The 63,529-nt window shown below is 36.4% G+C and overlaps 2 protein-coding genes across 3 annotated transcripts; one reads left to right on the top strand and one right to left on the bottom strand.

Annotated features, from left to right (window-relative positions):
* Positions 1-4,152: 4,152 nt before the first annotated feature.
* LOC149812158 (12-oxophytodienoate reductase 3-like) lies at positions 4,153-14,298 on the bottom strand. Of its 2 annotated transcripts, none has more exons than XM_089993370.1 (5): positions 14,138-14,298; positions 12,958-13,098; positions 12,430-12,560; positions 6,471-6,653; positions 4,153-5,296 (listed from the first exon to the last, which is right to left on the bottom strand). In XM_089993370.1, the coding sequence occupies exons 1-5, from the start codon at positions 14,209-14,211 to the stop codon at positions 4,584-4,586; spliced, it is 1,242 nt and encodes a 413-aa protein (XP_089849496.1). In that variant the 5' UTR covers positions 14,212-14,298; the 3' UTR covers positions 4,153-4,583. The 2 variants fall into 2 exon arrangements, with proteins under 2 accessions (XP_089849496.1, XP_089849497.1); XM_089993371.1 differs by having other exon boundaries at positions 13,174-14,270.
* A 21,516-nt stretch (positions 14,299-35,814) lies between these two features.
* Positions 35,815-37,292, top strand: LOC149812157 (growth-regulating factor 1-like). Its single transcript, XM_089992992.1, has 3 exons — positions 35,815-35,989; positions 36,205-36,592; positions 36,821-37,292. The coding sequence occupies exons 1-3, from the start codon at positions 35,815-35,817 to the stop codon at positions 37,290-37,292; spliced, it is 1,035 nt and encodes a 344-aa protein (XP_089849118.1).
* The last annotated feature ends 26,237 nt before the right edge of the window (positions 37,293-63,529 follow it).

Genomic DNA, 63,529 nt, shown 5'->3' with positions numbered 1-63,529 from the left:
GCAAGTGTATACTTTGAGTCGGATTGGAGGATTCAAAGGCTTAAGAGTCAGATTACAGAGAAGGTGATTTTGCCTCAATCATTTGCATGGGAGAAGAGAGGGTCTATGGATAAAAACAATAATTCAACTAGCATTAAGAAGCCAAATATTGAACCCTTGACATGGGCTATATGTTATGAATGTTTATAACGTGTATATTTTTTAATGAATTGAATGAATATATGCATGAGCAGATTCATTTTTGAATAATTGCAATGAATATATATGTATGAGCAAGTTCATTTTTTAATAAATGAAATATATATATATATATATATATGAGCATGTTTGTTTTTTAATGAATAGAATGAAGTTATATGAACAAGTTATTTTCATGCGGATCTCACAAGTTTTGAGAGGTTTCAGTTACACAAAGTTTGCAGATTTGGTTGTGTGACCTTCACACTATGTATGCAAAGTTAGTTTGCAAAGATATGCTTATGCAAACTTTGAACTATATATGCGAATTTAGTGAAATATTTGTGAAGTTTCTATATGTTTTAGTTACTGAAAGTTCACATATATGGTTATGCAAACTTCATATTATGTATGTAAATTTAATAAAATATTTGTGAAGTTTCGATAGGTTTGAGTTACAGAAAGTTTGCAAATATAGTTATACAAACTTCTTCAGGTCTGAAAAAAAAAATCGTATGAATCTACTTTTTAATGAAAGGGTGTGATAACAGGAGAGCATACCAATATATAGTGTGAACCTCAAAAGGTCTGCTATGTCAAGGTTAAAATGGTCCTTTTAATGTTGAACATTTGTAATTTTGGACATCGGGTGAACTTTTAAAAATTATAAGGTTTTTAGAAAATACATCATTTTTCTCGTATAATACAACCATTTTCCATTTTAACTTATCTCAGTCAAAAGAGTTGTCAACACCATATGGATTATGAGCATTCGTTTTTAATTTTCTTTGTGATTATGTGCCTCACACAAAATCCTATTTTTTTAAAATATCATGATATTTTCAAAGGGTGATATAATGTTGAGAAAAACACAAAATTTTAAAAATATTGCCTACTTTGAAAACATTGTGTTTCCAACCTGATATTAACATGATAAAAACACTCTTTGCCTAGTTTTAGATTATTATCTTTTATTTATATATTTTCTATTCATTTTCTATATTTATATAAGCCAATATTTTATTGAGATTTTTATGAGCAAAATGAGTTTTTTCAAAATATCACAAAATTCTTCCTTGTTGACATTTTTTTCATAGTGTTCTTTATCCAAGAAGGGATTTGTGGTACAAGTCAAATTAAGAGTGGATATGGATTATGGGCATCTCTTTTTTTTTTGGGTAAATATGTGCCCTAAACCAAAGTTGTCACTCGAGAAAGCGGGAGCGAGAAGTAATTCAGGAAAGCGAGGCACTTTGAAGGAAGCGAAAAACGTGGGATGACTTAGAAGCGAACCAAGAATCATCTCAAAAGCGAGGGAGATGCAAAAAAAGAGAAAAAAAGGGGGGGGGGAGCGTGTTTCCCATAAATAAGAAGTGCACTTCCCATTTTTTTTGTACGCTTCCCAGCACATTTCTAAAGCATGACGTTACACGCTTTCGAAACGTGCTTCAAGGAAGTGCACTTTCCCACTCTCTATGGCGCTTCTGGTAACTCTGCCCTAAACCAAGTCTCATGGTTGATGTTGAGGTGTGATCAGGAGCATAGTCACAAATACTGTCAACTTTTGGCAAATGTCATGATATTTTTAAAGGGCAATACTATACCAAGAAAAACACAATATTTTTAAAATATTTCCTGCTTTGAAAATAGTATTTTTAACATGATATTAACATGATAAAAATGCTATTTGCCTTCTAGATCATTTATATTTTATTTATATATTTCAATTCATTTTTTCTTGAGATCCACACGAGCAAAACAAGCTTTTTCAGACTATCATGAGATTCTTCGTTGCAAACATTGTCCCAAAAATGAGGTTTTTTTACCATGATCAAGTGTGCTCTTTATCCAAGAAGGGATTCATGGTATACGTTAAATTAGTGGTGAATATGGTCCAAATGTGGTCTAGATACGTGTATTTGTCTTATAACTTTTTTTTTAATGATTGTCTCATTAAAATGCTCTTATTTTTTTTAATGAATAATACGCTGTTTCTGATGAAAAGACTAAATCACCCTTAGCAAGTTGCTCCTGTCAAAGTGCTCTTATTTTTTTAAAGGCAAAAAAGTGCTCCTTTTTACCTTTTATATGTGAATAATAGGGTCCATGTTTGTTGGTTTTCTTTTCTTTTCTTTTTTAACCCCTTTTTAATATAAACTGTTTCATCAACTAAACATGATTCCATTATTTTTACATCCCTTCCTACAAGTCAATGGCTGTTGTTTGACTATTCAGAGCTGTAAAAGGGTCAGAGATCCAGATTTCGATCCAAACTCCACGGATGATTTTGGATCCTGTGAGATCCATTGTAGTGGGATCCAGATCCAATACGAACCAAGGAGGTCCCAAGTTCAACATAATCTGGTAAAGCGTGCTACTTTCCCAATAGTGTAAACATGATTAAAGTTTTAAGTATGATGTGCTTGAGACTTTTTCTTTTTCCATATTTTGGTTGAGGAAACTGAGTTTGGGATTGGAGACATCGCCGGCGTCGCCGTTTCGACATCGCCATTTCGGTGGCATAAAACACCAGGGCTAGGACCCTCACCCCAAGGGCATATGCGAGGCTTCTGCTTACCCAGGGGGGATAGCACCTGCGGATTAATTGAACCTGGACTGCCTGTCTGATAACCGAGGCTGGCTCCAACTATGCTAACCCCTTTGGGGTGATGTGCTCACCAGTTAAGGCGGACCAAGTTGATCCATGTGAAATTGGGTCTGGATCCGACCCGCCATCTCCTTGATGGGGAATATTCCATATGCAGTCCCTCAATGGAGAGCCAGCTATTTGGTGAGCCCCGCCAAGGTACGAATGGCTAACCCCTTGCGCTGAATTCCGTACATCATCTCCCCTATCTTTTGCCTCACTAAACGGTACGTCCCGACTCCCAACGTTGGACAATGAACTGACCTCACGCCACCCTCCATTTTGAAAGCCCCTGACTTTTTGATCAGCAAGTACGATCTCCCATCAATGCTCAGTACGCAAGCATGTTCGGAGTTGGGACCCACCGGTTTTGATCCCCGCTTGCCAACTCTCTGGTTCGTAAGACCTGAGTTCTCGTAGAAACGCCAGTTCCCAAACACTGTCGCAAAAGTTTAAAACGGTGATTTATTGGCATTGAATTTCTTTTCTTGTGATATTTTAAAGTCACGTTCTTTTATGAGAATTTGTTTTTAAAACAATAATAAAAAATATAAAATCTAAAATGCACACAATCTTAGAAATGGCATCTAGGGATGCAGCTCAGTAAAGCTCGGCTAGTCCCGTAAATGAGCCCAGCTTGAACTGAGTTTTGAGGCTCGGCCGAGAGCAAACGAGCCGAGTTTGATTGGCCTACCGAGCTCGATAAAATGCAGTAGGCTTGATAAGGTGTGGCTTGTCATATAAAATATATATTAAATATAACTTGATTCCCCCCCTCCCAGACTCAGGCCCTGCCCCAACCTCGGTTCCTGTCCTCCTCTCTGCTCTCACATCTCTCCCACAGTGGGCAGGGGGCTTGAGGTAGGGGTGGGTCTCTCTCTCTCTCTCTCTCTCTCTCTCTCTCTCTCTCTCTCTCTCTCTCTCTCTCTCACACACACACACACACATCTCCCGTTACTCTTTCGAGTTCGTTTGCAGTGATAGCTTGCAATTGTGGCATTGATTAACAATTTTTTGCATTCTTGATTCCTGAATTATTTGGGAATGTTCATTTTGAAATCGAGCTTAACGAACCAAGCCAAGCTCGGCCCAGGCTCGACACAAGCCGAGCCTGAGCACCAGTGGTTCAGGCTCTGGCCGAGCTCGATCCAAGCTTGAGCACATTTTTACATGAGCAAGCCGAGCTTGAACATGCCAAGCTGGGCTTGTGTGCATCCCTAATGGCATCTCATCATTTCAATTATCTTAATAAATAATAGCATTTTTAAGCTCATACTGAAATTAATTTGCAGGAACCAAGGGCTAACCAAACGTCCAGCTCTCTGTGCTGATTCAAACACTTTCTAAGCTCATATTAAAATTAAAAACAAGCCAATTAAGTTCAACAGCTCATGTCAACTGCAACGTTTAGAGTGTCAACATGCCAAATCACCCGGCAAGATTCTTATTCAACTAGACTACAACTCAACCATCACAATACACGCACTTGTCTAAACTCATAGAAGTTGGGCCCAGGTCCAAGACCCAGAACACCCAGCACTCTTATGGTCCGAGGATCTGTGGCACCATCCGAAACCTCCCAACCCGCAACCTCTTCCGTCAAAAAAGTTCCTGGATCCAGTCAAGATTGTGGTCTGGTTTGGCACCAAAAGCGGGATAGGACCCCCAATTGGACCAATATAATGGACCATCTAGCACCATCATATTCAACCCCATACTCCCATATATTTGAGTACAACTTGGGCCACTCTGGTCCCGCTCACAACTTTGACAATACCCAACCAAAGGACCCAACCCGGCCCTCGGATTCCCGCTCTGTTTTGGACTCCTTGACATCCTGGGCCCCTCCTTGCTGAAGAAAGGGATAGTCAGTGTAGCCCACAACGGGGTCATATGTGTAGAATGTGGCCCTCACGTACTTGTTCACGCGGGCGTTGACCGCGAACCTATACGGCAGGTCCGGGTTTGATATAAAGAGCCGACCATAGGAGACCAGGTCCGTCTCCCCGTCGGCGATCGCACTCATCCCGGTCTCCCTAGTGAACCCACCACTACATATCATGGTGCCACTGTAACCCTCCCTCAAAACTTTCATCAAGTGCTCCTCCTGCTTCTCGCGCGCTAGGTTCGACCCGGTCTTCATATAGGCTGTGTACCGCGGCTGGGTCACATGCAAGTAAGCGAGCCGCCCACCCATGACCCGTTCAAGCCTGTTGAGTTCTCCGATCACAAGCCGGCCTAGGCTGATCGGGTCCAAGTCTGTGGCATCGAGGTGGTCGATCGCAGGTGAGATACGGACCCCAACCCGATCCAGTCCTACAATGGTTGCGACGGATTGGGTCACTTGGGAGAGGAACTTGACCCGATTGGTTGGGGAGCCACCGTACTCGTCGGATCGGTCGTTGATGCCGTCCTTGAGGAATTGGTCAATGAGGTAGCCATGTGCGGCGTGGATTTCCACTCCATCGAACCCTGCAATTCCAAACAGCAAAGGAAGAAGATCAAAGAACGAAGAGAGAGAGAAGGGAGAGGGGGGTGAAAAGATAAACTTTATAAAAGCAGCATCTTTTTTGGATATATAATTTTTTCTTTTCACTCTTTGCTGCTTTGTATGATTGTGCGCGTGACAGTCATAAAGGAAAGGCTAGCCTGTCATAAAGACACACACACATATATATATATATATATATATATATATATATATAGAGAGAGAGAGAGAGAGAGAGAGAGAGAGAGAGAGAGAGAGTTCGTAACTTTTGGCTTTCTTGGTTCAGTAGCAACTAGCAAGATATGCCGTTTAGCGACTCTCTTGAATATCAATAAATGAGAAGTACCAAAAAAGTAAAGAATTTGAGTTTTCAGAAAAAATACCAATGTGACCCAGCCATTAAGTTTTGATTGAAACCACTTGCCACGTGTAAAATTAGCCATTTTTTCCCTCAAGCTTTCTGCTTTTGTTTATTTTTCTTGTTTTTTGTTTTTTAATACAGAATTAGGGTACATTCTTTTTTCTGAAAGTCAAGATGGGGTTAAGCAGTCCCATACCAGTTATACAACTATACCATTGGGTTTTGAACCTGCAACGTCCCAACTGTTGGTGGAATTAGGGTACATTCTTCTTCAACTGAGAACATGGATTTACCAATTATTTTTACAACTGCCAACGCACAAAGGCCGTTTAGAATGACAAATCACACCAACTTTGAAAGAGGTAAGAAATTTCCGAACGAATCACACTCCTTTGTATCCATAGGAGTCCATTGATGAAAAGGAGCCGAAGAAAGCTTAAACCCAGATGGATATAAGCTCAATCGAAATTGCTGGAGATTTAAAATTGGTGTATTGATAAGACTGGTCACTATTTCTTGAAGCTCGAGCTCTCTCCCGGATGAACCATGTAGCCAAAAGAAACCATAAACTTGCCCCCCACATGAGTAAATAAATCTAAGCTATGAGTTGCACTATAGTGTGGCAGCAAAAAAGGCATTCTTGGCAATTTCTTCACAGCCTAAGATACTACCAGAATATATTTCTAACCACAAGTTGCAATGGCCTCATATGCGCTTCTACATGCGTGCATGCATGCATGTGTGCAGACAGATTGGCATGGTAGGAAACATAAAGAATCAACTTTTTTTCTTCTTACCAGCTTGCATGGCATTCACTGCGGCCTGTTGATACTGCATGACAACCTCCAGGATCTCTTGTTTGGAGAGAGGGGTAGGTTTGGCATAGTTTCCATAACTGCCGTCAGGCATCAAAATCTTCCACCGCTCTGAAATGGCTCTGCTTGTAGATGAGACTGGAGGAGCTCCACCAGGCTGATAAACTGAAAAAAACACACTTGGATCAGAAAGGATCCGACAAAAAAAATGGATGGCACCATGAGTACCATCAAGTAATCAAGCCTACAGGTAAAACAAAATGTGAAGAAATGGAGCTTCAATGCAGAAGTCAGTGAAATAACTAATGGAAAATTCAATGCAGAAGTCAGTGAAACAAAATCACTTGTATTCGTTTATGGGGTCTTAGGCTGAAATGAACAAAGATTGAAGCTGATTTGAAGGTTGAGTCAGCATCACATAATCCAGCTTGACTGGTGCATGTCTTTTTATCTCTTCAGTATAACAAAGAAAAAACCAAGATAATTAAGTGTGTTTATCTACTAGACAAATTCCAGCTAAATTGATAAAAATAAGGCAAACTCCACGATGAAAGCAAAAGTCAGAAGGCAACTTATTGCATTGAACTGTGTTCTTTCTATTAGTAAAGTGACAAAAGCACAGAATGCATAAAAATGGCGACAACTAATGAGCCACCAAAACAAAACATCGACCAACAAATGGTGAGAATCATATCAGACAAAGGAGATGACTGAAAGCTAGAACCTTGGTGAAAGAAGAAAAAAAATAAATAAATTGTATACCGCAAGGTCGAATCTGAGTCTACTTCCCGGTGGGCAGGGGGGTACCTCAAGGGTTTTGCTAACCAGAGGCCAGCCAATGTCCGGTTGGTGATGGGGGTGTGTGGGGGGTGGATTTCCCTTGGACTATAAAAAAAAACAAAACGGGGGGAATAGCCAAGCTGAGGGCCAAGTTGATGAGTTGTGGAGCCTGATTCACTGTTTTTGCCCCTGCGGGAAGGGGGTCCGGGGGCTTCCCCTGGCACGGGTCCCGCTGCGCGGTCAGTGGGCGGGGGTACAGGGGGGGCCGCCCCTGGCGGGGGGTTATAGGGGGGCAGCGCCCCCCCCAGAAGAAATTTTTTCTGGGGCTTATGTTTGGGACCCGGTTTTCAGTGGATCCGACCCGATTTGGTTAGGGTTAGGGTTGTCGCCCTTGCCTTGTTTATATTCTCGCTTTTCTTTCCCGAACTTGTAACTGTCTGTTAAGGGTAATAAAATTTCTCTCTGGGCGGCCGTGTTTTTTTACTCTCTCTCGGATTTGAGGAGAGGTTTTTCCACGTAAATCTGTGTTCTTCTTGTGTTTTGTTTGATCGTTCTTGTTCTTTGTTTCCTTTTGATTGTCTCTTGCTCGTGGTTTTTCCTAACACAAGTGTCTCTGTGCAGACAAGTAACATGATATAGAGAACAAGACTTGACACAAATACAAATAGTGAACAATTATCCCATGATTAATAGCAGAAAGGTACTTTATATATGCAAATTATGCAGATAGTGCCATATTGATGATAAAAATTTGTTCAGCTAACGACCATTTTCATTTATCAATATTTTTGTTGCTCGCCCTCACAGTCGTTTTGATTACATTTTTCACTGCCATTGTGATCATAAATCATGGACTAGTACATTTAGTAAAGACCTAAGTGATCGGTAAGCTTTCTTTTCTTATCTTATTTGATTAGGGATTGATTATCATAAATGCTTTTTTTTTTGGGATAAATAATAAAACAAATCATTAAATAAGTTATTCAACATAAAAGTGGCATAAAGAGCAAGAGAGTTGTTCCGAATTATTTGACCATCATTTAATATTTTTAGGGCAATGAGGTTCCATAGAGAAGATCGAGTGCAACTCAATGTGTTTACTACACACAAGCTACACATAACATTGTAGGCTATTGTACAGACATAACAGGAAAGCAAAGCGCTTGTAGGCTCGCTCGGAGAAGAGTCTGCACCCATAGCACGTAGGCCTTCCCATCCACAGCTGGCTGCTAGGGGAAGACCGAAAATAGGCATGGGGAAGAGGAGGGATAGCACAAATTTTTTCCTTGGGATTTTCCTCAGGATTACGACATATTGACACTTAAAACTTATATTCCACTGTCAGCTAATCAAAAGATTCAAAACTTAAGCTTTGAGTTCAATGCTTTCTGTCATACAACTTGGAAAACTCACTAATGTACAGACGCAAGTGAGTAGTGGAGAAAAGGCATATAAAGAAACAATATCTTAAAATTGTAGACAACCTAGAGCGTTCAAGATATTGAAGGTAAGTTAAATTTTTTAATTCAGTTGCCAGTAGGAAAACTTAGAAGGTGTTGTCACAATTCTGCTTGTCAGCCAAATAACTATGGAGTCCTTATCCATAAGGGCCACATGGTATGATCTCATTCACAGTAAACTTGGGATTTCATGAAAGAGAAATATCATTTTTTGTCATTCTTTTAGTAGTTTCTTCTCATTCAATTTTGGATAGCCATGTATATTTCATTTCCTTTTATGCTAAGCTGATGAGAATAATATTCAGTCTTTCCTACTTATACTTTCATTATATATGTGCCATCATCTCCTTCCAGAAAAACATAAAAGAATTTTTGGGGATAGATAGATTCATCGTATGGTTCCAATATGATCTGAAATGGGAGAAAGAGTAGAATAATATCATACATTTTTGGGAATGGACAAAGTATCAAGTTTTTCACTTTTAGTGGTACCGTAAGGGAGATATCCCCCAGCACTATGAAAAGCGATCCATTGACAAATGAAACAAAATAATGATTTTGACGATATCAAAAAGCTTCATTACTTGAGTTAAAGTGGATTCTAATGTTCTTGAAGTAATACTAGAGTTGATGCAACAAAATTCCCCATATCCAACAAAGAAATGACATTACCTAAAGAATGAGAGAAAATTAAAGGGTTTAGGAGATGTACATACAATTTCAGCAGTTCTGATACATTCTAGATATAATTTAAAAGACTAAAACCTTTTTCTCTGTAGAATTTCAGATTCTCAAATTTCAGTCATTAATTTCACAAGGGAAAAGAGTTACAAGATTTGATCCAAAATTTTGGGGCATTATGGGAGCGCAAATTATTTTCTTCTACCTATTGTGTTTTATTTTACTTGTTTAGAGTTTAGACTCAACTTAGCCAATTCCTGACTTGTATTTGGGAAAAAAAAATCAGGTTCCCTATGTCCACCTGTTTGTAAGAAAAATAGTTTTTCCTTTTCAATCGTGAGAACTTGGCTTTAGTCTTTCATCCCCAAAGAAAGTTGTCACAAACATCAAAACTCCCAGTAACATTGGTTGCTTCAGGCAAAACAAGTCCTCTAAAATGCCCAGCATACCACCGTCAACACTTGTGCCCTAGGGGCTGGCTCGGGATGGTTCTAGGACTATATAATCCAGTAGGATACAATGCATGTTTAAATAAATATTTTATACTTTTTTCATTTTTCTTCTTTATATGTTGCTAGAGAATTTGCAAAAACAAACACATACATGTATTGTGTGCAAGTGTTTGTAGAGAGACCAAAACCGACAAAATGAAATATGCTAAATGGATTTTTTTTTTAATTCCAGCCATATAGATGCCATCTACATGCTTGATTTCATACAGATCGGCTCTTGGATGGTTCAATTCCAGCACACGTATAGGTTTTTATATGGTTTGAAAAGTCAACAGCCTGAAATCTTCACAAATTTTAGAGGCTTGAAGAATGTCTTTTTTATTGGGAAAATATGATTCCGGTGTCTATTCCTAGCAATTTGACCATGCCAAACATATCTACGAGGTCAGAATTGCAAAAAATGTGCTGGAAAATGCATTTCGATCCATTAGCATATTTCATTTTGTAGGTTTTCATCACTCTCTATACACACACACACACACAATATATATATATATATATATATATATATTCACTACAGACATTTGTAGGTACAAATGCCTTATCTTTTTTATGTTTTTGGTTGTTTTTAATGAAACTAACCCTTACAGATGTGATCTACATGTTTTTCTTAGTGGGAATTGGCTCTTAGATCATCCGATTACAACAAGTAAGCAGGTTTTTGCAAGGCTTCAAAAATCAATTGTCTATAATGTGTGATACTTTTTTGGGTCATAAAATCATGCTTTCTAGTAAAAAAAAAAACATGATTAAGAAGCTGATCCCTACTATTTTGGACATGCAGAATCCATCTATGAGGTCTGATTGAATCAAAATAACTTGTGCCATAGAGATCCAGAGGCGTTTGTACCTACAAACATTTGTAATAAATATTACCCTTATCTATCTATGTTACAGAGATTCGGCCAAATAGGTGTCGCACCCACATCGACGCGACGCGATGCGGCACCCGGTGCGGTCACCCAGGGTCATTTTGGTCCATTTTTGGATTTTTTTAAAAAAAATAAAAATTTGCCCTATGAAATGGGCTGCGGAATTTAAAAAAAAAATTCTTGGGGAACACAGCGGGACCAGCGCCGGGGTGAACCCCCGGACCCCCCTTCTCTCTCTCTCTCTCTCTCTCTCTCTATATATATATATATATATATATATATATATATATATATATATATATATATATATATATATTATTTTTTGCCGCACCCCGGCACCCAAGGTTTTTGAAAGTGCCGCACCCCCGCACCCGCACCCATGTGACATAGCTATCTATCTATCTATATGTGTGTGTGTTCATGTTTGCATGACATAGCTTCGCACTCTACAAAGGCTTTCAAATGGGGACATCTGAAGAAGGGGCTTGCAAGTGAAATGATCAGGTTTGATAAATCAAGAACTTTGTCTATTGTCACAAATTCTATGATTGCAAACAAGCAATAATAGTAAACTTGTTTCAGTCAATCAATGACGAACTGGTGACACCAAAGAGATTTTCCTATGGCTTTCACTCACATTCAGATCAGGTAACAGCAAGACCATGAAAACATCACAAGCAATATGGGAGAGAAATTCCCTGCTATTGTGACTGAACAAACAAAAAAGTCACGGGAAATTATCATCTGGAGATAGGTGAATGCCGTCAACATAGTGAGGCACCTGGCATCTTCAAATAAGAAACAGTACATGAAATCATAACCGCCTTGTAGTTGCTGTTTTTTCATTTGACATAAGGGTGTACTTTTAGGTACATGAAATTGGACTGTCATTTGAACTGGGATGGGTATATCTGCTGTAACATTTTTTGAATCTATTAATAATGTCTTCTTTCAGAAAAAAAAAAACAATGGCTTCTGCACTTTTTTATGAAACAAAGTAAATAACATCTGCACTTTAATCCCCGATGATATCTATGGAATTACAATGTGGTAAAAGAAATCTCCAGATATCAAATTTGGTGCCATTTAAATACATCATCTAGATGGAATTACAACTTCATGGCAGTCAATCCAGCTGACTTTGAATTTGGTAGGAATACCTCCAAATCCAAACATGTCAGAATTCAGGGAATGCACAGCAAAAAATAACAACCAGCATTAAGGAAATTTTCTTGTATATAGGTTATTGTCTTTGAAACTCCACATGAAGAAGGACCATGTAAATGCCACTTGCTGCAGATTCTTAACATATATTCAATGTACATGTTCTTAAAAGGAGCACGAAGAGCATTCCAGAAGTACATAATATCTGGGGATGAAACCTTTAATTATGGGATTTACTTAGTAGAGAAGCATCAAGAGTCTGATATTGAGCCAAATATGATAACATATGCACTTTCACAAGTACAAAACTAGCAATATAACCAATAGAATATCTAAGCTATGTTGCTCTGGCTATCAAAAGAGAAGAAGACGGAGTTTACAAAATAAATTTTCATGCAATGCACAAATATGATAAAGATAAAATGCTTGTAGGATGTAAAGTTGTATTAGGCAAAATAAGTTGTGGTCGAACCTGGGTTAGAAGCACGACCAACATGCCACAGCTGACAGAAAATGATGCTTCCTTTTGCGTGAACAGCTTCTACGACCTTTTTCCATGCATCAATGTGTTCATTCAAGTAAATCCCAGGGCAATGTGGAAACCTGCAGTAAGAACAAGTCCTGTGCATGTTATAGATGAACCCTACCTCCAAATGATAACAATCACACACCTCTGATTCAATTTCAAACTTTAGTGTTAGCCCTAGAAAGTAGTAGAAGGACCAACTCTGTTGTAAAAGAATTCCAATTCTCAAACACAAAATTCTTTAAAACAGGGTGGTTCTCTACAATATTCATATCAAGGATAACTTATTCAATTATATTCCAATGTGCAATTATAGATTGCAGAAACCCTTTCGATTTTAGCAAGCGGAAGACAGAATTCTCTTCTACATTATAAGAAGCATGTTGTGTTGCTGTTAACGTTATTTTGTGAAAGAGTACTAAAGTTGCAGGCAATATGAGCAGGAAAACTATCAAGAAGAAGGGTACAACATACCCCGCGGCAGTGGGGGAAACCACAGCTCCTTCAGTGATTAGGAAGCCACCTGGCGTAGCTCTCTGTGTGTAATATTTGACGTGGGCGGGCTGAGGGATTCCATTCAGAGCTCTGCATCTAGTCATCGGCGCAAGCACAACCCTGTTTACAGAGTCAAACACCAACACTTAGCACAAAATTTTAGCAGCACACAAAAGCAGCCAAATTGTCACGTACATGGACAACAAGATCCTCACAGTGTTGAAATCTGTTCTTATCTGTAACCAGCGTGGATAGGCTTATCTTCATTCTCAGCGTGGATACCCTTGATATTCAGTCTCAGCGCAGATTAAGATCTTATTTGTTGTAAGTTCCAAATGGAGAAAATCCAAATGGAAAGTTGTAAATTCTTATCTGTTTCCAATCTTGGCTTCCACGAATTGTGGTAACAACATTTCCTCAAGATATGAGGCTGTAACTGTCAATAGAGGGATGTATCCTATTTATTTGTAATTTTTTCTACTGAAATGGACGAAGAACTTTTCCTCCTCAATTCAATTTTAACACAGAATTATAACAGACATGACATCAAATGACTCAAATCCGGTAAGCGCTTCAGGATTTCATATCCATTACTTGAAACATAAAATTCATATTATTCACTCCCACCACAAATCATCATCCCCATTTCATCTAACCCAAAAATAAGAAGGTTTATACACTGAATCATAACCACCACAACTCGATCACAATTAATCACAATCACCATCATAAACTGACATAAAAAAACCAGCTCTTTTTTCCTATGCACACATCCAGAATCAATTCTAACATTAACACTTCAACTTTTAAACAGAACTAAAATTGATCTCCACAAGACCCACAAACTTAGGAATTCTTTTACTTTTTTCTCAACTGAAAAACACCACCACCTACCATTCTCATATTATCCACTAATTGGGGAAGAAGGACCTGATTTTTTAGAGATCACTTGCAAAATTTCAAAGATGGTATCTTCCCTCTTTACAGTACAGATCAATACAATCAAACAAACACACCAAAGAACTACCCAAGAATTAGAAAAGTGACCACTTGCAAGATTTCAAAGATGGTATCTTCCCCCTTTACAGTACAGGCCATACAATCAAACAAACACACCAAAGAACTACCCAGGAATTAGAAAAGCGACCATTATACTCACCTGTGAGAGAGGTCGAAGTGCCCCATCTTGTAGGGAGTGAAAAGGTCGGGACGGTCTGTTCCTCCTCTCTCCATGAGTTTGAGCTGAATCGGTGCAGAAGCAGCGGGGTGGGAAAGAAAGCCTAATTGTGCAGGGAAGGTGTGGTGGGGGAGGCCGCCTACAAATAATTGGCTTGGTTGGTCAGTTGCTTTACGGGATTTAGAGGTGAAAAACGTGTTGCTCATGCGTTTGCGAGAATTCCTACTTCCTATTGGTCGGTCGCTACGCGATTGACTATGAGTCTTTACCAGCCAGCGCGGTAGGGTCCCACAGTCGGCTGCTAGCGGTGGGACCCCTATGGGCAGGGCCCCACATTGTATCAGATGAATGGTGACATAAGAAATGGTAACAGTCCAAAGTCTTATTATATTTTTATCGTGAAAAAGTTGATAGAAAATAGAGAATATGCTAAAAAAACTAAAACCAACTAAGTTTTGACTTTTTTTTAAAAAGCACTAAGTTTTTTCAGAGTTAATAAAAAACAAACTTGCAGGATGAATTAAAGGAGTTAATTTACTAGTTAACCCTTCAAAGACTCCTCTCTTTTCTTTAATTAGTTGTATTTTTGGAAATATGATGTTGAAGGTAAAACGGTAATTCCACATCACATTTAACAGCAAACTTGACGTAGTAAACTCTTGGGCCTTTTTAATTAACCACGATATTTTTAGGCGCATTTAAAAAAAAAATCAAAACTTTAGGTGTCTTTTTGACTAAAGCCCAAACTTTAGGTGTCTTTTTGAAAATTTCTCCTTTTTCTCAAAAATAAGTGATATACATGTAAATATCATGGTGAAGTCAAACGAATTTTGTTCAGATAATAATATCATGGTATTTGAAATTTTTTGGATATTTTGAAAGATATCACAATCTCTTAGTTTTTTAAAATTGTTTCTTATTGTTGGTATATTAAAAAATGTTGAGATTAATTTGTCACTATGATCCTGTTCAATGTCACACTTCTTGAGAAAATCTCGGCAAAGGAAATTTTGCAATATATTAAAAATATGTCTTTTTCTTGGAAATATCAAGAAAATATAAAGAATAAAATATAAAATAAAAATTTCATAAAATATGGGACAAAAATTGCTTTGAATTTTAATATGGTGATAAAATGTGATAAATATGAAGTAAATAGTATTTAGCAAATATAATTTTTTTTGATATTATATTGGGCTTTTGAAAGCATTTCAATAAAATCACAATATTTACATTGCAACTTTTGTGACGTTCTATATCATAAATGATAAACGAAGGAAGAAAACCACCTTGTGGTTTACACCAACATTTTGAAAACGTTTTGTATGCTACGAAATGTATACCTTTCCCTTGTTTCTTCGGGTAATTTTCATATCAACAACTATGTTTCTAGTTATTTTAAAAAATACATTTTTTTAAAAATTTTAGAAATACACCTAAACTTTGTTATGTACAATAGAAAATCTCCTTGATAATTTTGAGATTAAATTTGTAAGACCTTTAAGGATATGTTAATCTCATTTTTTCACTCTTCTCCTCTAAAGTTTGATCACTATTTGCTATTTGCTTTATGCTGGATAAACATGTGGGGCCATGGGGACGATGATAATCTAAAGGTTAATCATTTCCAGGATAAATAGACGACAATCAATTCAAACATTGTGAAAACGTAATTTTTCAGTCGCTCAAACCTGATTCAGCACGTAAGATCAAGAATATATTATGGTTTCATAGGGTAAAAAAGTAACAGATAAGAATATATTATGGATTCACAAATAATTTAGAAAAAACTAGCGATTTTTCTTTCTCTTTCAACAAACATCAAATTTCTTCTGGTTGTGCGAATCTTCATATTATTAGGATTAGAATGTTCCTTTTAATACTCTTCATTAATTCAAATTTGTCAATCAATTGCTAGAAATTCGTGCGAATCTCTAGGGTTTCACGAATCTGCTAACAATTTTTAGACTTTATCCCATGGGCTCCACTCCCACCTTTCATTCCCTTTTTTATGAATTGCTCACCACCTTTCGAGTTTCCCGAAGCTTGAGGAGCAATGTTGTGATAGGGACAAATGTGTTCCCATGTCTTTCAAGGGTCACCACCATCTGAAACGAAAAGACTATAAAACACATGTTATGCCGTTTCGTATTCTAGCCGGTCTCTTTATCAAGAGGTACAAAATGTATGTAGTGCTTCATTCTTGTTGCTTGTTGTAGACACTTCAATTTTGACAAAGTCATTTCATGTCAGAAGTTATATACCAAAATTCAGTGTTTTTGGTTTATTTTAAAGTTATATTAAATTTAACATCACTTTTGTCTTTTAAAATAATATTCTCAAAGCTTTTGTCTAAACAATAAAATAAACTAGAGGATCTTAGCTTTCCAATATAACAAAAATCTGGTCAATCCGACATGTGAGTAGAAAGTTAAGGTGACTTGTTCAATACAAATCTAATTTTTTAGATATAGCCCACTTTGAGTAAAATTTTTATCATAAAACATTCAAATTTGTTTTTTTTTTATTTAAAATATTAATTAAATTAGAGGATGGTAACTTTCCAACACACCAAACCTTGCCTCGATCTGACATCCGAATTGAAAGTTATGGCAAAAAACAAGTTAGCCTATCATAATGAATATAAAGTATGACCTAATTTAAAACATGAAGATTCAAAATTCTTATATCCAATCTATAAAATACTTTTGAAAGCCCTATCCACACTCCTAAATTCTTATCTTTTTAGAAACCCTACATACCACCTAGAAGTTTCTCTCCTTCTGCTAGAGATAAGCCTTCTTAATCTTTTAAGGATTGCACTCACTTTATATTCATTGAACTTGGTCAATTTCATGTTGCTTAGCCCCCTAAGTTAGCTAACACCAACCAATAGGATTTCACCTAGCAACAAGATCTAATTAGAAAGAGATCTTCAAACCTCCAACCAATAGGGTCTTGCGATGTCATCAAAAGCTATATCTGGATATTTGAATCTTGGATCTATAGGATTAATATCCATACCCATCTCAAAATCAATAAATAAGGACCTCCTTTCCTTAGTTCAACATCTATCACCTAAATACCTGAACTCTGTTACACTTACCACCCAACCTAGCTTCCTAGAGCCCATCACCAAGAATTTGACCATGTGAGTCTAACCCTTATGAGACTAGTTTATGTCTAGATCTCTTGTCTCACCTACCCTCACAAAACCCATGCTTAGTAGAAGTGCTACCCGAGTTCCATCATGCTCATCATCGTCATACTGGGCTACTAAGCTCGAGGTGAAATTTGATTCTTTTTTGTGTATTTATTTTATTTATTCTATTATTATAAGTATGTTTTTTTCTAACTTTTGCATATTTATTTGTGCTTTTGTGTTTTTTCTGAGCCTTGCTGGTGGCTCACACCATCAAGCTCGTTTCTTTCATAGGATCTGTGTATAAGGTATAACTACTCACAAGCTAAAAGTTTGGTATACTTTGAGCTATTGGTGCAAATGATCCCTGCTCGATGGAGGTGGAAAGATGCACAACTTGAAGGGCGGACTCCATATCTCTTGTATCCATGCATGTTTGTCTCAGGAAGCATGCCACAATCATCTACGTGCAGGTTGCCTCAAAATCAACATCAGGCTCGCCTTGTAGTGGCCATCGATTGCTCGTGTGGTCAATATGCCACCGAAGTTCATGCTGAGTTTAGAAAAATCTCTGAAGTGGACACAACTAGAGATGTACGGTTCTTCAATTTTGCTTGGTTTGTAGGATAATCACACAAAAAATTGGGCAATCCTTGCCCTGACCTTTGATGAGTATATAAACCCTGAACGATCCTTTTTGGGGTTCATAATATATATTTAGAATTTATGAATTAACCAAAGTTGAGAAATTGGTAGACAAGAATTTATAACTAGAGAACCAGGGTAATCCAAATATTTATGAAGTATTTTGTTTTGCAGGATGAATGCTAAATTTAAAAGATAAAAATAGAATATAAAACTGCATGTTTTATAAGAAAAAATACTAAAAGTGTATATTGATGTGTGTGTGCATGCGTATCGAGGAGAAGTACATACAAATATATTCTTGACGATGATATACGATATATACATATGAAAATAAGCATACATATGAATACTTTCGTGATGATGTGCTGGTGTATGCAATAGAGCATACTTGCATTGTTAATTGTGTGTGTGTCAAAAGGACACACAAATGTTTGTTTGTTTATGGGCATATACAATAGAGGCATATGCCTTAATGTTTATGCCGTATGTATTTGACATACGTAAGTACGAATGTAATATGTTTGGGGATGAGGGATTACATGGGATAGACTACATTATATGCAATAAAATTTGACTGCATAGAATATATTTTTTGCATTAGAATTGAACTACATATGATGTATTGCATGTATTAGAAGATAATTGTCTTTTTGTTTTTTTTGGATTGTGAACTTGAAACCTCATTTTGTGAAAGGAATGATTTATATTTGAGTTATATTTGAATTGCAATGGTTTGAATAGTTTGATTCTAACTTGTGATGCGCTCGGGTCTTGAGATTGTTTTGAGAAGTCTTCCCCTGCATTCTTTTTTAAATCTCTTCTAGTTTTTGAAAGTTGTGTTACAGGGGAGGGGGGGACTAGACAGTGAATCACCATTCCACGAATGGGGCATACATGCATCCACCACGTTTACAGTTTGACTTTTGCTACCTCACATGCGATCAAACACACCCTTAAGAAAAATGAATGGTGTTGGTGGAATATCTTTTTAAATCAGATAGCACATAGTCACAAAGTGTGTACTGAATCTGTTTGTAGAGATGTGTGTATTATGAATCAACAACTTGAAGGTTGAACCAATGGGGGCTCCGCTTAGTTGGTAGGGGTTGTTAGGGGATGTCTCATTGTGGTGGGATATTGCAGGTTCAAACCCCAGTGGTATCTTTAAATAATAACTGCTGAAGGTCATAGTTAAAAGTAGTTATTAACTATGATTTAAATAACAAGTTGTAGCTAATAATGAGTCCTAAGACTTTTAACTATGGTCCTTTGACTTTTAACTATGACTTCAGGCAATAGTTAATACTTTCGCCAAACTTTTCAAACGGCGGGTAAAAAAAGAGAGTATTAACTACGATTGCTTGATAAGTGCATTAAGTGATGACTGAATAAAATTATTCATGCAGAATGCACTATACATCCATATCCTAGTCTTTCTTTATACTTAATTCAATGCTTATCTTCTATGATTTCTAATTTTTTTTGCATCTGATGTTTCTTTGTTGTCCAATGAATGTTGTGGTTTCTTGATAGCCTACTTTTTGTTTGTCTTCAATAGACGTTCATATTTTCTATGAAAGCTAGAACTCCTGTTGAGCAAAATATAAAAAAACCCATTAACTACGGTCATGAGCCATAGTTAATAGTCATTAGTGACTACTGACATTAACTACAACTTTCGGTCGTAGTTAATAGTTTGCCATTATCTCATTAACTACGACCAATGATTGTACTTAAAAAATTACCATTAACTATGGCCAGTGGTTGTAATTAATGCTATTTGATACCGTACTATCCACTTCGGATGTTGGCCGTAGTTAAAGACTATTTAGTATGATTTTTTTAGCATTAACTATGGCCAACAAACATAGTTAATAATACAAAATTTTGTAGTGCTTGCCTTTAAAAAAAAAACAACTTGAAGGTCATGGTCGGCTGGGCCTAGGGAGAAGCAGTGTGCTTTTCACTCTCCATCAATTTCAGAAAATTAGAATCTCACGGGTGGATAAGTCTTGTAATTCCGTTGCTAGATCTTTTGCCAATTTAGCTATAATCAATGGTTGTACTGTCTCAAAGGATAAACTCCTTGGTTTCCAGATGGGTTGAATGTGAGATCATGATTGTGATTTCTTGATTAATTAAGGTCTACCTAATCCTAACTTTATCATAAAAAAATTACAAATTAAAGGAAACCCATAACTAAAAATGGTAGTTTTTATCAACAAAACACTAAAGGTTTCCTATAGCCTTGTCTTTCTCAATATTGCTTTTCAACTCCCTAATTATAATTGATTACAAAATTAAAAACAACACCTAATTAAAAGGATAGTTAAAAATTTTCTATTCTTCATACATTGAAACCTATATGTTTCATTTATCTAGGAGGGAGGGAGGGAGAGAGAGATTTGTTGAGTTTTTTTTTGAAGAGAGAGATTTGTAGAGAATTTTTAGAAGAGAGAGTACTCATCCATTTTTTACTGTTAAGGTAACTGTTAGTCTTTGAAAAAAATTACAAAGTGCCATGTAACACTTTATTTATTGAAAAATAATATGTAAATATTCAAATAAATCCAAAATAACATTCTCAAATCACATGGCAACAAAGCCATTTAAAAAAAAGTTGTATATAATCCAAAATTTGGCTCCTATTACCCTTGCTTCTACTTTTATATATTGCATGATACGATAAAAGGTTTTAGTTACTGAAATTTGAAACACGTGGTTCTTTAAATAAAATGGTTTAGTAAGAAGTATTTTAGTAAATTTCATACTAGGCATTGCCATCAATTAAGAATATTTTTATGAAAACACACCCGATCCACTGCCATCCATAGTGGCAATGAAGGGAAAATAGACTGTAACTTGGGCTGGGAAATTAACTAGACGAGCAGCTCATTGTTCGGCTCGGCTCCGCTCGTGAGAAGCTTGGCTCGTCTCAAAATATGATCTTAGAGAACCGAGCTATGAGTTAGCTCGTTTAGGTAAATGAGAATAGCACGAACATGGCAAGCTCAGCTTATATAAGTTCATTACACATTATATACTTATATATTATATATTTTATACATATATTATATATAATATACACATTATATGTGTTTTATACATTTATTACATATATATTATACATATTTTGTATATGTTATATATTTACAAGCTTAAAAAATACTTAAAAACAAATTTTTAAAGAAAACGAACCATCTCGTAATGAACTTAGACTTGACTCATGTCGAGCTCACGAGCTCGAGCTGGGGTTTACCTTAACTAGCTGAGCTCGAACAACCCAAGCTCGACTCATTTACCAACCTTAACGGTGACATTCTCAGAACTAGGTATGAACACTACAAGAAAAATGCGTATTGGCAACGGATGCTATCCGTCGCTAATTCATCGTTGTACATCTTTGCGATGGACTAGCGACGAATAACATTCATCACATAACCCTAGTTGCTAAATTGTGACAAAATTTATCTATCGCCAATCCGTCGCTATGTTGCGATGGCTTAGCGACGGATTATGTATATCGCGAATTCATCGTTAAATGGAGACCAATTTGGTTAAGAGACAAAATTTAATCTGTCGCTATCATTTATCGACGGATGAGTATCCGTCGCTAATTTGACGACGGACATTAGCAACAACTTAAATTCTGTTGCAAACCGATGACTATTTCAAATTGGAGTCGGAGTAGCGACAGATAATATCCGTCGCTACTCCGTCGCTAATTTATAATAAAAATTATTATTTTTTGAAATATTTTGAAACTCGAGAAAAATTTCTTATACAATTCATATATCCTGCATATAAAAAAACAGTATAAATAAAAAATGCATACAAATTAAATAGAAATGCTAAGTTAAGCAAACTTTAACTACCAAGTACAATCCTTGCGAAGTTATAATTAGTTATAAGTTTGTCAAACAAATCAAACAAAAAAAATCTAATCTTCACCAAGATTTTGGGCATCATCCTCTTCATTTTCTCGATCTGCCTCTTCCTTCATGCCTCCATCAGCTCCTCTACATTGATCATCTCCAACATCCTACAAAAGAGAACAAAAATGTTAGTATTTATAAACAAAACATAATGAAATAAATTATATGCAATCTACTTAATCAAATGCAACAAAGTAAATGGCTGAATGACATATAGACTAGTAATAAACTGAAGGACATTAACAAAATTATAAGAAAAAATTTATAGCAATTCAATCATGCATACCTGACGGGCACCTGAGCTCATGTTGAATGCAGATGAAGTTCTTCTGTCCTAAAAAAAGTTACATAACTCATTACGGATAAGGTTGTGAATGACTTCATTTAAAAAGTGTTGCATTTTGTCCTCAAAACGCTAACAAACACCATCCCAAGACATAGTAGGGTCAATAGGACGTTGAGAGTTGATGCTGGAGGGAGAACTCTGTGAGCCCGTGCTGCAGGAGGCAACGACTGGTGTGGTGTTCATGTTACTCCCAAACCCGAACACACGACCCTTTTTGGGTTCACCTGTAGCAGTCACCCATGCTGCAAGATCAAAAGACGGATGCTGAGTGGAGTCATCGCCATATCGCTGTATCATTTGCTGTTCGTATGACTCATACAAAGTAATAATTAGAATATGAATTAATAATTAAGAATTACAATATTTATGATAACATAATTCAAAGTAACTTGTATATTATAATATTTATTAATACAATAAATAATACCATTGTCGCTCTCGTATTCTCTGATACAAAATCTTTCATGCTCTTACGTTTATGTGTTTCAACAAACAAATCATTGTAAGGTACAATGCTTTATTTTTCTACTTCCTGCAATGTGACATGATATAAAAAATTGATTAATAAGTATGCAAAAATACTTACAAATTTGACAATATATATATATATATATATATATATATATATATATATATATATATATTAATGACTTACCATTTTCTTCTCGTGGCTCTCAAAAGTTCTAGATCCACCTGTGTGCAAGTGTGCATCGGGCATCGCTGCTCAGTTTTGTACAGCCTTTGCTGAGTGGTTTCGAAAATCATTGCTCGCCCACTTGTCGCACATGCCGTCTCAATAATCTCTCCTGACAGTAGCCGGCCCATGTCCCTTCCACTGCAGTGGATCATCTATCCCACCACCTATTTTTTTTGCTGCAGTCTTCATATTGTGCAACATGTCGACAAATCGATTGGCAGCCACCTTCTGCCACACTACCCTCGCGTCTTTCTTCTTGTTTGCACTCACGAAGTGATGGGAGACTTACAAATACTTTCAGAGCATTAGCACACATAAATATAAAACACTGCTTGTTATGATAAATGATTGCATACCATGAATGAGGAAATTAGGCTGTCCAACACCTCTCTCGGGTACTCTTTATATTGCGTTACCGGTCCTGAAAGATGATGCAATAATGACTTTGTAATTCCTCGTATTACTTCTTGCTACTCAAACCTCGCGCTGGACATGAAAAGATACACATTAACAATCAACCGTCAATATATATTTTTTATAAGTTAAATATTGAACAAGTGACAATGAAATACTTACGGTCGACCATCGATATATACTATTTGAATTACTTATCGTGGGTCACATTGAGAAGACCCCGCATTCGGCGTAGGTGGGTCATATATAGGTGAAACAACACCTACATAACAATGAGTTAGAAATTCACACAATGTACATTTTAACTAATCAAATATATAATTATTTAAATGATATACCTATCGAAGGAGCCCGTGAAGATGAAGGCTCAGACTGGCTACCACTGGGTGCTCGATGAGTGTATCCTCCACGAACCATATTCTAACAAATAAAAATGTACTGACAATATATTCAAACATTGCAATATATTTCAATATATTCAAATCAATACAATACATTTCAATACATTCAAATCATTCTAATCATTCAGATCAAATTGAAAAAAACTTCATGCAAGACATTCAAATATTGCAATACATTCAAATAATTTTAACACGTTACATGTGCATTCAATTCATAACTCTATACCTATCGAACATACATAATTAATTCGAAAAATATCTGAGACATGCAATACATTCAAACATTACAATACATTTTAATATATTCAAATCAATACATTCAAATCATTCAGATCAAATTGAAAAAAACTTCATGCAAGACATTCAAACATTGCAATACATTTCAATATATTCAAATCAATACAATACATTTTAATGCATTCAAATCATTCTAATCAAATTGAAAAAAACTTCATGCAAGACATTCAAACATTGCAATACATTTCAATATATTCAAATCAATACAATACATTCAAACCATTCTAATCATTCAGACCATTCAGATCAGTCAGATCATTTAGTTCATTCAAATCAAATTGAAAAAAACTTCACGCAAGACATTCAAACATTGTAACATGTTTCAATATATTCAAATCAATAAAATACATTTCAATACATTCAAATCATTCTAATCATTCAGATCAAATTGAAAAAAACTTCATGCAAGACATTCAAACATTGCAATATATTTCAATATATTCAAATCAATATAATACATTTCAATACATTCTAATCATTCAGATCATTCAGATCAAATGGAAAAAAACTTCATGCAAGACATTCAAACATTGCAATACATTTCAATATATTCAAATCAATATAATACATTTCAATACATTTAAATCATTCAAATCATTTAGATCATTCAGATCATTCATACCAAATTAAAAAAAACTTCATGCAAGATATTCAAGCATTGCAATACATTTCAATATATTCAAATCAATACAATATATTTTAATACATTCAAATCATTCTAATCATTCAAATCAAATTGAAAAAAACTTCATGCAAGACATTCAAACATTGCAATACATTTCAATATATTTAAATCCATACAATACATTTCAATACATTCAAATCATTCTAATCATTCAGATCAAATGAAAAAAACTTCATGTAAGACATTCAAACATTGCAATACATTTCAATATATTTAAATCAATACAATACATTCAAATCATTCAGATCATTCAGATCAAAATGAAAAAAACTTCATGCAAGACATTCAAACATTGCAATACATTTCAATATATTTAAATCAATACAATACAATCATTGCTAGTTGTATTTCACTAGCTCGTGAATGATTCATCATCACTTGTCTGACTTTTATACTCTTCTTCTTCCTCCTCCTCCTCATCTTCGTCATCATCTTCTTCTTCTTCATTTAGCGCCCATCCACTTCGTATATCATTTGGATCACATTCTTTCATGCATGTGCCATCAGTCAATGGAGATATGACATGCATACCATGTGCGACATCGTGACCATAAGAGAAGTCATACATATCATCTGATTGATAGTATTCACCCTCTTCAGCAATTTTGTCTTACTATAACTGATCATACTTGGGGTATAACAAACTGCCTGCCATTCATTTCTATCTAACTTCCTTGTACTCAGATATGAAGTATAGTATACTTGTTGAGCTTGCTAGGCTAATATGAATGGTTCATATGTTCCAAACCTTGACTTACCATTCACCTCCACAATGCCTGAGACTTTGTCGTATCTTATTGCTGTGGGATCAAACCATTGACACTTGAATAAAGTTAAGTTATTATTTGTACCTAAGTAAGTCAACTCCATTATTTCTTTTATAACACCGTAGTAGTCATGTTCGTTTTTACCATAGCTGCTACCCTTGATGCACACACCACTATTCATCGTTGACTTGTTGACATCATAGTCTTTTATATGGAACCGATAACCATTTATGATGTACCTATTGTAACACTGCACAACTTTAGACAAACCATTTTGTAAATCACATATTCCTTGATCTTTAACATCACCATGGCGGACCTACAAGCACAAACATGGACTATGATCACGACAAATTAAGTATCTTATTACTGTATAAAGGGAAAGAATGTATACAATCGTCCGTACCAACTCTTTCAACCATGCCACAAATTTATTTTCACGTTCTTTCTATACTTCTGCATCAGTGAGTTGTGGAAGTTTTCTTCGCAACTCCAGATCAAATCGTCTACACTTAACATAAACTTATTTTACTGAACCATGTATATACGTATAAAACTTAATGTTACGTATTAAGTATACTTACTCAATGTATGGGTCGATTGCTGAGCAATTGAAAATGATATATATTTGTGCTGCGTCTTGCTCTCGATCTTCCAAGAGTCTTGACCAACAACTGCCAAATGCATGTCCAAGTGGTTAAAATATAGATAATTTGTCAGTTACAGTTAATTGTTCTCTATCATCATTATGAGGTGGGCATGTGTAACGTGTTGGAATATGAGGTTCAAAGTACATAGATGAGAAATTTGAAATCGCTTCTAAGGTGTACACTTCACAAATAAAGCCCTCTACTCTTGCTTTATTCGGAACCTTTTTTTTGAGGTCAAACATGCATCTGTCAACAATATACATCTCGGATTACAATAAATTTCTCAATAGTATTGATTTTTTTTTTAAATAAACATATACCTTTCAAATGGGTACATCCACCGATATTGCACAGGTCCACCAACCCTAAGTTCATATGGCAAATGTATGACCATATATTCCATAACATCAAAAAATGCTGGTGAAAATATCTTCTCTAGTTGACAAATAGTAGTTACAACAGATTCCTCGAGATTCTTTATCACAGATACTATAACTTCTGTTGCGTACAATGTTTTAAAAAATCTACTCAACTCGGACAATACCTCCCATATAGGTTTGTGTAACATAACATGGAATGCTAAGGGTATCAATCGTTACATAATGACATGTCAATCATGGCTCTTCAACCCACATAACTGTCCCTCGTCTATCTTCACAGCCCGAGCAATGTTAGAAACATAGCCGTCTGGAAATCTCAACTGTCTCAACCAATGACATACCAACTTTACTTGATCTAAACCAAGTACATACCTTGCCTTTGGTTTCAGTACTTTGCCATTGTACTCTTTGAGTTTCAATTCTGGTCTTTTACATACCACTTTTAAATCCATACGTGCCTTCAGATTATCCTTTATTTTTCCTTTCACGTTCATTACTGTATTGAACACATTATCGAACACATTTTTCTCCATATGCAGGACATCTAAATTATGTCGTATTAATAAGGTTGGCTAATATGGTAGTTCCCAAAATATAGATCTTTTTGTCCAATTATGATTCTTCCCAAATCCAATAAAGGGTGTTGCCCTACGGGCATCTGTCAGTCCACATGGAAAGTATCACAATCTTCTTAAAATCTCTATGCCAGATAACCTTGTTAGTGGACATTTCATTTCAGTTGTGCCTGCTCGAAACACATTCTTTTATCATCAGAATGAATGATCGCTGAGTAGAAATCGACGGTGACAATCAAACTAGCACAACTTCCTTCCATACGTCAATATAAACGATTTTGTATCCTCTATGCAGTACAAAAATACTAACCTCCCATGCGTGCTCCAACCAGATAACATACCATATGTAGGAAAGTCACTGATTGTCCATAGAACAACAACCTTCATATTGAACTTTTGTTTTTTGTGGACATCGTACATGAGAACATCGTCATCCCATAATATTTTTAGTTCATCAATCAATGACCTCAAATAGACATCAAGATTTTGGCCGGGAGACGTCAGACCAAAGATCAATAGAGACAAGAAAAGATATTGACGCTTCATACACAAGCTTGGAGGAAAGTTGTATGGGGTGACAAATACCGACCAACACGAGTATGAGGTTGATTTATCCTCAAATGGATTAAATCCATCTATACATAAACCTAGCCTAACATTTCTCACTTCCAAAGCAAAGTTCTGATGAGTACGATTAAAGTGCCTCCAAGCTTCTGCATCAACAAGATGTGTGATCTTGTCTTTATCATGTCAAACTTTATTTGCATCCCATATCATTTGTTTAGCTGTCCTCGAAGACATACAAAGACATTGTAATCTAGGAGTGAGAGAAAAATAGCAGAGTAACTTATATGACACTTCTTTTGACCTTGTGCTACCATTTTCCTTTGTTTTTGGCTTGAACTGAGGATGTCCACATGATGAACGTGATCTGCTTTTTTCTTGATCTTTAAAATGCAACATGCAGTGATTGAGACAAGCATCTATCTTTTGATACCTCATACCTAGAGCATTGACCATAACTTTTGCACGATAGAGATTTTATGACAATTTCTCATCTTTGAGCAACATATTCTTTACAATAGAGCACAAATAGTCAAAACATGATTGACTCAAATTAAACTCGCACTTCAAATTTAGTAGTTGAAGAACTGCAGAAAGGATAGTGTGACTCTCGCAACCATTTCAGAGTGGTTCATCAACATCTCTAAGTAAGTCATAGATTGTACTAGCTGCATCGTTTGTTGCTTCTTCCTCTACCCCAGTTGGTGCATCACTATGTCCCACACCAGAACCTATTTCCGGTCCTACGGTATCAAATATCAGGTCCATATATGGATTATCGTGCACCACATCCACCCTTGTATCATAATTATTCCAAAATTCTTTACCATGAAGCATTCAATTTTGATAACCACTAACAAAACCCTTCCTGTATAGGTGATGTCTAACGCCATGAGGTTTTACAAATCAATTATTCTTACACATTGTGCAGGAGCATCTGATCCGACCGGTGGGATCCACTATACTGACACTTGCCGTTGTGAATTCAATAAAACTATCTACACCATCTATATATTCATGTGATACCTCATTATCAACTATCCTACGATATATCCATTCATGGTTTGTAACCATTTTGTTTTATAATATTACAGATATTATCATCACCAGTTAAAAGAAAATCTTAATAATGCTATGATGAAATAAATATCTAATTTATCTATTAATTCTTGTTTGATGATTGTTTGTGAGCAATTTTTTGTTTAAACTTTCATGTGCAATACACCATCACATCATATTTATACATATCACGAGAATATTTACAAATTTGAAATCAAATTAAATAGAATGATACATTCATTTGAACAAAAAAATCATGATACAATTTCACATGGAAGATATAATCAAATGAAAAATAACTTCATGCAAGTATGGATACAAACACATCAAACATTGCAATACATTCAAATAATTCATATCAAAATAATATCAAATATGTACCTGCAGCAAACACACTCTAATATCCCGCTAACTACTACCATGCTTAGCATGAAATTCGTACTCCAAAAATAAGAACACTTCTATTCTCATACATTAAAATCATGCTCATCATGATCTCCAAACTCCATCAAAGCAGTCCTAGATATCAACAACTAAGTGAGTGTATGAACAATAAAGTGTTGCATCCAATAAATTAAATAACATGTGATGCGCTTGCATCACTTACTCACCATGGGTATTTACCCGATTTGCATTATTTTTGTCACTTACTTACCACGGGTGGCGGGGCACAAGCAGGATCCATTGAGAAATTTGCAAGAGATACTGTATTAAAATGAAGCCACCCTCTGCTGAAAAGAAAAAAAATCAATCAACAAGGCACCCGATACCCCATGTCGGAAAACACATGGCAAGGGGGCCACTACCTGCTTGAAAACAAGCTAGGCAGGTTGGGTGTCACCCCCTACAGAATAAATCAAGCAAGGCAGAGGGGTCACCTCCCTGTCAGAGAAGCAGTAAGGCAGGGGGCACCCACTGCCGAAAAAAAAATCATTCAACAAAGCAGGGGGGGCTACCTCTGTCGAAAAACACATGGCAGGGGGACACCCCTTGCCAGAAATTAAGCGAGGCAGGGGGGGGGGGGGCTGCCAAAGAAGAAGCAAGGTAGGGGGAGCCACCCTTTGCCAAAAAACAAGTAAGGTAAGGGGGGGGGGGGGGGCACCCCCCTACCAGAAAATAAGCCAGGCAGGGGAGTGCCACCCCCTGCCAGAGAAATCAAGCAATGCAGGGGGGGCACCCTCTGTCTGAAACAAAATGAGGCACGGGGGGTGACACCCTGCCAAAGAAGAAGCTCAGCAGAGGGTGCCACCCCCTGCCGGAGAAATCAAACAACGCAGGGGACCACCCCCCTGCCAGAAAAAAAGTAAGGCAGGGGGCCACCCCTTGCCGGAAAACAAGTAAGGTAGGGGGGCCACTCCTCTGCCAGAAAACAAGCGAGGCAGGGGAGTGCCACCCCCTGCCGGAGAAATAAAACAACGCAGAGGGCCACCCTCCTGCCGAAAAAAAAGTAAGGCAGGGGGGGCACCCCCTGCCAAAGAAGAAGCAAGGCAGAGGGGCCACCCCCTGCCGGAAAACAAGTAAGGCAGGGGGGCACCCCCTGTTGGCGATCCCGAAAGAAAGGGAGAAAAGGCGATAGGGGGTCGCAAGGTTTACCTGGGAGACACCGGAAAAGACAACGACGACAGGGATGGCACGGGGGACCATGACCGAGATGTCGCCGATGTGTCGACGACAGTGGCTCTGCTCGTAGGATTCTGCCGGCGGTGCCTGCTGAGAAGGGCGACGAAGGTTGGCGAAGGGGGAGCGTTGGGCGACGGCCGTGGGTCGGCGGTCGAGAGGGCAACGGGCCGGGGAGCGTCAGGTGGCGAAGAAGAATTGCGTTTGGCGGGAGAGACAAAACAGAAAAGAGAAAGAAATGATTCTGATTAGGGATTTACGAAAAAATTAGCGACGGATATGCGACGGTCAAATGTCGTCGCTAGGTCATCGCTTATTTGGCGACGACCTAGCGACGAAGAGGTTCTGCTGCTGATCCGTCACTAAGTTGCGACGGAAAGCATTCCATCGATTATCCGTCGCTAATGAGCGACAAATTAGCATTAGCGACAAATTAGCATTAGCGACAGATTAGCTACAAATTGGTTTTGCGTCTCTATCATAAAGGTTAGCGACAAATATCTTTATCTCGCTAATCCATCATTAATTTGCGATGGATTATTTCTATTGCAAATTGCCATCGCTAATTAGCGTTTTTCTTGTAGTGAAAAAATGAGACAAACTTCTCGTCGATCGGCTCACGTTTGGCTAGGAAAGAGCTCATCTTCGTTCCACCTCATGAAATAGGCTGGGCAAGCCTGACCACAAACAACCAATGTTCACTTGGCTCAACTTGTATAGGCTTATTAATTAATAATACAAATATTTTGCATATATTTTATATCACATTGGTTCAACCGTTCAGGTGTTTGACATGCAAGCAAGTTTAGAATTCAAATCCTATTGCTTACAAGTTTAATACAATTATCTATGTTGTGGATAATTCAGCTCGAGCTCAGCTTAGGGACCAAATTCTATTAGTTTAAACACTGAAAAATATAATTTTTTTGTAAATGCGCTACCTTGCGCTCGTCTCATTAAGTTCGGGCTTTTCATGAGCTCTAGTTCTCAGCTTGACACAAAAAAGAAGTTGAACTTGAACACACTCTGTTCAGCAAACTCAAAGCATCAACAATCCGCAATTTTTGTATTCAATTCCCATCGCATATCATACTTGATAAAGATGCATCTGACATGAACTTCTCTCACAGTTTCCAAATTAACGAGATGTACAGTTCCCAAACGAGATGTACAGTTCCCAAATGAGATGTGTGGTGGGGAATGAATATACATGTACAATATGACCACCTGATCTGCTCTCCGGAAAGAAAGATGAGCCTCTTGGAGAGATGCTAATGCGAGCTGTCTTCAAAAGAAGCCATCTTTCCCACATCATCAAATCGCCAGACACCCTTTGCATACCACACAACAAAAGACAACCTTGAGTTGGTTTCCAGATACTGCACATAACCAGTCCACTGCAACCCACCCACCCACCCAATGAATCATTTAGAGTGGAACATCCAATGTTGGCCAAGTTGAGGTCCTTCACACGAGCAGTAGCTGAACCACCAGCAGACTTGAAGTCAGTAAAATGGCAGCAACTGGATGGCATTTTCATCATTGTGGATGTGCAGTATATATATATATATGGGTAACTAGAATATGTAAACCAACAAAATATGTAAACTGGTATGCATCAAGATTTTCATAGTTTTTTTTTATTTTTTTCTAAAATTTCACCGTTAAGATGCGATCTAGATGCCTAATTTTCTCATTTTGCCCTGTTAGGCCCCTTCAAAAAGCTTAGTTTTTGGTATTTTTCTCACATCTAATACCGTAGATGTGATCTATAGGTTTTGTTTAGTGGGAACGGGCTTTTGGATCACCAGAATCTGACCTGTATACAGGTTTTTCCGGTGATCCGAAATCAATAGCTATAAAGGCATCCATTTTTTCTGGCTCATAAAAATATATTTTATCGAAAAAACATGATTCAAGAGTCAATTCTCACTAAATCGAGCATGCTAAACACATCTAACAGTTCAGATCTATCATAAAATACTTCAAAGTATGGGGTCTAACGGGGCAGAACGAGAAAAGAGGGGCTAATATGTTCAGTTCTCATATATATATATATATATGTGTGTGTGTGTGTGTGTGTGTGTGTGTGTAGTGGGAGAGAGTAGTGACTTTGGTCATAGATAGTGTTATCTCCTAGATCAGCCTAAATGACTTAAAAAAGCATATTCATATGTGTTTTCTTAATTTAAATTTATAGATTTATTTTCTGTAACTTACCTAATAGAAAACATGCTTTACATGAGGTAATTTTTCATGTTAAGATGTGTTTTTAGACTGATCAGATTTATACTTTACTGAAATTAGTTCGATTTCTGTTTTGTAAAGTGAGGCAAAAAAATGAACATATAAGTTAAATTTTCTTGAAAATCAAGGTATATAGGGCTTTGGAACTTCGGGACAGAAATTTAAGACTTAATATGACCTAAACCCAAGATAAATGCAATTGAATCAATAGTTGAGTTGTTTTTAGTAATTTTCATAAATATAATTTTGTGTTCTAAATGTTTTTTTCTCAAAAGAACATTCTTTTTGTTAGTTTTGAAAAGGATGGATTCAGCTGTTTTTCTAGTTTTCACTGTTTTTATAAAAAAACGTATTTTGAACAGGGTTTTCTTAACTATTATTAAAATTTGAGAATAAAAGAAATAAATTTTTTTCGTTAAATTGGTTCAATTCATTGCATGATTTTTAGTGAATAAACAATGAAAAACATATGTATGGTTTTAGATTAAGAAAAAATACCTGTCAGTTTTGGACGTTTAGGAGGTAAAACTGTTTCAGAGCTACTATTTTTACTAAACATATATATGTCCCATTTAGCATATTTACTTCTCGGATATATACCAAGTTATATTTCCCTAAACTCGTACGGTGTAATACTCTTTTGAAAGGCATCACAACCATAGTGACAAAAGTTAAAAACGGCAAAATATCAGCAGCCGAAACTCGCGTGGAATTGAATTTTTTTTTGACAATCTCACATTTTTTCTGCAAAATCTTGGCAATAAAAAATATAAAAAAATTATTTTTTTAGAAGGAAATATAAACAAAAATATTCATAAATAAAAACTACACAGTTTTTTCATGATAAATAGCCAATAAAAACATGAATATCGCACATTTAAAATGCAAGTTTTTGACCAAAATGCGAGAAATTGAAAATATCAAGAGAAATTACCGTTCTTAACTTTTGGGTAATTTCTTGCAATATTTTCGTGAGATTTTCATAAATCTCGCAAAATTTATCATTATGATCACCACGTCCAAATTATACAGTTTTGCAAAATTAAAGGGCATCTGATATGTTCTCTCTGATGTACTAAATTGTCGAGCACCGTAACACACAATAGACGCAACAATTTTGAGAGAGAGAGAGAGAGAGAGATGAGCTGTACTTTTTTTGGCTAAACTTCTAACTGCGTGTCCTTGGCACTTGGCAACAATCAAAATGTCAGAGGGCCCCACGTTAAGCAGGGCATCTTCTGCCAACCTACTATTAGCCTTTGAATGAACACATACGGTGGTCTCTTAGTAAGTTGTGCCCCCCAAAGAATCTTTGCTAACATCTTCGCATTTCTCGCTGAATATGAACAGGAAACTCACAGGAGCATGTAAGATTGCCTCCCTTGAACCTGCAGCAAAATAATACGCCTCCTACCACCCTTCTCTCTTGACTAAAACCTCCCTTTTTCTTCTAAATAAAGATTAATTGTGAATCTCTTAAACTACAAAAACTAGCATAACCACAACCCTTCATAATTCTCATCTATTTTCATCTTTCAGGATGGCTGTAGATATTTCTAGTAAAAGACCAACGTGAGTTAAAGCATGCTTATTTATGATAACAAGATTAGTTGTTGTAAGTAGTTGGAGGTAAATAATGTAGGCAGACATTTGCAACATTGGTCTGCTAATAATTAAAAAGTACAGAAAATTTTCAAATAGGCACCTAAAGTTTGTGCGATAATAAAGAACACATCTAAGTTTTAGATATTGTTAAAAGTGTACCTAAACTTTTTCATAGTTATTGAAAAAAAGGTTTACTTACGTTGAAGTTGCTATTAAATGTTTGCCATAATGATCAAAACTTGGATGTCTTTTTTATCGTCAGAATTTAGGTGTGTCTGAATTTTTTTTGCCAAAAAGTTATTGTTTTGAGGGTAAATCAATAATTTTATCTTATTAACTCAACTTGAGTTAATGATAACCCAAGTTATTATTATATTTTTTTATATCTACACGAATAAACCGCCTTCAGGATCATAGACTTAGCTGCACTGACTCTGGCTGTTGTACTTAAGATCACTGTCCTGACAGCGTGGGCTTCCCCAGTTAATCGCCAAGCTCTGGCTTGCACAAAAGGATGACCCAAGTTAATTTGACAAATGTGTTTTTAATTAACGTAGCAGAAATTTAGGTTAGTTTTTAACAATATCATAACATTATGTGTAATTTTTATTATCACCAAAACTTTAAGTTTAATTTTGAAAATTTTCCTAAAAGTAATAACATATGCTCACATAAGCATCCAGAACTTCCTGGCATATTTGGTGGGTGAACATTTCGACAACAGTGCCAATGCAGCAACCTTTACTCTTCAACACGTGTTATTTACTGAAATGACACTGGTTGATTAACTTAACCTAAAGACAAGGGTCTTATAGTAAAAAGAAAAAGTCACCATGGTATTTTTTTTATAAAAGGTTGGTAACCGGGAAGGAAGATGCTGATGCTAAGGAACCTTGGTGTTTTTTAACATGGGTTCATGCTATTTAATAAGAAACAAATGCTTATGTATACATGCTTTTAAGGTTCAGACTTGACGTTATTTAAAGTTCCAACTTCATGTCTGACAAGACCCTTTATGGCCTGCAGGCAGAAGTTTTTCTTACACAAGACCCATTTTCATGATTAAGCAAGTCAAATTGTTATAATAGGCTTCAGGTGCAAAACAAAAGGAGAGTACTCTCAAAAACACAAATATGAAAGAAAAGAGAAATTTCCTCTCCTCCCCCCCCCCCCCAAAAAAAAAATTATAGGGAAAGAGACGGTATGATAATTCTCTTAGTTTATGTTGGATTATTTTCTCCCGACCCCATGTTTATGGGTTTCCGTAAACATGGCAGAGAGACAAGGTCTGAGCGTTGCAGTCATAATGGCAGCAGCAAACGGCAGAGCAGAGTCTTAGTTTTATAATCATTTTATCCATGCATACCAAGAAATGTTCAGCGCGCCCCTCTGCTTGAAATCTCTGCATCATCATAGAGATTAAAGAGAAATAAAAAAGAGAAGGCAGACTAGTAGTTGTTTCTAGTTCTACTACTACTACTGCTACTGCTAGTATTGGCTGCTACCATTCTCACACGATCCTTTTCTTCCCCTTCTTTTTTTTTTACTTCTTTTCCACTTTTCTTTTTTCTCTAGGTGGGTATTGTTTTTTTTTTAAAAAACTAGGTGGGTATTGATTCAATCTAAGGACATGTTCAACACAAGGAGCAGACCGCCCTTTACTGCATTACAATGGCAAGAACTTGAATACCAAGCTCTCATCTTTAAATACATGGTGGCCGGAGTCCCTGTTCCTCCTGATCTTCTACTGCCCATAAGAAGAAGTTTTGATTCCATCTCTGCGTCTCTTCTTGGTCAACAAACTGGTACTACCCCTTTCAAAACTAACTACTGATCTCTTTCTTTTTTTTGTTTTTGTGCTTTTGATGATTTGGGGTGCCCTTACATTTAGTCCACTTTGTGATTTTTTCTTTTTGGTTTTATTCTTTTTTAGGTGATCTTGAAGGAAAAATAAGAAATGGGATTTTCTTGGTTTGAGTCCCCTTAATTATTATTTTATTTTTTTGTTTTGCTTTTTCAGTAGGATGGGGTTGCTTGCAGATGGGTTTCGGTAGGAAAGCAGACCCCGAGCCTGGCCGATGCAGGAGAACAGATGGGAAGAAATGGAGGTGCTCCAAGGATGCATTTCCGGACTCAAAGTACTGTGAACGGCACATGCACAGAGGCCGGAACCGTTCAAGAAAGCATGTGGAAGTGAACGCATCCTCAACAACTCAACCATCCTCTTCGTCCTTATCATCATCCAAATCTCTACTGGCTGCCAATCACCATGGTGTCCCATTTCAGGCCTTGCATGGCTCACGTTCCTCCTCTTCCACAGCTTTTAGCATTGGATTTTCACCTCAAACTAGCAGTATCCCTCTGCAGTTTGACTCAGGATCTTACTCTTGTTTTGATAAGGATTACAGGTTTAGAACTATACCTGTCCTAGTTGCAAACCAACTCAGAAATCACAATAAGAAAGAAATTTGTTTAATGGTTAGATCTTTTGGTTCACGGAAAACCCAATAATTTTTCACATAGATGGCCTACTGCAATCTGTTTTAGTGATGCGATAATAGGTGCATATGATGTCATCACTATTTTGTTTGCATTTTGTTTTAAAACCTGTTTGGTTTGTATTTTCTCTCTTGCAGGTATTTCCATGCACTGAAAGAGGATGTAGACGAGCATAACTTCCTCTCAAAAGGCTCAGGCGGTTCAAGAAGCGCCGAGACTTCCTCTCAAGAGAGTCAATGGAGTTTAATGCCTCTCAAACTTGGCACTCTTGATCAGAAGAAAGAGAGAAGTGGCTCTGTCTTACATAATGAATTCTCACAGTTTGTGAGCATTGAAGATTTTTCTAGGCAGCAACAGCAACAGCAACAGCAACAGCAGCAGCATTGCTTTTTGAGCTGCGATTTCATGGACGAAAAATCTAGAAATGTGAAAGAAGAGAGGGTGCATGAAGAGCAGCCACTTCGGTGCTTCTTTGATGATTGGCCTAAAGCCAGAGATTCTTGGTCTGGTTTCGATGAGGATCGATCCAATGACAAGTCTTTCTCAACCACCCAGCTCTCCATTTCCATCCCCATGGCTTCTTCAGACTTCTCATCAACCAATTCATGATCAACTCATAGGTAACTTAAACTAAGCAGACATCATCTGCAATCAATTCCTGAGATTTTTATAGGTAAATTCATTTGTCAACGTGCGTGGTTTTTTTCCTATTTTCATATCTTTTGATGTGCAACAAGATGGAACTATGCTCTCTCTCTCTCTCTCTCGATCCCCGACACCCATATTGATTATATTATTCTTTGTAGAGCTCAGATTCCACAACTTGATTCGTATTATTGAACTGTTTTATCATTTTCTCCTTGTTCTCGATAGATTGTAATCTTTATTATGATTGCCATTATTTTCCACAAGCAGGCGGCTTTCTCTTAATTATGTGGTCTTCTTTCAGTCTGCTGGTACTGGAGAATTTCTTTCTTAAAGTTATGCAATTTTTTGGATTCCAACCTGCATATTTTTTTTAATGCAGATGATGGAATTCTACTTGTCAGATTTTCAGTACTGAAAAATATGAGTTTGCAACAGCTGTGGCGCTACAGAAAAGTCCAGTCAGTCAACTGATGTGCAAGCATATTTAGTCTTTTGCTTTCTGCAACTATTCATTGCTTCTGTGTTTTTTGCCCCCTCTTCTCTTCCCTGGCTTTCTTTATTTTGCCCCTCTTTACTATGTTTGAGACCTGCTGCTAGTGAATGTTTGAATAATCTGCATGTGCAACGACTGAGGTACTGTTCTTTTCTTCATTTTTCTGTTCTTGTCTGTCTGAACCACTGAGGAGCACTCCCTCACTGTTAGGGAGCTCAGTGGTGAAATTAATGAGGAGACCTGTGCCTTTTTCTGTGTCTTGTTTTGAGCAGTACAGAAATTTCTGCTACTTCTCTATAATAGAGGCTCAACTCGGTGAGAGAGGACAGAGGTGCTTCTGTTACCTTGGCTACCAAGCTTACACTAATTTCGCTGTTGGAACTGCAAAAAGTTTTAGCTACCCATTTGAGGAAGTGGTCTTTATATGTGAAGGTTACTTAAAACAATTTCTTTTCGACTTCTTTGATTCGTGTAAGTGAGGTGCTAATGCTTGACCAGGTTAATGCCATTGTCACAAATCTCGGTTTCGGAATTTTCTCGGCAAAGGATAATTTCACGATACTTAAAAAAATTGTTTTCTCAGTAAAATATCAGAAAATACAGGTATATTTAAATTTTAAAGTATATAATAAAATACATAAAAATAGAATGAAACTATTGTAATTGTAAATATATACAAAATGTTAATATCGTATTAATAACTCAATAACATTGACATAAAATCACGATATTCTTCAAAATAGGTGGCATTTTGAAAATATTTAATTATTTGAGATTATTTTCTGTTTTGAAAATATGGGGTGTTACTATAGCTTAATGCAATGAATGACGAATTTCCATTCACATAGGCTGGCAAAAGAAATAGAATAAATGGCGGATGGATAATAACACTAGAAAGCAGAATTTAATTAAATCTCTCTCTCTCTCATTAAAGAGAATAACGGTGGGATGGGGCACCTTGAAACGATATATCCGGCCTCCCGTTTTCATCATGGGATGGAAATGAAAACTTATGCAAGTAGATTTGGATATCCCACGAGTGTCACCCTCTGCACAAGACCCTCTGCGCAAGCCAAGGCATGGTGACTCCTTGGGCGAGGTGAAGCTGTCTGAGTTTTATGCTGTCAGGTCAGCAGCAGAGCCATCGCGACTAGGTTTATGATCTTAAGATGGTTTTTTCAATTAAAAAAAAAGTAGATTTGGAGGGCACAAGTACTAGCTGAGCGTTCATCGAAAAAAAATTTACTGGCCGTGGTAAAAGTAATTAAAAAACAAAGGACAACAATTTTTTAAAATGGAACTTAACTTTCCTGAACAATTCAAAAATTCCTGTTACAATTTCAAGAAGGCACATAAGTTTTGTTTATGTAGATCCAAAACAAACTGTTTTAAAACTAATTGCAGCTACCACTAGCCCGTACAAAGTTATTTAAATTTTTACCTAGGTTTGGATGCTGATGAACTTAACTGGTGATTTGATATCTTCTTCCCCATGTCGCAAATATGGCAAGCATTTTGAAAATATCATGATTTTACATAGTGTTTTAAAAAACAAATATAATATAAAAAATTGTGGTCCTTTAAAAAAATTACCTATTTCGAAAATATCACATGTTTTTCTCACGGTATTAATGCAATAGAAACAATTTTGTTAATCTTTTCATTATATATTATATATTTTTATACGATAATACTTTTCAAAGATCATTTCTCAAGAAAAAAAAGATTTTTCACAATATTAAGAGATTTTTCTTCTTCAAGATTTTCCCATGTAAGGGATTTGTGATGTCGCTTCCTATATATTTTTATTCTTTTTAATTCATCCTTAAAATATATTGATCTTTAGTTCATCACTGTCCCCATGCTACAACAAATTGGTTCAACATATAGTAAAGAGAGACTGAACTTCATATAAATGCTACAAATTTAATGTCAAGGCTGTCCATGGTTGTTTTAAGAGCCATAACACGCTTTATGTCATAGTCACAAATATCGGCAAGCTTTATGTCATAGTCACAAATATCGGCTTCTTTTTAAAAAAATCCCGCTGTTGTCATGAGATTTTCAAAAACCAATACAATCCCCCAAAAATGTGATTTTTCAAAGTATCACTTATTTTTAAAAATATCATGTTTTTATTGCGATATTATAATGTCATTAACATGCTATCCAGGGGGTGAAGCTAGGAATTTAAACTACCACAAATGCATTGTAAAAAAATAAAATTCCTATGACAATAAACTATACTAACAAGTGCAAAGAAAATTAAATAATTATAAGTGTGATATTCATAATTAGGAACCTTGGTTAAAACTAAACAATATAGTTTTAGTAATAAAGAAAATTATAGAAGAACTGTATAGTACCATAATAACATGCCTGTATACTCTAAAATTTAGCATTATTTGATATAAAGACCATAAGAAGTACCTTTAATAGATAATGCACTGATCAATCTGAAGTTTCGATCTTGAAATGCATTCAACAAGATGCGAGAAAGAACACAAAATCCTACAAATAAATAACCAATTAATTAGTTAGTCTTTCAAAAAATCTATAAATGCCATCATAAATATTTTATAAATAGTTAGAAAAAGTTCAATGGTTGAGAAGTCGATGTGTGTAAATCATGTCTAACATTGGTTGAAAAAAAAAACTCAATCCTAAAAAGCATTATTCATAGTTTTCATATATAAGCTAATTGAAATAAAACAATAACAAAACCCCCAAATTTTTAACTAAAATTAATTACATGAATCATGTCTAATGTTGATTGAAAAAAATACAAAAATAACTAATTAATATCCATGTAATTAAAAACCTAAATGCTAATTGAAAAAACTAAGCACAAAAAGCCTTAAACCCTGGTTATTGAGATGCAACTATTTAAGAAAAATAAATAAATAGCTTAAATCCTAATATTACTAAACAACATTCATAATTTCATATGCTAATTGAAAAAATCACAATAAAAAAATAATTCAATACTAATTTAAAAAATTACATGAAAACATGAAATACAAGAAAGAAAGAAACCAAAAAATGAACATGATTTTAATAATCAAAACCAAAAAACCAAAAAATGAAGATGTTCCTAGATTCATTACATCTTATCTGTTAAATTCTAACAACCTTGGCATAGACACTCTTTCAGCTATAAGATCCAACAGAGGCCGATAGAAACCTCAAAATCAATTAAGGCAACAAAAAATAAAATCATAAAGTAATGGATTTCCACTATCCTAAAACTCTAACTATCGATAACTCTCAAGTAATCGTATAGTAACTAATGCAACGAGGCTTGCAAAAGACTAAAAACAATAAAAATATGAAAAATATTGATTAAGGGTAAAAGAAAGACATGTAATAGTTAAATTTGAGGAAACTTATGACAAAAACTTTTGGAAAAACAAGGATGAATAAAAAACAAGCTCTTAAAATATTATGCTAGACTAGCAAAGGCATCCCTATCAATCTCATTAACATGCAATACCTAAAAATAAAGTGAAAAACAAGGAAATAACATGACTAAACCATCAAAAATAATTTATAAACTAATAATTACATTTTGCTACACATTCAAAATATCCATAAAAAGTAAAGGCATGACTCAAGGAAAAAGAAGGATGCCTATTCTGTTAGATCTAAAGCAAAATGGGTAAAATACTACATAACATAACACATCGACAAATCGTGTTTGAGTCCCAAATATGGCAGATGAAACCAAAGGAAAACCACACATATATCATGACAAAACAATTGTGTTTGAGTCTCACAAATGACACATGAAAACAAAGAAAAACCAAATGTTGCTCTCATCATAACTAGCAAACAAATCATGGCACCAATAAAGTCATAGAAAGTTCCAAAATGATGAAGATAATTGAAGGAATCTATGGTTTTCATCACTAGAAAATCATATCAAAAGGATAGGAAACAAATAATATAAGCAAATATCAAAGTATTCTTGGATGGAAATGAAGCAAAAATAAGATTCATTTCCTCACAAGACAAAAAACAAAAGAGAAGACTGTTTGGACATTTCAGATTGGGTCAAACTGTAAGTGTGACATGGTTTGACACAAAACACTAATAAAGGTTTTAGTGGGGAATTAGTGGGGAAGGAGTTAAGTGAATGTGAAGGGTTCACGCTCAATATGGCATGTGAAGGGTCCATATACATGAATGCCATGTATGTAACCCCCCCACCCCCACCCACTCTCCTCCTACTATAAATTGAGGTATGGTTGCTTGATAAGAACAATCAAGGGATGTCCTCTTTATCTCATTTTGGGTTCAGGGTCTTGCTCACCATTGACTTGAAGGTCTGGGCTCATCGTGGGCGTCGATAAGTTAAAGAGAGCGCCGAGCACCCGTGTACGCTAGTTTCATCCATGGCATCTAACGGTATGTATTTCAGCTTTTACAATCTGGTTCTATTTTCAAGAATGCCAACAAAGGAAACAATGTACCAAATAACAAAGGAACAACTAACCCTCACAAGATAGATAATATATATATATATATATATATATATATATATATATATATATATATATATATATATATATATATATATATATATATATATATATATATATATATATATATATATAAAAGCACATAGTCAAAAAAATCAAAAAATAAGGCTAAACAATTAAATAGGACAAAATTTTACTTGGGATAGAAAAGTACTTATTTGTTGGGATCTCATGCAGTTGAACGAATGACAACGATCAGAGAGAGAGCTTACGATGATCAGAGTCTGTGACAACGATCGAAGGGAGTCCATGATGACTATTGGAAGAGTATTGCGATGATCGAAGTCTGTGATGATGATCACAAGGGTATATGCTAGACAGTGGAGGTGCAGGGGTGGAGCTATGTTTGCGTTGATGCACCAAAGGATCAAGGGTGGGGGCCGTGCCACCATCATGGTGGTGGGGCTAGGCTGACTAAGGAGGTGCAGGGGCAAAGGCGGAGGTGCACTTGCACACACAGAGAGAGAAGGTTCAAGAGAGAGCTTGTGGGCCTCAGTAGAGAGTCGGGGCTACGGGATTACAGAATGGGGGAGGGGCATGAGGTACACGGGCAAGTTATATGTTCCCCCCAGGAACATGCACTGTAGCTACAATGCATGTTCCTGGGTCCCCACTGAGCGTCGCGTGGCGCTCAGTGGAGTGTATGGGGGAGCCATACGCCACTGTACATCCTGCAGGCTGATGTACGACGGTGTATGGCTCCCCCGTACACCCCACTGAGCGCCACGCGACGCTCAGTGGGAGACTCCAGAACATGCACTGTAGCTACAGTGTGTGTTCCAGGGGTGCACATGCAACACCCTCTCGATGCTTACCCTTACCTGGGGCACTCTCGAGTCAGGGCGAGCACTGTCCACATGGTCACCAGGTCAAGGTGGGCACTGCCCACCCCAACCTATTACCCCTTAGGGTTTTTTTTGGGTCTGGGTGCCCACCCTACTCGTAACGTGGATGATATCTTATAACTTTTTATTGTTATTAGTAGTCGTATATTTTTATAATATTTGTTAAATGTCAATATGCCACTATTTTCCTAAGACTTTCTAGATAATTTTTTTTTTAAGTTATAGTGAGAGATTTGTCTTTGCCGAAAAATCATAATAAAAGATTTGTGACTACACTCTCAGTGCATTTTTATAACTTTTTAAAACATGGGTATGTTTGAATATGCTAAAAAGTTTATGTGCCAACAGGAAAAATTACAAAAAAACGAAAAGCCTGTTGTGCGGGATAATTAAGAGGATGTAGAAACTAGAGAAAAAAAGGGGCCCTTTGTAATGCACTTGTAGCTGAGGGAAGGGCAAATTGCTATAATCAAAAGGAGAGAAAAAGATGGTGGGAAATTATATGTTGGGGGAAAAGAAGTAATTGACCTGTGACAGAATTTTGAGCAGAAAGAGGAAAGTGTGGGGACGCTTTGGAATTTCCTTCTGAAAAGGGAGAAAACAAAGGCATCCATGGCTTGAGTTTTTGATAGAGAAAGGTGAAAGGAGAGGTTTGGGAAAAAGGGGTGAAAGAGTGGGTGGCCTGGTGCACTGTCCCTGACTACTGACCCTTTTCCCACCTTTTCCATTTGAGGGTACGTTTACTTTCTTATAAGAGACTAGAGGAGGATATATTTTTAAAATCATGGCTCGCTTTTTCTTTCTTTCAAGAAAAGGCACATACATGTAAAAGGAAGGTAAACTAGCCTTTGTCCACCCCCTTTTTTTTTCATTAGCAACTCTTTGTGGATTACTTGGATGACTAATTGCATCAGTTTCAAGTTTCAACCAATTTTGTTAAAATCGATTCATTAAGCGAATCCGTTTAAAATTTTAAAAACTATAAAATCAGTCTAAACCTGACTTTTTTGAATCGGACAGTTTCAAAGAGTTCTTTTTTATTTAATTTTATTTTTATAATATGCATTTTTGGAAAACATATAGGTGAATTGATTTAGGGTAGAATGAGTCCGATTCTATTTTTTTTTTTTAAAAGCAATTTTTGTTTAAATCACCAAATTTTCCCTCTGTTTGGTTTTGTTAAGGAGTTGAATTTGATCTGAAACGGTAGATTCAAAATGATTTTGATGACATTGGTTTTTATTAGCCAATTTTTAATTCTTGTAGATGTTGTCATGGATTTAAAAACCCTGGTAGGCCTTGATAAGTTGGTCCTCCAACTAAGGCTGGGAAACAAGCTGAGCCGATCATGGCTCCGCTCATGTTAAGTTGAACCTCCAGCTACGGCTGGGAAACAAGCCAAGCCCGTCATGGCTCCCCTCATGTTCGCTCGTTCAAACTTGTAAAATAGGCTCAGCAAGCTGAATATGAACAATAGGTGCTCGGCTTGTCTAGACTCCTAAAAGCTCATTAGGTAGTAAGAAATATATTTTAGATATATCTTACACATATTTTACATGTATTTTTTTGTAATCCTATTTTGTCCTAGCTCTAAAACAATGTATTTTTTTATAAACAAGCTAGTGTTAACTCTGCTCGTTTAACTTGGTCTCATTATGAGCTCAAACTCGACATAGTTCGCCACAAGAATGGGCCAACCATCATTTTCATACCTAAAACATTGACCTTAGTCTCTTTTTTAATATTTATTGAAGAAAAACCCCAATTCAAATGGTGGGGTATGGGAGAGATTGATGCTTTGTCATACAGCTAAACCTCTTTGGATTCCCCTTTGCACATCAAGGAGATAAGGTAATGAACATGCACCCTAGGTCCCTTTTCATCCTTCTAATTGAAAGCCTTAAGCCAACCCAATTGCCTTAGTTTATGATAGATGAAAGTTTAGTTGTATCACCTGAGTGCTTGCTAAGCAATCCTTTGCATCACATATTTAAGGGAGCAATATCACTATATCACAGAAAGAGAGCATTAGGCTTGTCTTTATTGTCAAAACTTAAACTTTAAAGAATGGAAATTTGTATAAAATTCTCTTTTTGTTCTTGTAGCTCTATTTTGTTTCATTTATTTTGGTATTTGAATCACAAAAATAGTCTTATGAGTTTAGATCGGAATTTCTGCAATTCCTTATATTAAAAAATGACAAATTTCAAAAGACTAGAGCACATGTTTGAATGCGTACATGAATACATATGCATCACAAAGTCTACCAATTCTTTATAGACATGCCTATGTTTTTGAGCCAACTAAATTTCAATTAAAGGCAGCCATGATTATGGTGTTCAAACATTTAGCTTGTATCTAAAACTTGGGGGATATTTAGAAAATGCCTGGCCATAGTTTTTTTTTTTAATAGTTTTTGGGCATACAGACCATTTTTCTGCCAGTCACCGGTTCGAAAATAGCCTGGGTGGTGTCTCTAGAAAAGGGAGACACCAGTCACGCCATTTTCCGGTTGGTGGTTGGCCCTATTTTATTTATTTCTTTTCAGTTTTTGGTGACCAAAACCTGAAAAAGTAGGTTTTTGGTTATCCAAACAGCCTCGTAAGGCTAGTTTTTGGCAAACCAGGTTTGTCAAAAACTTGGTTTTAAACCAGGTTTTGCCTCTGTCATCATGCTAATAACTCTTTCCGTGCAGCAGTGTAGTGAGTATATCGATCCCACATCATCCCATATTTTGTTGGGTTTCAAATTAAGGGTTTTATTAAATATATCTTAAACATAGAGTCCCCATACTTGTGTTTAACATGCTGATATGCATTAATTTCCAATGGCCTCTTTTTTTTTTTTGACATCTACTATCATATATTAAGTTGGAGTGAGTACTGGGTAGGATCTAGACTGGATGTTGACTGAAGGAACCCGGAACCAGCAAGTTTACGAACGAATCTTATTAAGGATCCGAATGCAATTCACTTTTGAAAATATGGACTTGGATACCTTTATTTTTTTCATCTCATGAAATAAAAGAAAATGGTTCTAAGATGATTCACATGAGTCTAGATCTCTCTCATATTAGACTCCACATCTGATAAGGTCCAGCAAAATTGCAGTCAAACCAAATTCGATATGCAAATGAAACTATTCTTTTCATCCATAAATGAAATATAAGTTGGATTCCACCCAATTTGAGGTTTTACCGGCCCCTAACATGTAAAAGGAATTAAGAATAGGGGTGGAAATTGGTTTAGCTACATAATATGTAGTCGATTATCCAACCTGAGATGGGTCGGGTTGGGCTGCCCTAAGCAAGTTGAAGCACGTTAGATCCTGGCCCGACTAATAAATCAATGGGTTCCAGATGAGCTGAAACATCATTTCAATGGAGCCCAACCAGACCCATCCCATTTACTAGTTGGGCTTAAAGGGCTGGATCCAACATGACTCAGACCCAATTCAACAAGTGTCAGGCCAAGCCAACTGCTGACCACATGGGTAACCAACACGATGGTCTAAAAAAGTTCCTAAAATGCAATAAAGCAATTGGACATCAAATAGATCACCAAAAGATATATGGGGCTGGACAATGGGTTGGGCGGCATGCAGGTGACCTGTGGTCCAACCCGAATGGGTCGGGCTTGGGCCTAGTTTTCAGAAGAAAGCCCAACCTGAATCAGGCTTAAACCTGGCCCAACAAAACCTTAGGTTGGATTGGGCCAGCCCACAGATTAACAGGCTACCCGCGGGCTTTATATATGTTAAGAAATCACGAGAAAAATGAAATCAAATCACAACAATAAGAAGGATAACAAAGAACACATGATATAGATCGTTTGGTGGATGAACTATGTCCACAGGTAAAGGGAAGCAAAGTTTCACTATGATGAATAAAAGAAGAGATACACCCCCAACCTTCCTGCCAAAGACCCTTAAAAAAAAAATCATAACACATTTCACCTAAACCCTTTTTTTATAATCCACACACATTGGGTTATCTTACTTTAATTATGACACCTCCACCCCATACTTATGACACACTCACATAAATGAGGATTCTAAAGAAGACAAAAACTAAAAAAGAACTTTTACAAGGACATAACTTCCCATGATTTGAAAAGTCAAAGTAGTCTCTGATTAGGTCTTTACGTAAGATTAAGAAACTTGTGTTGCCATGGGTTTTCTATCCTAATATTCTTCCAAATCAAAATGGGTCAAGGAGTGAAGAAGATCCAAAATTCAAGGCAGACATAACAAATCTTCACCTTGGTCTTAAAGACTCATAAATAGCAAACTTTCTCTACAAATGCGCCATAGGGCTCAACTCAAAGCAATCAACTGATGCCAATCAAGTTCAAGGAATGCTTGAACTTAGCAACTAAAACTGGCTTGTTGGATTTTCTGTAGTACCAATCTTCTTCAAAAGAATGTCTCCTTGAACAATAACATCACAAATAAAGTAGTACATGATATCAATATGGTGTATTCTTTCATGTATCATCGGGTCTTTGGTGAAGTGATTAACACTTTGACTATCACACTATACTATAATCTTCTCTTGGCCCAAGCTAAGCTCACCTACCAGACCTCTCAACTAGATAACTTTTTTCACTACCTTCGTAACTATCATATATTCAGTGCAATTGTAGACTGGAAAGTAGCTTTCCAACTTATAGCACAACCTCCTAGAGAGAACACATAACTTGTAAGTGACCTTCTTCTATCAAGATCACCCACATAATCCAAATCAACATAACCAACCAAACAATCATTGCACCTCTCAAACTCCAAACAAACATCAAAGGTGCACTTCAAATACTTGAGAATCCACTTCACTGCTTGCCAACGAATTTTACCAGGCCATGACGTATCCACTCACAATGCTAACAATATGTGAAATGTCAAGACGTGTGCATATACCATTGAATACCTGCCAAAACCACTAAAGTAGGGCACATGCGATATATATTTAGCTTTCTCATTTGTCTGAGTTGATAAAAGAGTAGAGAGTTTAAAATGTGCAGTAATAAGAGTAGCTATAGGTTTGACATATGTATGCGAAAATGCTTAAGAATCTTTTCAATATATTTCTTCTGAGTCCAGCCTTTCGATCTCATTGAATATCCATGCCAAGAATATTTTTAGTTGGACCCAAATCTTTCATTTCAAAATTATTAGCCAACTATGTTTTCAACTTCTTAATTTCAGATATATCCTTTGTTGCAATCAACATATTCTTTTGGTTGATCATTAACATAAAGCAACAAGTAGATAAATGATCTATCAGGAAACTTTTTGAATAGACACAACTATCATACATACTTCTGTAATAGACAAAACATAACATAGAAGAATCAAACCTTCTATACCACTGCCTGAGAAACTGCTTTAAGTCCTACAAAGATTTCTTCAATAAGCAAATATGATCTTCTTTACTTTTAATCACAAAACCTCAGGTTGATACATATAAATTTGTTCTTTCAATTCACCATGTAAGAAAATGATTTTAATATCAAGTTGCTCTAATTTCAAATCATATATGTCAACTAGGGCACGTAAAACACGAATAAAACTATATTTAACAACTAGAGTGGAAGCATCATTAAAATCAATTTCTTCTACTTGACTATAGCCCTTTGCAACTAACAATGCTTTATATCTGGCATCTTCAAAACATAAGATGCCTTTTTTTTTCTTGAAAACTGATTTGCAACCAACAATCTTCTTACCTTTAGGTGTTTTCACAAGTTCCTAGGTTTGTTTTTTATAAAGGGATTCAAATTTTTTTATGCACAACCATGTAGACACCCCAATTTTGACCAAATCATTTCATGTCAAGAGTTTTATGCAAAACCTAGTATCTCTAGCCTATTTTTTGGAGTTATTTAAATTTAATCTATATTTTTGTCTTCAAAATGACATCCTCAAGGTTTTTATCCAAAATATGGGTGAAACTAAAGGTTTTTGACTTTCAAACAAGCCAAAAATCATGTCAATCTGATATTCCAATCACGAGTTATGACCATAATAAGGTGTCTTGTTCAGTAAAAGTGCTATTTTTTTGGTAGGTCCTATATTGAGTATATTTTTAACTTAAAAAAATATCAATTTAGTTTTGCACTTAAAATGTGTTTTAAAGTAGAGGATGTTAGCTTTTTAATGCATAAAAAATCATCTCAATCTAACACTCAAATAAAATTATGGTCAAAACAAGTAAGCTTGTCAACTTGTCTTAGCTTAATTGCTAATGACACATCAGAAGTGTCATTAGAAACTTTGAATTGCCGTTAGCTGGTTGTAAAGTGTCAGTAAGAAACTTAAAGTATCGTTAACAGTGGCCTAGAGCTGTGATTGTCACTATCTCTTTGCTATATGTCATTAGCACTATGTGCCATTGGCAGCATGTGTCGTTAGCGATCCATTTGGTCTATATTCATGCGCAAAATGAAAAAAGCCTCTAAAAACTTCTTATCCTTATCTCAAAATCTTGAAATTTGTGTTCATCAAATGTAACCCTTACACCAGAATCTCAAAAACCGATCTACTCTATCCTTTCATCTCAAAAACTTAGCTCCCAAGCTATGAAACTTCTAACCAATAAAATCCTGCCACATCGTCTGTGGATAGATCCTGAACCCATATGATTAGAATCTGTATCTATCAAAAAACTATAAATAAGGACCTGTTCTTCCTAACCCGATCATCTAAAATATGAATTCTAAGTCTTAGCATAAGAAATGTAGAATCTAGGAGCACCCATACCCTGCTGCAATCCTTAACCTAGATTTCTAGAGCCTAGTACCCATACTTTGCTGATGTAGGTCCAGCCTAGCTGAGCCCACTTAGCCTAGCTTAGGTTTAGATGCCCTATCTCACTTAGCCTACCAGATCTCACGTGTAGCAAGAGTACTTTTGAAGTCTCTACGCACTATTCATCGTCATAAGAAAGGGCTATCTAAGCTTGATATGAGATTCAATTTTCATGCACTCTTATTTTTATTCATTTAAATTACTTATTATCATAAAAATGCATATTTTTCTAACATTTATCATACTCTTCATGTTGGTCATGCTTTTTTTTATTTAGGATGGTGACTCAAACCATCTAGCTCACTTTTTTTTAGATTTTTTGTATGAGGCCCAGTCCCTTGCAAGCTAAAGCCCAGCCATGGAAGATTTTGAAGTTTCTGGTGCAGCTGATCCTTGCTCAATGAAAGAGGAAAAGCACACAACTTGAAAAGCACACCTCACATTCTTTTATGTTATATTCAAATTCAATTTTTGAATCCAACAACTTTTTCGGACTACCATCGTTTTGGTTTTCAAAATTTAGGGATCCAGATGCCACCAGTCACCAGCCATCAGCCACCAGCCACCAGCCACCAGCCACTTAGAGAATCAATTGAAGTAATAGCTTAAGAATATGATAAGGGCTCACCACAATCATTTAACTAACAATGCATAAATAAATATTTCACCCTACCCATGTTTTTGTTGTGGTTAGATTTTTTTCTCTATCTACCCTTGGCTATACTCTATGTCTCTACCTATTTAGCTTGTTGTGGTACTACAATTTTTTCTTTAATGTGATGGGATGCCTGAATTGGAGGTGTCCTAGAAGAATACTAACTTGGAATTGAGCCTTCCACCTCAAGCTTTGCCATTTTTATTTAACTTGGCTTACATTGAATATTTTCTATGTTAGCGACACTACAAGAATTCTGCAGATTAGCGACGGACGCTATCCGACGTTAATCCATTGCAAATCCATCGTTGAACTGTTTAGCAACAAATCAATTATGACTTAACAATGGATCACGTTCATTGCAATTTTTTGGTCGCTAATTAGCGACTGAACTGATCTGTCGCTAATTCATGACAGATTAGCGAATTTCATTATCCGTCACTAATCTGTCGCTAAATAAGCACTGATTTGGTTTTGCGATAGATACATATCCATTGATAACTCATCGCTAAAATTTAAGGAAGAATACGTATCCATCTCTAATATTCATCACCAATTTAGCGACAGATTAGCGATGAAATACATTCCATCGCAAAACATCAGCTGATTCAGTTTTTAAGAAAGATAAATATCCATCCCTAATCCATCGCTAATCCATCACAAAATAAAAAAAAAACATAAAAAAAGTTTTGTTTAAAATATAAATATCGAGAAAAAATTTTCTCATTATACAATTTATATAACCTGTGTATAAAAACAAAATACACATAAAAAATACATATACAAAGCAAGTGAAACAAATTTAACACAAGATATAAGTGAAACAAATTTAACAACTCAGTATAATTGTCGATAAGTTCTAATTAGTTACAAGTGAACATATACAAAGAGTTTTGTTTGAAACAACAAGTACGTTAAACAAATTCAACACATGAAGCTAATCCTCGCCAAGATTCAGAGCATCATCCTCTTCGTTGTCTCGATCTGCCCCGCCATCTATGCCTCCATCAGCTCCTCTACGTTGATCATTTCTAGCATCCTACAAGAAAACCAAAATGTTAGTATTGATAAACAAAATATAATGAAATAAATTATATGCAATGCACCTAATCTAAGACAATCAAAGTAACATGGCTGAATGACACATAGACTAGCAATAAAGCGAAGGACATTAACAGAATTCAAAGGTTGTCAAAACAAAATTCATAGTGATGAAATCATGCTTATATGTGTTCTAAGGTTGTCAAAAAAATTTCATACTGATTCAATCATTTATATATTTGTTCTAAGGCTGTCAAAAAAAAATATAGTGATTCAATCATGCATATATGTGTTCTAAGGCTGTCAAAAAAATTCCATATTGATTCAATGCGATGCTTAATGCTAAGCATCATATGCGACTTAAAATGCCATGCAAAAAAGAAACAAGAAAAATGCAAATGCAAAAGCATGCAAATCGGATAAATACCCATGGTGAGTAAGTGATGTAAGTGCATCACATGTTATTTACTTTTTTGGATGCAACACTTTCTTGATCACACACTCACTTAGTTGTAGATATCTAGGACTGTTTTGCTGAAGTTTCGAGATCATGCTGAGCATAATTTGAATGTATGGCAATAGAAGTGCTCTTATTTTTGTAGTTCGGATTTCATGCTAGTCATGGTAGCAGTTAGCGGGATATTGGAGTGTGTTTACTACAAGTACATATTTGACATTGTTGTGATATGAATGATTGAATGTATTGCAATGTTTGACATGACTATTCATGCTTGTATAAAGTTATTTTTTATTTGATTATGCATTCTATGTAAAATTATATTATGAAAACATGCTTAAATTGAATGTATCGTGTTTGTGAATGTGATTTCATCTTTCTAAATATCCTTGTGATGTGTGTAAATATGATGTGATGGTGTTACACAAGAAAATATTGAATTATCAATGCATGCATAATAGTTCATGAAATTGCATTTTATGTTAAACATGCTTGTAGTAGAGAAGGAAAGAAAATTTATGCATTAACTGAAACAAAAAAAATTGCTCACCAACCATCACCAAACAAGAATTATTAGATAAATTAGATACTTTCTTCATCATAGCATTATTATGATTCTCTTTTAACTGGTGAAGATAATATATGTAACATTATAAGACAAAATGACTGCAAACCGTGAATGGATGTACCGTAGGATAGTTGATAATGAGGTGTCGCTTGAATATATGGATGGTGTTGACAATTTTATTGAATTTGCAATGGCAAATGTGAGTACAGTGGATCCCACCGGTCGGATCAGGTGCCCCTGCACAATGTGTAAGAATAACCAATTTGTAGAACCTCATGGCATTAGACATCACATATACATGAACGATTTTATAAGTGGTTATCATAATTGGATGCTTCATGGTGAAGAATTTTGGAATAATTTTGATGCACGGGTGTATGTGGTGCACGATAATCCATAATTTGGATATGATATTTGATGTCGCAAGACCTGAACTAGGTTCTGCTATGAGTCCTAGTGATGTAGCAACTGGGGTTGAGAAAGAAGCAGCAAACGATGCAACTAGTAGATTTTATGACTTACTTAGAGATGCTGATGAGCCACTATGAAATGGTTGTGAGAGTTACACTATCTTGTTTGCAGTTCTTCAACTACTAAATTTGAAGTCAGAGTATAATTTGAGTCAATCATGTTTTGACCGTCTGTGCTCTATTGTGAAGAGTATGTTACCCAAAGATGAGAAATTGCCATAAAATTTCTACCACGCGAATGTTATGGTCAACGCTTTAGGTATGGGGTATCAAAAGATAGATGCTTGTCCAAATCACTGCATGTTGTATTTCAAAGATTAGGAAAATAGCATACCATGTCCATGATGTGGGCATCCTCGGTTCAAGCCAAAGACAATGGGCAATGCTAGCACGAGGTCAAAAAAAGTGTTATACAAGTCACTCTGCTACTTCCCTCTCACCCCTAGATTGCAATGATTGTATATGTCTTCGAGGACAGCTAAACACATGAGATGACATGCAAATAACGTTTAACATGATAAAGACAAGATCACGCATCCTGTTGACGCGGAAGCTTGGAAGCACTTTAATCGTACTTATCAGACCTTCATAATGGAAGTGAGAAATGTTAGGCTTGGTTTATGTATAGATGAATTTAATCGATTTAGGGGTAGATCAACCTCATACTCATGTTGGCCGGTATTTGTCACCCCATATAACCTTCCTCCAAGCTTGTGTATGAAGCGTCAAAATCTTTTCTTGTCTCTATTGATCTCTGGTCCGACGTCTTCAGACCAAAATCTTGATGTATATTTAAGGCCATTGATTAATGAACTAAAAATATTGTAGGATGATGGTGTTCTCACATACGATACTCACAAAAAACAAAACTTCAATATGAAGGCTGTTATTTTATAGACAATTAATGAATTTCTTGCATATGGTATGTTATTTGGATGGAGCACACATGAGAGGTTGGCATGTTCGTACTATAAGGAGGATATAAAATCTTTCAGATTGCCGCATGAAAGAAAGCTGTGTTAGTTTGATTGTCACTGTCGATTTCTACCCAGCGACCATCCATTCCGACGACAAAGGAATGCGTTTCGAGCAGGCACAACTGAAATAGAAGGTCCACCTACACAGTTGTCTCTCACAGAGATCTTAAGATGATTGTGATACTTTCTATATGGACTGACAGAAGCCCGTAGTATGACGCCCTTCCTTGGATTTGAGAATGATCACAATTGAACAAAGAAATCTATATTTTGGGAACTACCATATTGACTGACCTTATTGATACGACATAATTTGGATATGATGCATGTAGAGAAAAATGTGTTTGATAATGTGTTCAATATGATAATGAATGTCAAAAGGAAAACAAAAGATAATCCGAAGGCCCGTATAGATTTAAAAGTAATATGTAAAAGACCAGAATTGAAACTCCAAGAGTACAATGGCAAAGTACTGAAACCAAAGACAAGGTACATGCTTAAACCAAATCAAGTAAAGCAGGTATGTCAGTGGTTGAGACAATTTAGATTTCCATATGGATACATCTCTAACCTTGCTCGAGCTGTGAAAATAGATGAGAGACAATATATGGGTTGAAGAGCCATAATTGTCATGTCATCATGCAACAGTTGATTCTCCTAGCATTCTATGATATGCTAGACAAACCTATATGGGGGGTATTATCCAAGTTGAATCGATTTTTTAGAATATTGTGTGCATCGAAAGTTATAGTAAATGAGGTAAATTTTTTTGAAGATTCTGTCATCACTACTATTTGTCAGCTAGAGAAGATATTTCTGCCACCATTTTTTGACGTCATGGAACATGTGATCATACACTTGCCATATGAACTTAGGGTTGGTGGTCTTATGCAATATCGGTGGATGTACCCATTTGAAATGTATATTTTTATTTATATTTTTCTCTCTAATGCTATTGAGAATTTATTGTATTACGAGATGTATATTATTGACAGATGCATGTTTGACCTAAAAAAAAAGGTTCAAAATAAAGAAAGAGTGGAGGGTTCAATTTGTGAGGCGTATACTTTAGAAGAAATTTCAAAATTTTCATCTATGTACTTTGAGCCTCATATTCCAACATGTTACACTGGCCCACCTCATAATGATGATGGAGAACAAGTTATTGTGGCTGACAAACTACCGATATTTAAACCACTTAGAAATGCCTTTGGTAGTTGTCGGTCAAGACTCTTGGAAGATCGAGAGTAAGACGCAATACAAATCTATATTCTTTTTATGTGCTCAGAGATCGACCCCTACATCGAGTAAGTATACATAATATGTTACACTAAGTTCTCTACGTACATGATTCGGTAATATAATTATTTGTTAAGTGCAGACGATTTGATCTGGAGTTGCGAAGAGAACTTTCACATCTCACTAATTTAAAAGTACAAAAAGAACGTGAAAATAAGTTTGGGGAATGGTTGAAAGAGTTTGTATGGATGATGAAATGCATTCTTTCCGTGTAAACAACAATATGTTAATTGGTCTTGTTTACAGTCATTGTTTATGCTTGTAGGTCTGTCATAGTGATGTTAATGACCAAGGTATATGTGATTTATAAAATTGTCCGACTAAAGTTGTGCAATGTTACAATGAGTACATCGTAAATGGTTATCGATTCTATACAATAGACTACGGTACAAACAAGTCAACGATGAATAGTGGCGTGTATGTCAAGGGTAGCAGTTACAGTAAAAATGAACTTGACTACTACGGTGTTATTGAAGAAATAATGAAGTTGACTTACTTAGGTATAAATAATACAGTAACTTTATTCAAGTGTCATTGGTTTGATCCCACAACAACAAGAGTCGACAAAGCCTCAGGCATTATGGAGGTGAACTATAAATCAAAATTTGGAACATATGAACCATTCATATTAGCATCACGAGCTCAACAAGTTTACTATACTTCATATTTGAATACAAGAAAGTCAAATAGAAATAAATGGTGGGCGGTTTGCAAGGTGACACTACAAGAAATTTATGGATTAGTGACAACCTAAATCCGTCGATAATCCGATGCTAAATAGTTTAGCGATGGATTAACGTCGAATTAGCGACAGATTACTTTCATCGTGAATTTTTCGACGCTAAGTAGTGCCAGAACTTATCCGCCGCTAATTTCATCGCTAATTTGCAAGGGATTAGCGACGAACATGATCCATCGCGAGTCCTTTGCTATTTTAAATTAGCGATGGATAATATTCATAGCTAATCCATCGTTAAATTTAAAAAAAAATAAAAAAAAATTGCTCACTGCCAACGCATTCTCCAGCAAGGAGCAATTTTTTTTGCACAGAACCGATGCGTTCTGGCATCGAGACGCTCTTCCACAGTAAGCTAGTCATGGCGGGAGAAGGGGTCATAGTGAAGACGGGATCCGGCGAGGGAAAGGCAGGACGAGAGGTGGAGACTGGCGAGGGGCACCACCGGGAGGAGCGATCAAGGCAGGCGGCGTAGCCAGGATTGACGGGGGAGAACTTGCAGGAGGCGTCGGGCTGGACGACAACGCGAAGGATGGAGGTGTTGTTGGTGCTCGAGCAGGAGGAGACAGAACGGAGGGATCACTGCAGAGCGGCACACAATCTGAGACGGAGCAGGGCTAGCCAGAGTCGGTAAGGATGCTGGCATTAACGACGATGATGTAGGCCATGGTGAGGAACGTGGTCGTCCCTGCCCTGATCTCGATGGTGAAGCTGGACCTGCACTTCTCGAGCTTGAAGTAGCGGCCCACCCTCTCCTGTCCACGTCGTAGTTCAGCTGGCTCAACACCCTCTTCCAACTGCCCTCCGTGGTGTGAGAGGCCGCTGAGCGCCGTCGGGCCGGGCTTCTGGCATCCTGAGAAGCGCCTTAGGTGGGGACGGTTTAAATCGAACGAGGGGAGGGAAGAACGGAGGGAGGAAAAATTTTGAACAGGAGGAGGGAAAATTTCGTGCCTTAGGTGGGACGGTTTAAATAAAAAATTAGCGACAGAATTAGCGAGGGAATTTTTCAGTCCCTAATCCGTTGCTAATTAGCGACGGATTAGGAACATAAATTTTTTGTCGCTAATTAGCATTTTTTTAGTATTTTGGCGACAAAAAAATATTGTCGCTAATCCGTCGCTAATTAGTGACGGATTTAGCGACGGAGATATTTTTGTTGTAAATATTTCAAATGTTAGTGACAAATAGTTTTCTCTCGCTAATCCATCACAAATTTGCAACAAAAAAATCTGTCGCAATTTTTCGTCGCTAATTAGCATTTTTCTTGTAGTGTGAAATCTAAACTATACCCCGAGTATGATCAATTACAAGAAGACAAGATTGTTGAAGAGGGTGATTACTATCAATCAGATGATATGTATGACTTCTCTTATGGTCAGGATGTCACACATGGTCTGTATGTCACATCTCTATTGTTCGATGGCACATGTATAAAAGAATGTGATCTAAATGATATACCAAGTGGATGGTCGCCCAATGAAGAAGATGACAAAGATGAGGAGGAGAAAGAAGAAGAATATGAAAGTCAAACAAGTAATGAGGAAGCATATTCGAGCTAGTAAAATACATCTTGTAATACATACCACATCACTTTTTCATATGCATCATTTATTTTAACATTATATCTCGCATATCATGTTACATTTCATGCATACTTATCATGTACATGCATAGTTCATGCATAGTTATAAAACTGATTTATATAGGACCTTTAAATCTTTACATTTCATGCATATGTTATGTCCATGCTAATAACATTTTTATATGGTTCATGGAGGTCACAGTGGTTGAGGACCAAGTGAAGGTCGTGGGACAGCATTAGGTAGATGTCTTTATGTTATATTTAAATATAGGCATTCATTATGTTTTTTCTTATATGTTGATTTAAAAATTGTTACTTATTAATTGTCTTTATAAGATCTCAGCTCAGTGATAGCCAGTCTCAGCCTTCGTCTTCACATAATACTTCGATAGGTATATCATTTAAATAATTATATACTTGATTAGTTTAAATGTGTATTGTGTTAATTTCTAACTCATTGTTCTGTAGATGATGTTTCGCCTTCACATGACCCACCTACACCAGCTACTCATACACATCATGAGACAATGCCGGATGCTGGATCTTCTCAATTTGACACACGATGACTTATTAAAATAGTGTATATCGATACTCGACTGTAAGTATTTCATTGTCACTTGTCCAATACTAATCTTATAAATAGTGTATATCGATAGTCAATTATTAATATGTACCAATTCATATGCAACACGAGGTTCGAGCCATAAGAAGTAATTTAATAAATTCGGAAGTCACTAGTTCAACATCTTTCAGGACCAGCCACTCAATGGAAAGAGTACCTGAAGGAGGTGTTGGACATATTATGATCCTCATTCATGGTATATAATCATTTATCATGGCTAATGTATTTCATATTTAATTTTTTGTTATAGTCATGTGTACTAACTTTCTGAAATTATTTATAGGCTTAGAATCGCTTTGCGACTGCGAAGGAGGAGCAGGACATGAGGCTAGTGTGACAGAAGGTGACTGCCAATCGATTTGTCGCCATGCTTCACAATATGAAGACTGCAACAATAAAAGCAGCTGGGATAGATGATCCACTGCAGTGAAAGATCCATGGCCCTTCTACGATCTGGTCAGATTATTGGGATGCAATGTGCGACAAGTGGGCAAGCCATGAATTTTGAAGCCGCTCAACAAAGGCTGCACAAAGTCGAGCGAAGATGCCTGATGCCCATCTACACACAGGTGGTTATAGAACTTTTGGGAGCCACCAAAAGAAAATGGTAACTCATTAATATATATATATATATATATATATATATATATATTGTCAAATTTATAAGTATTTCTACATACTTTCTAATTGATTTTTTTATCATTTAACCTTGCAGAAAGCCGAAAAAAGAGACATTGTGCCTTACAAGGATGTGTTTGTTAAAACATATAAACGTAAGAGGATGGGAGAGTTTGTATCAGAGAAGGCAAAAGCGACAATGGTATGCAATTATTGTATTAATAAACATTGTCATATATAAGTTACCATGAATTACATTATCACAAATATTTTAATTTTTAATTATTAATTCATACTGTAATCACTACTTTGTAGGATTCATACGAGCATCAGATGATAGAGCGATATAGCGATGACTCCACTCAACATCCATCTTTTGATCGTGCAGCATGGGTGACTGCAACTGATGAACCAAAAAAAGGTTGTGTGTTTGGGTTTGGGATTAATATGAATACCACATCAGTCGTTGCCTCTTGCAGCCAGGGCTCTCAGAGTTCTTCCGCTAACATCAACTCTCAGCGTCCGATTGACCCTGCTATTTCTTGGGATGGTGTCTGCCAGCTTTTTCAGGACATAATGCATGACTTTTTACATGAAGTCAATCTCAATCTTGTCCATAATGAGTTGTGCAACTTTTTTTAGGACAGAAGAACTTCGTCTGCATTCAATATGAGCTCCGGTGCCCATCAGGTATAAAGTTTCATGTTGTTAGATTTCAAGCTAGTATGTGCATGATTGAATACATATATACATGATTGAATCACTATGAAATTTTATTGATAGCATTAGAACACATGTATGCATGATTGAATCTGTATGATTTTTTTTGACAGCCTTACAACACATATATGCATGATTGAATCACTGTGAATTTTTTGACACACTTAGAACACATTTAAATAATTGAATCAGTATGAAATTTTTTTGACAACCTTAGAACACATATATGCATGATTGAATCACTATTAAATTTTTTGACTGCCTTATAACACATATATGCATGATTGAATCACTATGAAAGTTTTTTGACAACCTTAAAACACATATAATCATGATTTCATCACTATAAAATTATTTTGACAAACTTAGAACACATATATGCATGATTAAATCACTATAATTTTTTTTTGACAAAATTAGAATATATATATGCATGATTGAATCAGTATGATTTTTTTTGACAACCTTAGAACACATATATGCATGATCGAATCACTATGAACTTTTATTGATAGCCTTATAACCCATATATGCATGATTAAATAAGTATGAATTTTTTTTGACAACCTTAGAACACATATATGCATGATTGAAGCACTATTAAATTTTTGACTGCCTTGTAACACATATGCATGATTGAATCACTATAAAAGTTTTTTGACAACCTTACAACACATATACGCATGATTTCATCACTATGAAATTATTTTGACAACCTTATAACACATATATGCATGATTGAATCACTACAAATTTTTTTGACAAAATTAAAACATATATATGCATGATTGAATCACTATGAAATTTTTTTGACAACCTTACAACATATATATGCATGATCAAATCACTATGAACTTTTATTGACAACCTTAGAATACATATATGCATGATTGAATCACTATAAAATTTTTTTGACAACCTTAGAACACATATATGCATGATTGAATCACTATATTTTTTTTGACACATTTTAAACACATATATGCATGATTGAATCACTAAAAGAAATTTTATGACACCCTTAGAACACATATATGCATGATTGAATCACTATTATTTTTTTTGACAACCTTAGAACACACATATGCATAATTGAATCACTATAAATTTTTTTGACACCTTTTAAATACATATATGCATGATTGAATTACTCTAAAAATTTTATGACACCCTTAGAACACATATCTGCATGATTGAATCACTATGATTTTTTTTGTCAGCCTTAGAACAAATATATATATTTTGCTCTGCTGCACACCTGCAATGCACATTTATATAGGCAATGTATACAATGCAATAAAGAGGGAGATAACGAGGGGGTGGGCTTGCCTGAGCCCGACCAAGAGTAAACGATGAGGCCCGAAGCTGGGGTGGGCTCGACAACTTGGTCGAGCCCAACCCGAGCTTGACTTTGCCAAACGGGGAGGGGGGGGGGGGGGAGAAAAGAGAGGCGGTGCCAAAAAAGAGGAAAAACAGGGAGGGGGCCGAGCCCCTTCCCTGTCAAACGACGCCAAGATGCATGCCAATCCCTACCTCCTCACCAGGGTCCTCAAACAAGAAATAAGTTTCCAGGTACACACCCTCTCTCTAACAAGAGTACTTACACCATGTTTTATTGTGGTTCAGAACACCGAAAGGGTACTCTATCTAATATTATGTGTTTTTAATGAAAAATAATATTTGCAGTCTCAAAATTTACAAAGATTTTGGACCATTAAATTTTCTAAACTTATAAAAAACCACACATGTATCAGAATTGAACCTTCCAAAATCTGATCCACATATGTATGCTTAGAATTTAAAAATAAAATGAAAAAAAAACTAAAAAACGAATTTAGTTTTTCACGGATCCACATCTATATGCCTAGCAGCCATCAACGTCGGGATCAACATGGTGATGGTTCCCTACGATTACCAGTGGTTCATCGAAGACCTCACAGACCTGGTGATTGGGGGTCAGATCCCGATAACCCACATCGATGACGTGATCAGTCGGATACTCGGGCTCAAGTTTTTGCCCAGGTTGTTCGAGCAGCCCCTAGCGAACTGGACGTAGAAGAGGTCAACAAACATGACAAGAAGAAGTAGTAGAAGAAGAAGACACATGAGAAAGAGAGAGGGGTGAGAGGTTACCTAAAAAGGGGTCGGCGAGAGGGAGAGCATCGACGTCTGGTGCATACGATAGGAGAAGAGGAGGGAGGAGATCTTTGACGTACAGACGGTGGTGGTCACGGCGGTGCCGTGGCTCCGGTCGTTCGGCAAACGGGGAAGAAAGGAAGATGCTTTGGCCAATTGGCAAAAGCGAAGAGGGAGGAGGTGGCACCGCAGACGGGGCGCTCAGCGGGGGCACACGACGGTGGCACACAACAGTGAGAGAGATGGAGTGAGGGAAGAAGGAGGAGGTGAAGGAGAGAACTCGAGCGACGAGCGACGAGCGGGGGGCAATGGTTGTGTGGGAGGGCTGAAACAGAAAGGGAAAGAAAGGGGCTCGCATTAGGGTTTTATGGGGGAAATTAGCGACAGAGACATGTTATCTCAAAATCTATTGCAAATTAGCGACAACGTTGCGATGAAAAAATTCTGTCGCTCACCCGTCACGAAGTTGTAACCGAGTTTGAGACAAAATATTTTCGTCGCTAATTAGCGATGGATTTTAAGACATAAATTTTCTATCGCTAATTCTGCAACTAATTCCAAATTTAGGGACCACTAGTTTTCTCTAGCTAATTCATTAAAAATTGATGATGAATTATTTCTGTCGCTAATTAACATTTTTCTTGTAGTGAGAAAGAGAGAGACTCATTTCTTGGATGCAACATAAAAAAACTCATCAAAAGTCGCATATTTGCTGATTATAAACATAAAAAATTTAAAGTTTGATTGGGAAGCATATGTTTTTCAAGGGCAACACATGATTTTCTAGTATTGAGAATACGAATAATTTAACTGAGCACAACCTCAATCACAATGGCCTTAATCTTAGGGCAAACTAGTTTGACCTAATCCATACAAAAAAGTCATGATTTATCGAACAAGTTTCACCTTCTTTAGTAACACTCACATATTGATCGAGAGCAGGACATGTCCTATCAACAAAATTAAATCTTGATTGATTATCAGGTAATTATTACAATCAAGTTTTATCAAGATCAAACTCGAAAAGGTGTCCCACTGAATCACCCCATTAGGAATCAAAGAAGAATTCATTTTGAATAGTTCACACGCACCAACATAGCAAGGATCAAATAGATCTCTTAACCGGCCCCTACTTCACTTAATGCAAAGAACAAAATAAGAACCAATAAGCTTACCCCATGGTTTCACACCATCTGACCGTTGACCTTTACAATTTCACGTTGCCTGACAATACCTGGCCAACAACTCCAGACGATCCGGCACTCTAACTGAATATGACAGCTATAGACGGCTTTCTTTGGGCACATATGATCATGGCTTATGAAAACAATTCAGATTTGATCAAACAACATCACACAAGAAAGAAAAGCACACAATTTAGGTGGTTCGGCTGGGCAAAGCCAGTCCATGGTAAACTCTCCCTCTCTCTCTCTCTCTCTCAACCATTTTCCAAGAGAGGGAGACGTATCTTTATATTATTATGTTATAAGAGAATATAAGAATAAGGTTTCCCAATCTTGCATGATTTCCTAATCACATGCGGCTTCTTATAATGCTTCTTTCCATATAATACTCTTGTTAAATTAGACAAGATGTTACTCTTGATAACATGTGAACCTTCATCTTGGGAATCT

Source organism: Nuphar pumila, chromosome 17, assembly GCF_984573655.1.
Source record: "Nuphar pumila chromosome 17, dmNupPumi1.hap1.1, whole genome shotgun sequence".
Classification (NCBI taxonomy): domain Eukaryota; kingdom Viridiplantae; phylum Streptophyta; class Magnoliopsida; order Nymphaeales; family Nymphaeaceae; genus Nuphar; species Nuphar pumila.
This window is presented reverse-complemented; position numbering and strand designations above follow the sequence as displayed.

Excerpts from the sequence above, each read along its gene's own strand:
- LOC149812158 (XM_089993370.1), bottom strand. The coding sequence starts at position 14,211 with ATGGAGAGAGGAGGAACAGACCGTCCCGACCTTTTCACTCCCTACAAG. Across the intron at positions 6,654-12,429 it reads TGGTCGTGCTTCTAACCCAG|TTTATCAGCCTGGTGGAGCT; the intron begins GTTCGACCACAA and ends TGTTTTTTTCAG. Across the intron at positions 5,297-6,470 it reads AGTGAATGCCATGCAAGCTG|GGTTCGATGGAGTGGAAATC; the intron begins GTAAGAAGAAAA and ends TTGGAATTGCAG.
- LOC149812157 (XM_089992992.1), top strand. The coding sequence starts at position 35,815 with ATGTTCAACACAAGGAGCAGACCGCCCTTTACTGCATTACAATGGCAA. Across the intron at positions 35,990-36,204 it reads TCTTCTTGGTCAACAAACTG|TAGGATGGGGTTGCTTGCAG; the intron begins GTACTACCCCTT and ends TTGCTTTTTCAG. Across the intron at positions 36,593-36,820 it reads TGTTTTGATAAGGATTACAG|GTATTTCCATGCACTGAAAG; the intron begins GTTTAGAACTAT and ends TCTCTCTTGCAG.